The sequence below is a fragment of the Carex rostrata genome, chromosome 3, assembly GCF_964058835.1.
Source record: "Carex rostrata chromosome 3, lpCarRost1.2, whole genome shotgun sequence".
NCBI classification, from domain to species: domain Eukaryota; kingdom Viridiplantae; phylum Streptophyta; class Magnoliopsida; order Poales; family Cyperaceae; genus Carex; species Carex rostrata.
In genome coordinates, this window is record NC_135920.1 from 6,880,600 (window position 1) to 6,942,472 (window position 61,873).

Sequence of the window (61,873 nt, forward strand, 5' to 3'; positions counted from 1 at the left end):
ATGCATATAGCCATAATTACTAATTTAATATATTTATAGTGTCATGACCTAATTAAATTTAAATCCTTTCAAATGGAGGGTCTTAGAACACAATTAAATAAAGCTAGGGTTTGAATTTTGGTTCTCTACAGACTTAGCACTCGGCAGCTACTGCCCAGTGCGGTAATTTGAAGTGACTTGAGTGGCTTGAACGAAGCAGAGGGTGATACGTAACAGTGACCGCGTGGGGCCTGGGCTCCATTCACGTCATCTCAAAATCTGTTTCAAAACTGCAGAATAGGTTTGATGGACTTCACAAAGTACCAACTCAGATATTAATAACAAACTACATGAACTATTAACCGTTAACTAATCTATCTCACAAGTTAGACTTATCAGAAAAACAACATAAAAAAATAAGGGAAAATTTATAGTGTACCCATCTAAACTTTTGAAATAGCCAATACCCCCATCAAATTATCATAATATTCAATATCCCCATAAAAAATTAAGTTTCTTTTTTCTATCCCTTTTTAATAATTTAATCTTCTATTTAATTATTTAAAAAATCTAAATGACCTATATGCCCATTATTATTAAACGGAGATATCCAGTACTTTTATTTTTCTTCAAAAATCCTTCTTCACACGCTAGAGAGAAATCTCTTCCTAAATCACCAGAAGTGGTCTCTGTGCGGCCATGCCGGCCCCCTCATCTCGCGCACCGAAACCATCTCACTCCCTGATGCTGCTATATCCTCCCGTGCTCACACTATTGATCTTCCGACCAGTGACGTAGCTAGGATTTTCATTAGGGGTAGGCAAAATAAATTATTATTATATTAATAATAATTATTATTTTATTTAAATAATTTTCATTGAAAGCGGAATCGGTAATTAACCATGAATTAAAATCGAGAAAATTGGTAGAAATCTACTGAATTAGATCGAAAACTCGATTTTTTTGAAAGTTTACTTTGAAGCATAGTTCACAAGACTCTTTTATTAAAATTCAGCTCATTTTAAATAGTTAAACATAATAAAAATATTTTAATGCATTACATTAAATTTCAGTATATTACTTTATAAAACATTTTAGTCCATTCCTTTCACAAAAAATAACAAATTTATTGTGATACCACGATCATACCATTCTTATTAACATTCTTCTTGTCGGAATATTTCAAAATAGATTGATGAAAGACTATCAAAATTGTAATGACTCGGCCAATTTCACTAATCGAGAGTTTTGACTCAGTCAGGAGTAGACAAAACTCAAATCTAGAGGTAGACAAAACCTAAATCCAAACCAACTATATACGAATTTGGTACCGTATTTCAAAATCCAGGGGTAGGCGGTTGCCTACCCCTGGATACAAGTGGCTCCGCCACTGCTTCCGACACAGTGCCACCTTGCCAGTGAACCTCTAGCACTCGGACCACCTCACACTCACTTGGGCTCGAATTAATTTATTTAATACGCTACATCAGGCCACAACGACACTGTTAGGCACATAGGTACACTGATTGGCATATGGAAATCCGATTGTTCAACATTTTTCATGACAAAGGTATAATTGTTCAATTTTCTCAATCTCTTAATCTATGTTCAATTTTCATGATTTATTGAATCATGTCTTGAGTTATGTTACATGTGTACCTATGTATCTGTGTGCATGATTGGCATATATGTACTGATTTGCATATGTGCATGATTTTGGTATGATTGACATATAATTTGCACTAAAATTTCCTCCATTAACTGTTATTATAGATATTCAAAAGAGTGGTTCTGTAAATTTCAAAGGGGTTTCGTACTTATTTTATCAGATTTCAGTTATATCCTAATTTGTTTTTTTTTTCTAATTGATGCATCTAAAAAAGTTGGAGTAGAGCTATGTGGTATAAGATACTAATTTTTTTTAGTTATTTCAATTGAAGATCATAATCTTTCTTTCATGATATCATTAAAAGAAATGAGCATATTTTTTGTTGTAATTAACACATTAAGATGTTTTCTACCCTACTAAATAGCACTTATTCCCTTGTGCCTATCTAGAAGTTTACCTCCATATGAGAAGGCACAACTCCCGACATTGTGAATATATAGGTCGTTTCTCATCTTCCAACGTACTAGTTGAGGCATGTTGTAGTAACATTAGTTTGTCTTGTAAGATGGATCTTTAGCTTAAACATTTGGATAGAGTTCCTGAATCTTCAGGGGGTGATGGTTCGAATCCATCAAGATCCCCAATAACCCGTAATGTTTTTGTAACCAGTACTTGGTGCCTGTAGAAAAAACTTGTAATTTGAAGTTTGTTGGAAAAGATCCTTTGTTGTTAGTTCTGAAAGCATAGAAAGATTTAAAATCTTCGAAACTAACAAAGCAATGGGTCTATTCTAAAGAATAATTTTATTACATGTTCTGGTAACCAGTACCGATACCAGCTTGTGAATTGGATTGGTAATTGGTACCAGAACCTAATACATAAGTTTAAAAATTGATACAGGTATTTGGAGATAAGTAAGACTAGGCAGTATGAAATCCGTGACCTGTGTTGTTGTGTAGCAGTATAGGTGTGAAACCTCATTACATCATGTTTCTTTCATCTGATACTTGGCTGAAAAGGAATGTTTGCCAATTGTGTCAACATATAAAAAAAAACATGTGGTGAATTTCAACCACATCTGTAACAGTTCAACTAGGACCTTCAACATAACCAATTGTGTGAACATAAAAAAAAAAAGAAAAAGCAATTGCTTAATAAAAACTAATTTATTCAATGTTTCAAACCTGCATGCATAGATAAACTTTTTTATTTTTTTTTATCATATAGATTTCTTCGTGAATTAACTAACATATCTTAATTTATGTTCAGCCGTTGTCTTCTTTTTTGGTGGATCTGATTTGAATTTGCTTGTTTTATTTTGTGTTCTTTCGTGACATAGTTAAATTAATAAAATGTATTCTGCTCCTCTACTATATATATATGAGCAAAATGATTTTCCACAATCTTGACAGTACTGTACTAAACTGCAAAATCCAAATAATAATTGTCAAATGTCAGTTGACAAGAAAGAAACGAGAAAGAACAGTATTTTATAAAATTTCCCCCTCCATCCCGGCACAATGTGCAACGAGCCTATGTCTCAGTTGCAGAATCAATCGAACTCAAGCGAAAAGAACACCCGAGGCCCCACTGTCAGCCTTTGTCTTTTGATTTAAATCCCTGACCGTTTCGCTTGACCGGCCGACCCAGAACTTCCTCTTCTCCAGCTGAGCTTTCGTCTCCAATGGTCATCCCCAAATCCGTTATTTCTCGTCGTACAATGCCCCTCCAAACACACAACATTTGACGCAAGCGCGATATATTTTGTAACTTTCACCGACGTTGTCCTCCTTAATGTCACACTTCTAGTCGGCGTGCCACAATTACACTAATTAGAGTCTACTCTAAAATACTCTAACCCTCGCCCCAGTTGTTGTGTAAGTTAGATTATTTCGATTTAATAAAAGTTTCCGATTCAGTCAGTCTAACTGAATCGATTTGTCAGATCTTAATCATTTACTTTCATTTAAATTAATATACTTTTAATCTAAATTAACTTATAGTTTTTTTAATAATTTAATTTGAAGATATATTGCTTGTAAAATTTCTAATGTCGAAACATTCGCAAAATAATTATTCGTGAGTTACGGTGTTTTTAAATGTGTTCCAATTTAATTTATGAATCCTAATTACTTATCTATTTGACTATTTTAAATTGCTATCAATACTTAAATTGATCGAACGCGGATTCGAAATTTAATTTATTATTAAAAATTTCTAAAGCTACTATTTTAATAAAATATATAAGTTGTATAATATTTACTAAACTAATATTTGGTTTAATATAATTTAGCTACGTAATTTGTTTATAAAAGTTTAGAAACGAAATCTTTAACTATTTTACGTGGTTTCTAATTACTTAATGCTAAGTCGCTCAATTCATTATTTTATTACTAATCTAATTTACCGTTTATTCGTCGTTTCGAATCTAAGTCCAAAATAAATATTTTTCGTTTAAGTATCGAAAAATGTTTAGAACAATTTAAATTTAAAAACTTGTTACAAAACTGTTATTATTTTATTTAATGGGTTGGGTGTTTTTATTTAATTTTTACGATTCATTAATATATTCGGCCAGAAAAATTATAATTGATCTAAATAAATTTGTATAAGTTGCATACAAGTATTGTATAAATAATCGTGTGTATTTATATGTTATATGACTTCAAAAATATATTTGAAAACCGTAATGCACAATTATTGATTTGTATGCTAAGTGAAATCATATGGTTATATTACGTTAATAATGCTATAGTTATGAGTTGTATGTACATAAATTAATTTTGATTAATTAAAGGTTGATGGATGTGTATTATTCCAGTTGCAGTATCACCCGTAATTAAATGAGATTTCTTCATTCCTTTTTTATCTAATTTAAAGAAGGTGGTTAGATAATAATTAATAGTACATCATATGCTTAATTTCATATGAATTGTTTACAAGTACATTAGTTGCAATCTATATACATTTTTATTTGTCATTTATATCCTATTAATTTTAGATGTAACTAATATGTTAACTATATCATATAATAAGTATTATCTTATTAACAATTACACCTTTGTTTTTTTTTCTTACTTATTTCGGCCAAAGCCTAAACACACATTTTAATTAACTAAACTAAATTATTTAGTCTAATACATCTCAATTAGTTTGCCCCAATCAATTTAATTTCAAATTCTTATTTGTTTCGGCACAAATCAGATAACAATCCCATTTTCTTTTCTTTTATTATTTCTTTCGTCTATTTCAAGCCACCCCTTTTTAGATATGAGAAACCAATAACAAGCAAAATATACGAAGCAATTCAGAATCAAGTCGAAAAGGGTCGATGCCCTCGTGCCATCACAAGGCAACATAGAATTTAAGAGGAAAAACGAAAGGGAATTCTTTTATTACCCGAATGCGCTCAAAGCCGTAGAAAGTCGATCGGTACCAAGGCACTTCCTCCACCTTACTTCTCGACCGTCTGCTGCCTTTTCCAACCTCTCTTGTTTAATCGGTCTCGAGTCGAAAAAGGCTCAACTTCGGTCTTGGCATGGGACAGTCGGTATCGAGGTTGTGACGCTCGTGACTTCGCATCCGCACTTCTTCTTACTCCCGAGCACCATCAATCCAAGAAGCACACCGCCTCTTAACCAAAAACACCAACAATACCTTAACGGGTTTGAAATTGAAAGAAATTCAGACCCAATAAGGAGAGTGACAGAGATAGGTAAAAAGAGAGAGGGGGCGGGGCTGTTGTGGGGGTTTCACGGACACAGGGAGAGAGGAGAGAAAAAGGGGCGGGGTTTGTTGAGGCAACAAAAGAAGGGAGAGGGGCGGGGCGGAGCCCCTGGCTTGCGTGAGGGGGGGGAGAGGAGAGGAGGGGGGGTCTGATAGCGTTTCGGGTCGAGAGCGTATCCTCTGCGGAGGTTTTACCTGCGGTGCTGTGCGGTGGTTTTGATCTGGTCCGTTCATTTCGGATCGGTCGGACCAGATCAGATCTTGTTCGAATTTTAAAAAAACTCAAAATTTGGTGAACCCTTAATCCATCCCGTCCGATCCGAAACGAACGGACCAGATCAAAACCACCGCAGAGGATAGCGTTTCGGGTCTGTTGGCGTAAGAAGAAAGCAGGAGGGGGGAGGGTTTTATTAAAGGGCTGCTTTGAGATCCGCGCTGAATTAAATCCAAGGGTTCAACAATTTCTGAAATTCAAATATAGTCTCAATTAATTGATCTATGGTCCGTTTCTTTTATAAATTCGAGTCGAAGTTTTGTAAAATTTTGTACTAACATTTCGAACGTTTATATTTCAATTTAGGATTCAAATAATTCGTTCTCAATTTATATAATTCTATATATATTCGATTAAATCTCTAAAATTCCTGAATTAACGAGTTTTATAAATTCTATAATTTATTCTTACGAAAAAGAAATTTCGTATAATTATACTCTTATTTAAAATTCAATTATTTATTTATTTATTTATTTATTCAAACGAATATAATTAAATCAATTTCTTCTTTTCTAAAAATTCAAAGGAATTTGTAACGGATTTTCTAAGTTACTAATTTATCGAATAGTTATAATTTTATTCATAGTGCTACATTTTATTTTATTTTTAAATCTCTAAATTTTAATATACATAATTTCATAACTCAAATTTATATTTCGAAATTTTTAGTTTCGTTTTAATCAATCAGATAAAATATGAACCATCGTTAATTTAATAAAAAAAATTTATTTAAGCGAAATGATCAATTTAACAATTTAATCATGTTTTAAAATTTCGAAATATAACAATTAATGCAACTCAAAGTGAATTTAGATCCAATAATGTACTTGATCTTGGAGATTATAATCCGGACCGTTTATTTTAACCTGACACAAATCACAAAAGATGCTACATGCTGTGCATATGAAGGCAGGCTCGGAAAAAAAATCATTCAGCCGGGAAATCACTGTCTTACAAGCATGAAGCATATCACTTGGGGGCGCCTGAATGCCTGATCGATTTAGATTCGCAAGTTCATATACCTACGGGCTACGGCTAAATATTTTGAGATTGAATTAATTGGTAACTTGTTTTTTTTTTTTTAAAAAACCTTAGCATCGGCTGTCAAGTATATGAATTAGTAACTTGTTACATACATTTTATCACATTTCAGAAAACTAATTTTTCCATATGGGCTTTTGAACAACAACAAAAAAACTTATTTTGAAATTTATTCGCAAGATCATTCATTTTGTTTCTCATTTATTAGTATTTATTTTAAGAAAATTAGTATTAGATTTTATTTTACAAAATTTATGTTCTTAGTTTATTTTTCATAAATCCAGCATCATAATTTATTTTTGCAAGGTTAAGTTTATGGCTTTACCATCTCTATATGATCTATGACAGTGAACATTTGGCAATTTAAGGACTCATCGGTCATTTTGATTATTAACACTGATCTTATTATTAGAGATTTTCTTAGATGCCATTAATTAAGATGCTAAATAATAATTTTGCCTACAGATATATTTCGGTATAACACTTCACCTTTATTAGACTATATGATATAAATGGAAGCTGTTGGGGGTAGCAAAACAATCAGTTTTGAAAACTATTTCAAGTTTAGGCAAAAAATAATTTAATTTTGAATAGTTTTCAAGACCTTATCAATAATATTTTATATTTTTAATTAAACCCATAAATATATAAAAATGTATGAATTTCTATAGCAATGAAGATTTCTTCAACTTTAATTTAGCTTAATCTTTTAGAGCATTGATTTCTTAGCAAGGATTAAAATCACCTTTTTTTTGTTCAAAAATCTTAACTACAGTTAAAATCTTAAATCTTAAGGTGTCTCTACCTCTGGATTAATTCCCCTTAGTTTCTATCTATGAACTTCTTAACATGGATTAAAATTTAATCCTACTTTTATTGTCCAATGGCTAAGATGCTCCAATTTTTATCCATTTTTTTTTTCTTTCAGTGATTTAGAAACTTTTTGACAGAAAATGAGAAACTAATATGATTAGTTAACTTTGACATTATATGATAGACAACGTTTCTTTTTTCTTCTTCTTTTTGTGCTTTTAGCTGCACTGTTTATGTTTGCAACTATACATCCACTTAGTCACTGCTTGGGGCGAATTATTTCAGAAAATGAAAGAATTCCTAAAAACGAATATTGTTTCGAGTTAGGAGTCAGCGAGAGAAATACTGTCATAAAAGAGAGAACTGTTCTGATTAAATCCACCATTCTGACAGTATATGAAATTTTAACATGATAATAGCACAATTCTGTTTTCTACTAACCACTTGGTTGTTTTAATTGTACAAAACTTTGCCTTGCTTTTCCTGCTACTTTTCAATCAGATCGTAGAATCTGTTTTTTCAGTTCGAATTGTCTGTTCTTCAACAAGCATTTCAGATCGATTTGTTGTCATTGAAAGTTCACTCCTAAATGATGCCAACGAGTCGACCTGAAACATTCCTTTTAGATCCAACATTTAAACCGCAAAAACAAGATCCTATGATCTGATTCAATGATATCAGCTATAGTCTATAGACTATAGACACTTATAACACCTTTGTTGTGGTATTCAGAATAGTTACTCTATACAAAGTTTGCATTTAGGTTATGCCTTTTCTTTTAAGTAAATTCCTTGAGCAATTATCTTTGAATCATAATAAACTATATTGTTTCGATTTAACGTTTCCATGGTACAAGTACTAAAACTCAGAAAGGACACATCACACAATGAAAGCTGAGACACAAGGAATAAATCACATTATTCTAGTTATTTAATTTACAGGTAGCATTTTATCCTTCTAACATCCCAGCCACCTTAATTATTGTGCCATGAATAATTAAAATAAATTCAATACTTATCCTTCTTTGACATTTGTGCAATAAAAATGAAACAAAATAAGAACATTACTCTGCCTAAAGTTTCATAATAAATAAAAGCTGAAGAAGTTCAATTTAAAAATCAAGCTCATCAAATGGTTATGGAGCAATATCTGAGAAGACCTGGAGCCTTCTCTTACAAGAGGTAGCATAAAGAACCTCTGTAAAATAAGCATCTTGCTCCTCTGTCGGCGGCCATATAAATTTAGAGGTTGGGGAAACGTGGCATTGCGTCATGCCTTGTGCAAGCTGTTCCACCTGTAATAATATCATAAGTGGGCAAGTTAAAATTCCAATTCCTATTACCTTCGGCTTGTTTGGTTTGGCACTGGGACAACTCTCTATATCATAAGCGGGCAAGTTAAAATTATGATTCATAGTAAGTTAACATATATTACGGAAAAAATAATATAAATATTACACATTAGCTTGAAAGTCTAATAATGGTTGGTAATTTTGTGTAACTATTATTCTTATTTCTGAATTCTAACCTTCCATCTATATAGGAAACTAAACTATACACAAGATAGTACATTCACATTGACTATTCCATACAAATTTCATTAAGTTGTATTCATTTGGTTGGAGAGGAATTTAGATTACAGTCATTTAGCAGAGAAACTAAAAGAGGCATAATTACCGAGAGTGAGGCAACATCTCTCCCATGCAATTTATCCTCCTTGTTCCCAACTTCCACAGGAGAGTTTACTCTGACAGGGGGGCCCTCCACGATCCTCCTTTCGTCTTCTTCAACTAGGTCCTCATGTTTTTCAGTCTTGATTAGGCATGCCCCAGACAGCTCTTCTGTCCCATGCCCAAACTGAAATTAGAATGCAGAACCATCTTGAGAAAGAGCGGAGCAATACATATAAGCTTTATGCAATTCATTATGGATACTGGATATCTTGCACGCCTATTCTTATTTCTAAAAATGATTTTCTTTTTCTAATACAACATTCTATCTAATACTATAATTTTGTGGAAATATTAGATCTTTTTGGTAATTATAATAAGCTAGGATGTAATTTAGTTATTACCTTCGGTTGTACTAAAAGGCTTGATCGGTTGGGTACTGGGACAATTCTCCATACCATAAGTGGGCAAGTTAAATTTACGATTCATAAGTTACATATATTCTGGAAGAAAAAAAATATTACCCATTTATCTTTAAGTCTAATAATGGTTGGTAATTTTGCATATCTATTATTCTTATTTCTAACTTTCCATCTTCATAAGAAACTAAATTTTACACACAAGATAGTATGGTCGCTATGGCTATTCCATACAAAACTTCTGAAGTTATTTTTAATTAGTTAGAGGGGAATTAAGATCACATGCAATCATTTAGCAGATAAACTAAAAGATGAATAATTACCGAAAGTGAGGCTACGTCCATCTCGTGCAGTTTATCCCCCTTGTGCTCGATTTCCACAGGAGAGTTTACTCTGACAATGGGCTCATCCACCATAGTCCTTTCATCTTCTTCAACCAGGTCATCAGGTGGTTTCTCATTTGATTCTGTGGAGGAACAAGAGGAGGAGGAGCGTGTGAAGTAGTGGTGCCTTGGATCAGCTTCAAAGTAGATTGAGTCACGTGGTGTGGATCCAGCCAGGCCAGGCCAATAGTTTGATGCTACAAATTGTTCATGAGCACTTGGAGGATAGAAGGGGTATCCACTAAAGTAGGACAATGGTGGATTATACGGGGCAATGACAGGTGGATGGAAGGAGATGGGTGGATGATCGACAGTACGCCCCATTGTCCAATTGTTTTGTTCAACCGGGTCAGATTCTGGGCCAAGACTATAGCTTGGGGAGACCATGTATCCATGAGCAACCTGATGAGGATTCAAGGGGCATCCACAAAAGATGGATGCTGGTGGATTATATGGGGTGATGATCGGTGCATGATGGATGGTATTGATCGGAGGAGCACCGGAGGAGATCAGTATGTTGTTGGCCATGGCACAAGGCGGAGTATGAAAGATGATCTGTGGATTGTTCAAACCATTGATCGGTGGTGGGTGCATCGGATTATTAATTGGTAATGAAGGGGTAGCCATAGTTGGTTCGTCGATGGTGACCAGTGATGGAGGATTATTGGCGATGAAGTCTTCTTCGACAAACAATGGGCCAAAGGCCTCCGGGATAATCATTTCTTGAAACTTCTAGCAAGAAAAGAACATTTCAATATTGATCATTCAATCTCTAGAGGTAAAAACTAATAGAAAAAACAAGTCCTTAGTTGTATTTATAGAGGCGAGAGATGATTTTGAATCCTTGCGTTAGGTATTCAGATTCTTGGGATTATTCTTTGTGTGCTGAAATTGGAGTTCGGCCAATTTTAGAGGGAAGAGGTCCATGTAACTAACAAATTTAAAATGCCAATTCTAGTTGGTACAAATTGAATATATCCCTCCAAAATAGTAATTACCGCCACGAGTCTTAGAGTGGTGGGTCCGGTGCTAAACTAACCGTGTCACATGCTCTCCAGTTAATGTATATGGTTGAAGGTTGAGATTTGAGAAATTGTTGGGTATCCAGTTCTTGCAATGGAGAGGAACAATAGAAGTAAATATTGTTAATTTGTTATGATCGGACAACTATTTTTTTTAGAAAGAAAATTATTTTGAGATATTACTAAGCGTTAAAACTAGAGTCCAAATTCCAAATAAAACAAGCACACTAATATGGGATTTCTATTTTAGATCGTTTTTAATTTTATCATTCACCGGTTGGAGGAAAATTTTAGGTCAAGAATTGTACTTGTTTAGCTAGGTTAATTTGTACCGAGGTTTTTCTGGTTCATATTGGATGCTATTGAAAAAAAAATTATGAAAAAATAAGAAAAGGCTGCAGATATAATTTGGAACAAATATTTTATTGGTTTTCAATCTTATTTCAATTTTCTAATCTTTTAAATAATTTGAAAATAAAATAAAAAATCGATTAAAAATAGCGTTAAAAGATAGTTAAAAATAGAAAAAATATATAATATATTTACTGGTGCTATTTCATAATTCTTTAAATTTGTTGTATGTTCCTAAGCATTTTTATTTTTTATTGTTGAGTTATCACCAACAAAATATAACATTTTCAGTTTTTACTGAAATCAGCATGTTTTGACAGCACTCCATTGCAGCACAATGCCTTGTTATTTCATTTCATTTGAGTGATACTGTTCAAACACCATCACATTTATATATAGCTTTGTTTACAGTGCAAAAATGCAAATTTCCATAATCAACATTAATTAAAATCCTATTTTCCAATTTAAATGTGGTCAAGTTTATTCAAATGTGCGATATGAAACTAGGAAGAAATTAGTAACTCAAAAAATTAATAACTTGTTACGTACGTACACTATCACATTTTAGCAAACTAATTTTGAAACTTATTAGCAAGACCGTTCTTTTACTTCTCATTTACTTGGGTTAATTTTAAGAATATTAATATTAGATTTAATTTTACAAAATGTTGCTATTTTTAGTTTAGTTTTCATAAATCCAGCGTCATATAATCTATAGTCGTGGGTCATTTTCATTATTAACACTTATCTTATTATAAGAGATTTTTCTTTGATGTCATTAAGATTCTAAATAAGGATTGCCTACAAATATTTTTATGTATTATGTATAAGAGTTCTTCTTTATTAGACTGTGATATAAATGGAAGCTGTTGAGTAGCAAAAATCAGTGTTTCTGAAAAGTGCGAGCTCTTTTCTTGATTGGATCTCTACCTTTCTTTTACCACTGTATCAATTAAGTACCACTTGGCAGTTGTAGAGTAAAATTAGATTGTTTGTAAGCTCATTATGCTTTTGAAACTTATCAAATTGATTTCTAATGACCAATTTGTAAGCGCTCATCATGCTTTCAAAACTTATCAAATTAATTTCTAATAACAAATTAAGTCATTAAAATCAATCTACTTTATGAGTCATATATTTATATATAAAATTAATAAGTTAATTTTAATGTATTTATTTTCATCTTTTTTTTACCGCTTGACTTTATACTAAATCTATTTGAAAACTTCTAAATTTACATGTAAATTTATTACTCGTGTAATAGATCACATCAACAGTTTAAATTTATCATTTAAAGTTAATTCAATATATTTTTTAGTTGAGCTCACCAAACTCTTTGCGAGCTTAAGAACACCATAATTCTACTATTCCCCCTCACACATGCATTTATGAGCAAAGCTAGCATGTATTGTGCTCACCAAGAGGGTTTGGTAAGCAAACTCTAAAAATCTATCAGATTGGTTTAAATAATGAATTCAAACCAATGAAATCAATCTACTTCATAAGTGATGCTTGTACATGTAAAATTTTAAAATTTTAAAATCTATTTAGTAGAAAGTCAAGTGTTAAAAAAATAAAAATAAATAAATACATAAAAAAACTTATAAAGAAGTTCATGTTTTTTCATTACTTGACATTGTACTAATTGATTTGAAACTTTTAAAATTTTCTATGTGTATGCATAACTCATAAAATAGATTGATTTCAACGATTCAAATTTTTCATTTAAAATAAATCTGATAAATTTTTAAAATTATGTTCATCAAACCGACTTAATGAACTAGATTTGCCCTGCATTTGTACTTTCCTTCATTTTACCCATGTACTAAACTACTAATTAGTACCAGTTGGGGCTGTGCAAAATTGCTCGAACTCGCAACTCGCTCGTTAATGGCTCACTTTAACTCGCTCATTTACAACTCGAGTTGGCTGACTCGTTTAGTAAATGAGCTGAGCCCAACACACTCATTTATAACTCAACTTATGTACTAAGTTGTATGGAAAATTGTAGGATTCTAAGTTGTTGTTTGCTTTGAGTTGATCTATTATCTCTGTGTTAGATTGTTTGTATTTAAATAAACTATTACTAGGCCATTTCAATTGTTTTTTACAGCCCTAGTACCAGTTATACACGTATGTTTTTGTTCTTTTGGCGCTGGTACCAAGAATTCAGATCCAGTACAATACCACACGGAGTATAATGACATCTGAGACGAACTATTAAACCGAACAAATAGAACTGTTTGGTCCAAACTAATTCAGTTCGGTTCAAAACCGAATAAACCATACCCAATAAACACCCCTAGACCTTCCTACATTCTAAATAGTTATTAACGTGACTACGGGATTCCTGTACCGGCAGGTACCTTTGCATTTTCCCTTTACTTGTACTTGTATAATGAGCTTGCAGGGGATGGTCCGTAAGATCGAGAAGTTACGAGGCCTGTTTTGTAATACTGTGCCGTGACCATTTGTCAGAGATACTAAATTGTAAAATACTGCGGTTTTGCTGCCTATTTTACTTTCAATACATTCAATACAAAATAAAATTTATAATATACAACAAATATATATCGAAGCCGTCCTAGCTCAGTGGTAGAGCGCGTGGCTTTTAACCACGTGGTCGTGGGTTCGATCCCCACGGACGGCGACATTATATTTTTTTTTCCTCATCCGTTTGATCTAAGTTATGATTTTTCTGTGTTGTTCTTCTGCTTTTGTGGTACATTTTAAATTTTGGGAAAAATTCATATATTCCACTCAAAAATATAAAATTATGTATTTCCTTCTTTAAATTTTATAATTAAATATATACAGTCTTAAATTTTAATAATTTACATATTTATCTAATTAATTAAAAATTGAGATTAATTATATTTAAATTTATAAAAAAAATATACAATTAAGCACCTATCTCTTCCCCACCTCATGCGTATCAATTTAATTACAAGTGATTCTGACCTGATTCCTTCCTTCCCGACCACGACCAGCCGAACAATTGTCATGGACAATATAGTTGGAGACTGAAGAATGCATTGAGTCACTTGTCGGCAACCGGTGATCGCTGGAGCTATCAGAGCATGACTGAGTTCAACAGTTTTGGGGAAAAAAAATCAAACCTGATAAACTTTTCCAGTGAAATTGATAATATTTTCAACTGGATTCTATCAACTGAGGTTTAAGTCATCAGGTTGGGTGCAGTTCTTGACCAATACTGATCCTTCTCTTTTTGGTGATTCTCAATTAATTGGAAGAATTCATTCATACCTGAAGTTTGATCGACCAAGGATGAAGTTCATAGGACATACGTTGAGCTTGGAACCGGTTGATTAGATCATTGAGTTGCAAAGGATTAGTCTCCTTTCTTTACTCGTACATAAAAAGAACAGAAAAACAATTCATTTTTGGATTGTTTTTTTTTAATTTTGTTTAATGTTTGATTTATAAGATGTTTTCTTTTTCCAAATGGTTTATAAGATTCAAGTGTTCTAAAGCATAGAGAAATGTTATATACTGATATCATCAAGTGTATAAAATTTTATGTTGAAATTTTAAAGTAAAACTAGGGTGTTCTTAAGCTTACCACAGTGTTTGGTGAGCTTAACTCCAAAATATATTATATCGGTTTCAAACCACAAATCCTAGTCATTGAAATCCATCTACTTCACAAGTGATGAATTTAAATGCAAAAATTTTAAGTTTTTAAATTATTTTAGTATAAAGTCAAGCGGCCAAAATTAGAAGGTTTATAAATTAATTTTAGTGCATTCATTGTTTGAATATTTTTTGACCACTTGACTTTATACAAAATTAATTCAAAATTATAAAAATTTTACATGTAAATTCATCACTCATGAAGTAAATTGGTTTGAACGGTTTGAATTTATTGTTTAAAGCCAATCTAATAGGTTTTGGAGCCGACATTTTTATTTTTACCCCATTAAAAAATTATTTTAATAATAATAACCAAAGTTTAGCAAAAGTTTTAAAAATACCCCACCCGTGGAAATTTTCCACGGGCTGGAATTGAAATTCCCATTTTTTTTTTTATATAAAACATATTTTTTTTTTGTATTGAAATATTAGAAATGTTGGATATATTTCTTTGAAAATAGATGGAATACAATATAATTTGATTTATTAGAAAAACTGTAACAAATAACCCGATCAATATTTTTCAGGTCGGATTTTTCGCGGCCGTAAGAAAAATTAATATATTTCTGTATGTGTTATTGGAAAAAAATAAAAATGCTTAGATTCTGAGTTATTAATCCCGGTTCAAAAGTCACTTCTATGTAATCTAGAAAATATTGTGATCCTTTTAGGACATTTAATTTATGGAAAATTATATCTATTTTTGAAAAAAAAATAAAAACTTTAAGTTATTTAATAATTATTATTCAAAAAGAATTTTCAAAATAGATACAACTTTAATAGATCACAATATTTTCTAGATTACATAGAAGTGACTTTTGAACCGGGATCAATAACTCAGAATCTAAGCATTTTTATTTTTTTCCAATAACACATACAGAAATATATTAATTTTTCTTACAGCCGTGAAAAATCTGACCTGAAAAATATTGATCCGGGTTATTTGTTATAGTCTTTCTAATAAATCAAATTATATTGTATTTCATCTATTTTCAAAGAAATATATCCAACATTTCTAATATTTCAATACAAAAAAAAATTTCTGTTTAATAAAATAAAAAAAATGGGAATTTCAATTCCAGCCCGTGGAAATTTTCCACGGGTGGGGTATTTTTAAAACTTTTGCTAAACTTTGGTTATTATTATTAAAATAATTTTTTAATGGGGTAAAAATAAAAATGTCGGGTTTTGGAGTTAAGCTCATCAAACACCTTGGTGAACTTAAGAACACCCTAGTTTTACTCGAAATTGTATGTTGAAATTTTATATGATTTAATATTAGAAATTTGATGCACGAGGAAGAGGAAGGGATAGATACTTAATTATATTTTAAATAAGATTAAATACAATTAATCTTAGTTTTTTAATTAATTGGATAATTATGTGAGTTATTAACATTTAGAATGGTAAATATGTAATTATAGAATTTAGAAGGAGAAATATGTAATTTTATAGTTTTTGAGTGATATATATAAAATTCCCCTTTAAATTTTCATACGAGAACTTACAAAACAATTCATAATAATATATGGAAATAAAATTATTATGGAAAACGTATGCCTGAGTGAAATTATTCATACGAAAATTATGGTTTTTGGAAATATTATAAGAAATTCTACAAAAAAATCGTATGGAGAATAAAGCAAGTCAATGATGTTTGACAATTATTAATTATCTCTTAAATGACTCTCATCTCAAATGACGAGAACTAGGGTGTTTTTAAGTTCATTAAGTTTCTTTGTAAATTCAACTCTAAAATTTATCATATTAATTTTAAATGACTAAATAGAACCGTTGAAATCCAGTTTACTTTACGAGTGATGCGTCTACATACAAAAAAATTAAACTTTCAAATTAATTTTGTATAGAATTAAGTGGTCAAAAAAATATTCAAGAAATAAATGTATTAAAATTAATTTATAAACATTTTAATTTTGACCGCTTGACTTTATACTAAATTAATTCGAAAGTTTAAAATTTTTGCATGTAGACACATCACTTGCAAGGTAAACAGATTTCAACGGTTCAGATTTATCATTTAAAATCAATCCGATAAATTTTAGAATTGAGTTCACAGGAAGACAAGATAAATTTAGGAACACCCTTCTACTCCTCAAATGACATCATAAAGAAAATTTATTGAGTGGATGTTTGATAATTCTCTCTCAAATGGCATTATATAGATAACTTATTGAGTAGATGTTTGATTATTCTCTCAAATGACGTCATAAAGACAATTTATTGAGTGGCGCTTAGAGCATCACCAATCCAGCAATTGAAATTAATTGCTAAATTAGCAATTATGAAAATTTTAAAAATTAAGCAATCCACTCTTACATTGGTGCAATCAACCAAACATTTGACCAATAAGAATTAAACATTTGGCCAACTCATCTTTAGAAAATAATTTCTTATTAAACAATTCTTTCCAACAATTGCTAAATAAGCAATAGCCATACAACCCAGCAATTACAAAAATAATTGACACATCAGCATAAGCAATCACTGTTGGAGATGCTCTTACAACATATTTTTCGTTGCATTGAAACTCTCATGTATGAGAATAAACTTGAAACACATCGACTAAATGTGCGACAATGCATGTAAACTTTACAAACATATCGTGCTTGTGTTAAATACTCTTGTGTTTGGAGAGGTATTATGTTAGCAAAGAGTGCTCGATGAAATACGTCGATATTAGTAGAGCGCAAGCGGATCCCATGACCTCTAACAAAATGTGTGTAGATGTGTTAGTTGGTGTCTTGTTTGAAAACAGGCTAGTTTGTGTCATGTTTAACAATGAATATTTTTTGTTGGTGATAAATCCATGATGAAAATTGAAAATTCTTTGGAACACGTACAGCTTGGAAGATTTATAAAATAGTTGTAAATATATTTTATACTTTTTCCTATTCTTATCTATCTTTTCCTGTTCTTTTACCTTTACCGAATGTTTGATTTATTTATTTTTATCAAATTATTTCAAAAAAATTGCTTAAAAATATTAGAAAATTGCAATAAAATTAGAAAAATATTGAAAATAAGTCGTAAATAATTTTTGCAACCTTTTTCTTATATTTTTTTTAACAGCATTTAATTTTCTTCTATAGAAATGTAGGCACAATAATAGTTTTTTCGAGTTACCTAGCTGATGGACTACCGCGTTAAAATCTTTCTTAAGAACGAAATGTGTTCTTCTTTTCAATTTCAACTCCGCTCAGAAATTAAAATGGAAATAAATAAATGTCGCCGTCCGTGGGGATCGAACCCACGACCACGTGGTTAAAAGCCACGCGCTCTACCACTGAGCTAGGACGGCTTCGATATATATTTGTCATATATGTTTTTCCTAATTAACAACTAAATTGACACCACAAACAATGATTACTTGAACCGTATATTTTTTTATATTAAATTTACCATCCTGTGGAGAAAAAAAAAATGTGCAAAAAGCCAAATAGATCATAATTCAAAAAATTAATTTTAATTTTAACTCTAAATTTAATCCAAATTACAAATTAAACATCTAAAGGGAGGCAAAAAAAATTTCGGAGGGGGGGAGACAAAGTCAATCGGAATGTCCTGATCTCCATTAAAATTCAAAATCCAGTGGAGGCAGCTCCCCCCCGGGTTCCGCCTCAGCAACCAAACATGACTATTATTTATATCTTGTTTGATATTGATAATGTAAGTTCTAGCTCGAATTAATCTGCTTAGTAAGTTAAGATGTTGGAAAATAAACATTTGTCTACAATAGTGGGTCCTATAGACATAGTATGTGTGGAGTAATTTAATTTGTTTGAAGATGTGGTTTAATTTATTTAGTTGTTAATCTATCTTACTACTCATATTTTAATCCCTGTTTGACAGGTTAAGTGCTGCGTGACATGTCAGTTGGCATGACATTATTCGATCGAATATGATATATCACACTAACTGATTCATGTGACTAATTTTTTCAACATTATTTATTTATTTTAATTTATTTTGTAATGACTTTTTATTCTTTAATATTTTTTAAATTGTTTCTATGAACAACATAAAATCTAAAGAAAAAAAAATAAGACGTAACTATACTTAGACGTAATTATTTGTGTAACGTCGTACCTGTCTTTTTGTTTTATTAATCTGTCACATGAAAAGAAAAAAAATATTCACATCACATATGCAACACAGAGAATTTCAACAATCGAACCTCACAGTATAAGTATCCACAGTTTTATGTTGAATCAGTGTTATAAACGATATGCGTTCGTCAGACATCAAGTAATTAATTAAAAATAATAAATAATAATCAGTTATAATTAAAAATAAATAAATAATCAATCAATTATCAATTAATTAAAAAAAGTGCGTAACAATTCGATCACCTGTTGGTAACCGGCTTATCAATCGACTTTAACGGACGTTTTTTTACAGAACTGTGTTGAACACAGTTAGAACTTGCACAGACTTAGTTGGCGAAGAATCGCCAAGTGTCAACCAGGTCAGAGGCTGTCCCAATTTTGAATCCGGATTCCCTGCCTCTATGACGGGTACAGACAAGCCACACACCATGATGTCGCCGCTATTCAACTTTTTTAACCGAAAACTAACTGAAAACGACATTATAACCCACTGTCAGTTATTCGCTACATACTTTCCATGCGTACAAGCAACAGAAATAAAATCTATCAACATTAAAAGCGCAAACTTCTCCTCCAACTCCTCTCGCTTACGAAAAGCGCCGGTTGGCCTTCACACCTCTCGCCACTCGCCACTCGGTAACCAATCCAATCCCTCTCTTCATTTCATCTCTCTCTCCTCACCTCAACTCGTGCATCGCGCCATCAATTACTGCTGCTTTTCATTTCTTTTTGGTATTAACTTTGTCATTTAATATTTAATAATAAAAACTGCTGTTATATGGAATTATGGATAGCATGTGTAACCTCGCATGAGCTCCCACGCGCCAGTAGTAGCCCCTTGATTTGCTCTCGCCGCACACAAGAGCCACCCTTGGCATGATACTTGTCAAAATCTCCTCTGGGGGTTAACTAATTTTAGAAGTAAAGTAGCAGAGAGGCCATGCATGCATGCAGTTAAGCGCTAATCCTAATTAATCCAAAATGCACTTAACAGTGAATGAATATCAAATCAAGCAGTGGCGATTAACCGCAGTTCACTGGTTTATTCTACGTGTCTTTCTCCATTGAACCTTCTTTCCACGTACCCAGGCTGGATTAACACGTGTCAATTGCATCGTCTCTCATGCTGCCATTATCCTATTGGCTGACTCTTTCTATAAATGCTCCCCACCAATACCCCTCCGCCCCTTCTTTCCTTCAGCACTCTCTCGCCAGGAACACAGAGAGAGAGAGAGGAGAGAGGCGCCATGTCCCAACTAAGAGGGCAATTTATGGTGAAATCTATGGAGGAAAACAACAAAATTAAGGAGATCATGGCGAGGTACAGGCCCATTGCACCTATGCCGGCTATGCCGCCGGCTCCAATCCTCGACGACCCGCCTATAAAGTCATGCAGCAGTTCTACTCCACTGTATCTCCAATCCCGTCCATGTCGGGTCCGTAAGCGTGGTCGCCCCAGTCTGGCCTCGTTCCAGGTGGGAAAGAGACCCAAACCCTTAATTTGTCCTTTGAATTCTGTAGATTCCGTTGCAACGACTATCAGAGTAAACTCTTTTGTTCCTTATACAACTCAGGTGCCGGTTCCCATCCATGGTTTTCCCTCAGTACCAGTCTCTAGTGCTAAAATTCCAACCAAATCAAACAAAACGTCAAAAGACCCACTGACACTATCTCTAGTCTCGTGTTCTGGGTCAGCTTCTATTAATGCAACCGAAATTAAGAGGGATATTCCTGTGGAGAAGGACCTCCTCAAGAAATTAAGGGAGCCCAAAGATAATAATGCGCCGCAGCTTATCAAGCCAAAAGTACTAGTGCCTCAACCCGTCAGACCCGTAGGATCAAGCATCTTTGTAGGCTGCATTGACCCAATTGTAAGCTCCATGATATCAGGCCCCATCAGCAAGACCCCAGGAGAAGTCGAGCAAGACATGGAGGCGGAAACCCTCCCAACAGTTATCTCAGACTCTCAGAACAAGGTTCGCCTAACCAACTCTGCATATAAAGCATTGGTTGGCCAACCCGAGTGCCTCTGGCTTGAGACTCTGGTTAAGAACCCTTGCAAGAGGATTAATGGAGGAGTGAAGCTTGTGGTACCGAGCTCGATGATGCTCACGAAAGCTACTGGTTTTACATGCAGGGTAAAGATTGAGTGGGCTCTCGACGGCATAAGGAATTATGTCTGCTCACCATGTGATGTCAGAAGGCTTCATTGTGACGAGAGAGATTATCTCTTTATATGGAAGTTTCGTACCAGTGAGGGTTTTGTTAGCCCTTGCAAAGCATGGATCAAGGATGGTGCTATTTGGTAAATGGTAAAGCTGCTGCTCGCTGTTCTTTTTTGTAAGCTGTACATGTTTTATGAAGCAGCTGCTAATCTATATATAGATGTAAAACTAGTTTAAGTTCTACTTTGTAACAAGGGCTTTAATTTGGTGTGTAATGGAATGTAATCAAACTATAGTTTTAACTCGATAGCTACTTACTATTACTATTATATATTACTATGTATGGATGTACATATCTAATGACTGTCTACATGAAAAACTTGAGCAGAGTGCTCATGAAGTCCATATACAACCAGATAACAATCTGTGGTTGAAACTTTAAACATGCAGTTCGCATGCTTCAACATATTCTAGTCAGAGAATTGCATTTTGCACCCAAATTTTTGTGCACCCAAATGCACCTACCGTTAGATGCAATCTATATATTAAAATGTGTTTGGAAACCAAATTTTACATTTTTTGAAATTTTTTTTTACTATTTATTAAGTCACTTTGAAAATCACTGATCCAATGGTCCAAAAAAATGCAAAATCAGCGATTTTCAAAGTGGCTTAATAAATAGTAAAAAAATTTCAAAAAATATAAAATTTGGTCTCCAAGCACATCTTAATATATAGATCGCATCTAACGGTTCGGATTGACTATTCGGACTTTGAAAAAAGAAAAAAAGATTTGAAAAATAGAGTGCATTTGGATGCACAAAAAATTGGGTGCATTTGAACCCTCCTCTTTAACAATTAACACCATTCCATGTTTGAGGCAGCCAGGCTTTATTCTGAACTAACTGAACAGTACTATTCAAAATAATTTTACATCATTAATGACAGAAACATAGTTGTGAAAATACAAAACATGCATATAAGATTATAAGATTCTTCCATTGTACTTTATTACAAATTAGGTCCCTCACGCACGCACAGAGCATCCTATCTCATCATGAAAAAACAAAAGGAAAAAAAAAAAAAAAACAAACAAGAAATGAACAGATCCTTATGTGATCAGGTAAAGTCTATGATCTGATTTAATGCTCATGCTTTAGCATTTGGAGTTGCCTTAATTTTTGCAGCTTCTGGAGTCTTAGTTTTCGGGGTTTCTGCAGTCTTCGGAGATTCTCCTGCCTTTGGGGGCCCCTTCCACTTGAAATTATCAGCATAAGATTTGGGCTACAATAAAATTTAATTTCAATTAACGGAGTAAGATAATAGGCTAGTATAATGATATGGACGAACAACACATACTTAACCCTTCTGTTTGAACCTAAGCAGCACTCATGCAAGTTGAAAGCAAAGCTTCATACCAATGTTCACTCTATAGACTTACAAAGAAGTAACACAATTTAATCTCTTATAATTGACTTCAGCCTATGAAAATTTGAAAAGTCATAACTATGCTTAAAATACCAGAACCTCAATTTCATATCAGTCATAACAAAATTGGATTTGTACATTCCATTTCTCTATACTTACCAGACATCTACTTACCAGTGCCAATTGAAAACTAAGACATCACGAGGTACAAATACAAGCAGAGAGAAAAGGAAACATTTAAAAGAAAACAGGCGCTAATTGACTATAGGTCCTTAGTAGAGATATTTGGAAGGAAATGAGAATATTGCCTCAGCAGTTTTGAGCAGATAGGTTGGTGACTTGTAGTACTCCAAGAGTATTGCATGAAGCCAGTACCAGAGGTTCATCCCCTCTTTCTCTAAGCACATACAGACAAAATAAGGATAAGATAGTATATTGGCATTTCTTTTATGTAGTGGCTCTGACTTCCGATAACAGTTCATGGTTCTGTAGAGATATTTTTCTTTTTGGGCTTGGTCTGAGTAGTGAATTTAGGTCAATAACCAAATCATGAAAGGGAGAACTGAAATTCCAGGGGAGAAGGAATGACAAATTAAGGAGACCAACATACACACTGAGATATGTGCTGGGAAGAAAAAAAAATTGACTCTGCTTAATGCAAAATACTACTTCGCCCATGTCTAATACAAAAGACGCAAATGGATATAATCAAACCACTCCGGTACAACATATAACAAAATTAAGTTATTGGACAACTTCGAAGTAAAATTTAATTAGAAAGTTTTGTAACATATGCCAACTTATCAGTTGTGACATTACCACAGCCACAAGTTCCCATAAAAACACCCTAGATTAACAATTTTAGCAGGTCAAGAACAATCCACAGAATTCATTCTGGCCTCAGAAACAATGCTTAATTGGTAATATCATGCGAAGTAGAAAACATAATATAAATTACGACTTCTATTGAATTAACATGCAAACCGCAATTATAAATAAAGACCTGAGCAAGCTGAAATTGAAAACTAGAAAACCCTCTTAAGGAAAGAGGTACAAACCTTCAGAAGAGGAGTATGGTGTTTTCGTACCTGCATAAAATGAAGTCAGATTACATCAGATACACGTCTTCTCCCGTGATTACAAAAATAAATTCATTAATTTTCACATAAATTGCTCAAACCCAATATGCATTAAAGGAAATTCTAGTAATGTCAAATGCTTTCACCCAAGTTACAAAAGTCATACCACATATTGCCAGCCATGTTTCTCTGCAAAAGCCTTAGCAGCTTCTGCACTTTGAAAACACAGCGCAGCGTCTCCCACATTTGCATATGGGTCGCCAGTGGAGGTCCATCCCATTAATGGATTCTCCCACCTGTTAAAAGTATGATAATTAAAATTCTTTTGAGTACTTATCATGTGTCCATTTGGATAGATGCAAAAGAGATTAATAGGATTAGAAACTTGGACAACTGCTTCGGAAAATTTACATCTATTTTCAGTGGGTGTCATTTACTTTATCAATACAAAAAAAGAGATACACAAGGTTTTATATACAGCCAACTGGCAGAGTTACATGTCATTGACGATCTATCTCAACAAAAACTCTCATGTAACATAACCAGCAAATATTCCTCAATGTAAATCTAAATTGCTGGCGATATGTCAAAGACAATTTTCAAGTGCTTTAAAGTACTTTTAGAGCGTCTGAAGATGCTCTTTTGTTCAATATTGCCTAACTTGCAGCTGAGGTTGTTGAAAGCAGTATAAAGCCTATTTAAATTTCACCAAGTGAAATGCTAAGTATCTAGTCAATTGCACAAGGAAAGCATACTTGACAAAAGTACAGTCAAATTAGAAAACTACACAATACTAATCAAAGAATGTTCATACTTTTGAGTTGACAAAAAGTTGATCTTCCATTTGCCGACTTTCCCAGAACCTTGCTGAGTCGCAGTCCTGGCAGGTGAATAGATCATGACCTAATCCACGGCAACATAGTAATTTTATATAGTGGAATCAAACCATCATGCAGCCTCTAAGAAGCTAACTAAGAATTATAAGGTTCAATCAACTAATTATATCCTCAATGATAATAGGGTTAACCGTTAACAACTACATCAGATTTTATCTCCGAGTAAAAAGAAATTGAGACCTAAAACGACTAATACGAATAAATCTTGAGTTAAACATTAACAAATATAATGTAAATGAAGCAAATTTAAAAGAAAGGCGAGTACTTTTCGCGTAAGATGCTCCTTAGGTATTCCAGAGACGATCCCCACCTCCCCGGGCTTGATCTCGACGAGAGCTTCGGAGGAGAGCGATCTGACTTGCGCGAAGAGAGCACGACCGAAGGGTAGTACTCGCCGTTGAAGAGATGCCGCCATTTTCGCCCAAGTGATGACGCACTGGGGTTTCGCAAAGAGGAGAGAAATTGAACGAAGAAAGGAGAGAAGGCAACATAAAGCGGGTTTGGATTCTCACCATGTCGGGTAAAGAATTTAACAGAGTAGTTTTGACTTTATGCAGTGCATGGACTATAGATAATCAAAACAGCGCTGCATATAGTTCGTGCACTGTATGAAGCAAAAAATGCTCTGTTAAAATCTTACTCATCGATGTCCAAGTATATCTGAAACGGCCCAAGATTTAAAACAGTTTGGGTTCGTATGAATAGGTGTTATTTGGGCCGGGCCGATTACATTTATTTTGGGTCAGTCGCACTGGCCGTATGAAATTACAAAGAAATTGCAGAAGATACGGGCTCGCATTTATCTTTCGGCTTGGGAGGTAACTCGATTCAATCTCAAGTTCTCAACAGCCAGTCTGCTCCGCAACCCGGCTTAACTGTTAGACACCCGCTCACGCCATAGTGGATTAGTGCGTTCTCTCTCTCTCGATCTCTCGACCTCTCTCGATCAAGTCGGACCCGCCTTTGTGAAAATAGGTATGATCTCTTTAGTTTGCTTAATACTTGTCTATTCGTATTCATTAGGAACAGCAAGTCTATTTTAATTGATTTTTTGTTTGCTTGTATTCCCTCAATTAATTTGGAGCTATGAAGCTCAAGTTGCATTAGTTGGGGGAAGAGGGTATCGGGCGAAATTTTGTACGAATAGGGAACCAGGGGAAATATTACAGAAGATAATGAATTATGAAATCTAGTGTGTTAGGATCGTTTAGTGTGTGATTTTCGTAACTGTTTAATTACGCTCTTCAACCGATTAATCAGCTAGGCTCCAGTTGTGAGGAATGTTCTTAGACAAATTGCGTATCATTCTGCCATTTGGATTCTTGATCTCTAAGTTACAGCAAACATATCTCTGGTATAATAATCTTTTGTTCCATAGTGTACACTAAAAAAAAAAAAAATCTTAAAAGGGAAGAATTATCTTTTTTTTTTCTTTGCCTTCAATTTCTCTCTTTCTTACTGATATTTTGCATCATATAAATTTTTTTTATCTGTTCTACTGCAGTGGTTGGATTTTGTACATGATAGTTTGATCTTTTCATTTGCAGGGATGGAAGAGAGAGGAAAAAATGTGGATGTCGAAGCATTGAATCTTCGTGTTGAGCAACTTCAGCGTGGTAATTCATCCTCTACTATTTCTTCTTTCCCTGCTCTCTTTCTCCCCCCCCCCCAATTTTACTCTACCTGCTCTAATTTTCATTTCCACATGAAGAGCGTGACGAGCTAAAGAAAGATATAGAGCAACTATGTATGCAACAGGCAGGGCCAGGCTATCTCTCAATGGCAGCACAGATGCAGTCCCAAAGGTGTTGCTTTTCTCTAGTTTCTCATTCTTTTAAATTTTAATTCGGTTAAACTTGCAAATTAGATTTCTTGATAAAATAAAATAAAAAAACTCATTTAGCAATTGGGATTTTGCTAGTTACACCAGCATTTACATAACCTGCAAGTCATAAATTTGCAAGTTTCCCAATTAAAGAATTCTGTTTCTTTTATGGTTAGGCATACTGCTGGTAGCACCCAGCCATTAGGATAAAGGTTCGGTCAAGCAATATTAGCCCAGACTTTATATGAATTCGAACCATAGCATCTTACTCTCCGTTATATGAGTTTCAACCTGGGTCTGAAGCTGAAAAGAGAGGAAGAATCCATAAGCAGCTATGGACAAAATTGTCAATATCTAGCCGATTCTCGTCCCGTCATTATAATAACTGGAACTTTGTTTCCAAGATCTCGAACAATATGAGTGTTCGATGCAGATTATATTACATGAGTGAGGCTATGGAAATATGCATATTACAGATCGACCCGTAATATGCATCCATATCTTTATTTTCAAAGTTTAAATAGTCGATCCAAACAGCTAAACATGATTTTCATATGAAATGTACTTGCAAATCAAATTTTACATTTTTTACAATTTTTTTAGATAGGTAGAAAATCACTGTTTTTGGATGGTCCAGAATTTTCAAATCAAGTGGTTTTCTACCTATCTAAAAAAACAGAAAAAGAATCTAAAAAATGTAAAATTTGGTTTGCAAGTATATTTTAATACAAAGAGAATGTCGAATGGTTCAGATCGACTATTTAGACTTTAAAAAAAAAGATATGAGTCCAGCGTGGGCCATTCTGTAATATGCATATTACCATAGCCTCACTCATATTACATTTTGGATCCTATTTTCCAAATACTGTAAATATTTGCAGTCAGATTAAAGTTTTGTAAATATTCAGGACAGCTAATCTAGAGCAAGATATTGAAACTCTTCAGAAAAGACTAGCTAGTTGCTTAAGGGAAAAGCATAATCTTCAAGAGGAGCTTGCTGAGGCCTATCGGATTAAAGTTAGTCTCTAATCTCTTATGTTTATTTATACTTTATGCTCTTTTTGTACCATTGAGGACCTTCATTACTAGTACAGTCTATTACCAGTATTGAAATGTTTGTGACTTTGAAGTGAGTGAGTGTGTGTGTGTGTGTGTAGATAGAATTTTGTTAATGTCAAATTTACTTTTTAATGTTCAAATGTTAGATCCAAGCATTTCAATGGGTTAATTTCTCATGTACCCTTCAAAAGTTGTTGAATTTCTTATTTACCCCTCTACTCTTAGTTATATCTCACATATCCCTCAACTCTTATTTTTCTTTTCTATTTACCCTTTGAATTAATAACACACAATTAAATACTATCTAATTTATTTATTTATTTCTCATTATTACCCTTATTCTTTCTCTTTGATTTAAATTTTGCAAAGGGCACCATTGTTGTACATCCTCGTGACTCTTCATTTCATCTAAAATTTCACTATTTAGTTTTTGACACTAAGATATGTTCGTAAGGGTTTTGACATTGAGATTTGAGTGCACGGAGAGATATTTTGGTGCTTAATCATTAATTCATTTATGTTCATTATAAAGCGGCGGTGGAGCTGGAATCATACAACAGATGCAGCCAATGGTTCAATTTGAATTCCCTTGTTTTTCTTAAAATAAAAAAAAACCTTGTTGAAATATACCACAGCACTGCATTCACCCCGCCATTGTTTGGATGGTTCCAGTTTGTTTTTTACTTTTTTTTTTGCGTGATTATGAATGCAGTGCTGTGGTATATTTCAACAAGGTTTTTTTTTTGAAGAAAAACAAGGGAATTCAAATTGAACCATTGGCTGCATCTGCTGCATGATTCTAGCTCCACCACTGCTTTATAATGAACATAAATGAATTAATGATTAAGCACCAAAATATCTCTCCGTGCACTCAAATCTTAGTGTCAAAAACCCTTACGAACATATCTCAGTGTCAAAAACTCAATAGTGTAATTTTAGATTAAATGAAGAGTCATGAGGATGCACAATAATGGTGCCCTTTGCAAAATTTAAATCAAAGAGAAAGAATAAGGATATAATGGGAAATAAATAAATTAGATAGTATTTAATTGTGGGCTATTAATTCAAAGGGTAAATAGAAAAATAAGAGTTGAGGGATATGTGAGATATAACTAAGAGTAGAGGGGTAAATAAGAAATTCAACAACTCTTGAAGGGTACATAAGAAATTAACCCTAAAATCTACATATCAAAATCGTGCTGTATACCAAATTTTACAATGCATAGGATTTTTTTTTTACTATTTTTTCAGATTTTTGTTAGATGACCCTAAAATAATAGAAAGTTGCCAATATTTGCATACCAAATATGGTCATCTTTCAAAAATTCAGAAAAAATAATAAAAAAACCTAAATACAGTAAAATTTTACCCAGTAGCTTAGTGGCCGATATGGTAACGTTAGTACATTGGAACAACTATATATATATATATATATTTGTTACTTAAGTTTACTGGTGCATTTGGTCCTGTGCTTTATTTTTTCCAGAGCCAGCTTGCGGAACTGCATAATGCTGAACTGTTGAAGGTATCATACCTCCCTTATAACTAGCAAAACTTGTACTTCTGCTCAAGGCGAGGCAATTTTTTTCTTTGCAAATGAACGAAACCCACATTTCAATTTTATGGATTTTTATATTTGCACTGTTTTATGCAGACAAGTAAATTCCTTTTTATCTGTAAAATTAGTTTTGTTTTATTGGACAAATATGTTCTCCATACTTAAGCCTTACACCATTATGTCTTTCACTTTTTTCCCAATTTATAAGAATTTTCGGTTAAGTGTTTTACCAAAACAAGACAAAGGAGAGAAAATTGTCAGACATCATTTTTGTTGGCCCAAATACGAGGTTTGAATGTGCTAAACATAAGTTGTTAGTGTTGAGGGGCACAGTTGTCACAAAGGGTTGTTCTTTAAAATTTATCTTGGTAGTTGTGTGTGCTTTTATTTTTAATCTTACAAATTAAGAATGTTATCACAAACATTGAACTATTGAACTTTTCTTTGGCAAAAGTCTTTGAATTATATTTCTGTTCTACTGTTAAGTACAGAATAAAGAAGCAGAGAAACAAGTAAAGTTTTTCCAAAGCTGCGTTGCTGCGGCATTCACCGAAAGAGATCAAGCTTTAATGGAGGTCATATGGTTTCCTTTATATTTGAACTGAATAGTCCATAGGTTCATTATATCCTATTTGCAAGGAACTCTTTTGTAATTCTCCTTTCCTTCTTTCTTCTAACAGTGTGAAAAGGTGAAGGAAAGAGAGGAACCTTTATCTAAGAAATTGGCTGAGCTCGAGGAAAGGTATCTTCTATCGAACATTGTGTTCCCTCTAAGTAAGGATTTACATAGTAAAATACCACATTGGGACACCATGTTGGTCAGGTCTTTTACTGGTACTGATTTGTCACAGCATAGCCCATTTTGTTTCCTTATTGTTAAATTGCATAAAGGGATGAGACGTGATGTTGTTTAGTTTACTCTTAAATATCATTAGGCTTTGTTGAGGCCTAATTGAGTCGGCGCATAATTTCTCAAATGTGAAAACCGGATACCTTTCTGAGCAGGCTATTTAACTTACAGAATAGGAGAACTTCAATCTTCATGTTTACATGAAAAGAGATCTAAGGAAAAATTGGAGGCCGAATTGAAGGATCTGAAAAACCAAATCGAGCCTTTTGAAAAAGTATGTAAATTTGAACTTTGTTTCCTTGAAAAGTTTAATTATGATATTTTACCGAATTATTCTCTTTTAGGTTGTAGTAAAATTTTATGGAATACGCGAGAGAGATATGGTTTCATCTTCAGATACTACAACAGAAGAGAAATGCCAATGCCTTCTTCATGATTCTCCTGATAATTGGATATATAGTGAAGATGGCGAGACCTCAACAATGAAGTACATTGTAAACTTTATAGAAACCTTTCTCTATCATATTTTATTGCTTGTTCATCATTACTCATTTATATTTATTTTTATAGGCTATATGTGTCTTGATTACTTTGTGTTTAAATTTACCATTTAGGCATCTTTAGAAGATGAGAAAGATGCTCTTAAAAGTTCAATTGATAAGCTCCAAAACAACCTTCGAATGGTAAATGTACTTGAAAGAAGAAAGAAATGGAGTTGAAAATTGGTATTGGTTAATTAATATGCTTCTTTTTTTGTTTATAGGGACTTGAGATTGAACATCATTTAAGGAGAAATGTACGGTCTTTAGAGAAGAAACAAGTAAGATCTTTCATCCTATAATCTGCTTTTTATTGTTTGGTCTGAAACTTAGGTACTTCCATTTCTGGGTGCAGAAGTTATATGACAACCTGGTTAGCGACAAACTAAAATCACTGCAGGAGTTTTGCAATCATGTGAGACTTGAAATTTCAAGAAAATTGGAAGAAGAAGGATCTCATATAAAGGTCAACATTAGTAAAATTCTGGAGTTGTTAAGCCAGATTAAAATTGAGCCACAATGCAATGCCAAAATTTCGTCAGAAGAACCGCAAGAAGATAATAATGATCGCATGGAATACAAAGATGTGCATGTTAGTGCAGATGTTATGAATGTTATAGCTCAGGTATAAAGTAGTGAAATGAACTTAGTCAATGCTTTTATTTTATTTTTTTATATGATGTTTGTGATGATTTTCTCTTGGCAGAGTTCTAACCTTCCCACAAACATCTCTAGTGAGAATACTGATATGTCAAACGCATTTGCTCAAGCTTTACAAGAGAAGGTGCAAATGATAGATGATCTTTGTTTTTTTCTTATATTTAATACTTAATTGAATATGATCGTACTAATTAAAAGATTAATTTTGTACAACATACAGGTTGCCACACTGTTACTACTATCTCAGCAAGAAGAGAGGCATTTACATGAGCGAAATATGAATGAAGCTCTATTAAAGAAAGTCGAGGAACTCCAAAAGAACTTATCCCAGGTGATTTATTTGCTGTTTTGTTTTCAGAAATAGTCGAATCATTTTCTTGTTCCTTGAAACCAAAATCTCTTGTGATCATTCATCACTTCCCTTGTACAGGTGACCAACGAAAAGGTGAAAGCACTCATGGAATTGGCCATGTTGAAGCAAGATATTCAGCTTTTACAACAGTACGGATCGCTTAATTCAACTCTATTATTGGTTGTTTTGTGAAGGTTTTAATATGGAGCCCACCTATTGTAGGGGTAGTGGAAGTAATCCTAGACATGCCAGTGTAGCAAGTACTGATCTTGCCATTGTGAAAAGAAATAAAACTCAAGAAGAAGGGAGGTTGAAGAACATTTTTAAAAGAACCTACTTCACACGGTGGATTAGTAATGTGCAAGAGGAAGCTAACACTGATACAAAGGAGTATTCGGTCAATCTTGCAAGGTATCCACTTTCTGTTACTTCAATTGTCCAAAATTTCAAATGCTTTTTAGCCTTTATTATCTTTTTGGAATGGGTACAGGCTAAAAATCGAAAATGCAACTTTTCAAGAAAGCATAGCTAACATGGAACGGCTCACATCTTCAATTCACAGGCTTCATGTCTTACTTATGAAGGTTTTCCGGAACTATTTCATTCTTTTGCAAAAAGAAACTTATGTTTTACCAATGTTTATAATTTTCTGACATCATTATATTGTTATATTTTAAAAGTGTGTTTTGTAAGTTCAACTTCATAGATGGAAAATGTATTTCCTTCATAGATACAGCAATTGTCCCTAAATGTAGTTAGCTGCTCTTTGCGAACTCCATATTAAACCAAAATCATCTTGCTGTGATTGTCTATTCTGAGAATTATATATAATTAAAAGGTTTGGGGTTCATATATTTGGCACTCCCATCTTAGCCATCCTTTTCTATTGATAATTTAAAATCCAGGTTCCAATGAAAAATGTAAACTGTTGAAGTTAATACATCTCAAAAATAATGATTCGGCATTAAAAATATAATTGTAGTTTGTTTTGTACATGATCAAAAGGTATTATAATCAACAAATGCAGCCCAATTAACCACAATGCAGCTGATATTTTGGTTTCTTGATCTTGTATAATATAAGAAATCAGAGATTTTTATGTGAATGTACTATCCTTGAGATGGAACATGACCAAACAGTTCACACTTCCATTTGGAATTTGAACTTTTAATTTCTTGAAAAAAAAAAAGCAGTCGTGATGGTCACAGAAAAAATGAGCATTGTATCCTTTTTGGAGTTGTGAGTTGTTGCAGAATGAAAAGTAGAACCTTTGTTTCAGGTTGAAGAAGATTTGAAGTCAGAAGCAGGACCTTCAGAAAATACATATGAAGCACTTAGCAGTGTAATAACCGAATCAAACCTAATGAAGACAGCTTTAGGCAGTGTTCTTCCTATTAGCTGGTCCGGTGATTCAACAGATAATGCAATAACCTATGAGAGCCTATATGAATCGTTAGATCCGCCAGAGGCATCTAGGTCTTCTGAGAAAGCCGATCCTCTCTCCTCCGCTAGCTTGGAGATGGTAGAGCTTCTCATACTGGCTGCTGAAACCCTAACAGAGAGGCTGGTTGAGAGAAATGCCAGCATATAAGTGGGAGTTGATTGTATATGCATTGTTCAGTAGCAGAATTGATTTTTTTTTTTTAGTTAATCATTTAGCAGCTATTGTTTCAGTGAAGTTTTGTGTGCTAGTCAGAAGGTATATTTGTAAATAGAGTTAAAAGTGAACAGACCTCTCATGTAAATGTTGTCTAATTCATGAAACATTATCTTGAGAAATTTATAGATGTGCCCATCGTAACTTTGTAATTTAGATATTTCCCCATCCAAACTTAAAAATTGGTTATATACCCATCCAAACTCACTTATTTTATCAATATCCCCATTTCTTAATTTAATTAATGATAGATGCAGTTTAATATTAGTAAAAAATAAAATGACCATTCTACCCTTAAGAATTGAGCAGCCCCCAACTACTCTAACCATAGATCATTGTGAAAGAAAAATTGTTCATGGTTATCTTGTCTGCTCAATTCTTGTATCCTCGCTCGTTACTCCCTTAAAAAAAAATTACACAGAAGGTAACAATTGAGGGTACAAGACAGACCATTTCAGAAAGCTGTCAAAAAAAATTATTTTGGTTTTAGTTCATAATGTTTTTTTTTTTTTCACTTTTCTTGAATCAATGAGAGATGAATAACAATGAAATTATCAGTCCTTAAACCCTTTTGATTCTAATAAAATGCAACTGATAAGAGGCTTATTGATTCTTTTTGTCCGTCAGGTTTCTGTAGATCGCTTTGACAAATATTGTGATCTTACTTTAACCTGTTCCAAGTAGTTTGAACCCAGTTTATATAGTTTAATTTAATTCAACCAAATCGACAGCTAAAAATTAGACTAGAGTCCGCTGCCTCTATTTGATAAGGATGCACAGGGGGGCCACTTTTCCAATATTTTTTCATATTTTTGCACATTGTGACAACAAACTTGAACTATATAGTAGAAGTTTTGGAATTGGGGGACGGTCTGACGGGCATAGGTCCAAATTCAGTCCGATGTCGGTCGGTGCCGTCCAATCTACATCAACATTTGCGATCATAACTTAAAAATTCGTTCGGATCATTTATGCACGAAACTTGATGCTGATCAGACGATTATGACCAAGCATCGAACTGCCCCAACTAAGGAAGTTTCTGGGTGTTTCTTTGGAAAGAAATCCCATACTTGCAAGCTGCATTTTTTCACTGGGTTTTGGCAATAAATGAAGACTTTGTCTGATCAGAGCTGCCAATTAGATAAGATTTAATTTGGTTTGGCTTGGCTTGGTGACCAATCCTGAGAGAAGGCTCTTATTGACCGCAACTAAAAAAAACAAATACAGGGGATAAGAGTGAATGAGTTGCGTCAAGCTGAAAAAAAAACGCAAGTAATATTCTAATTTTTTTTTTTCAGAAAAGAAAAGGTGCACTCTCAAAAGATGTAAATGTTATAAAAACTCAAAACTAATAAATTATATACTGAAATATTTCCCACCCCCATCTAGAAATCGAATTTAAAATAAAACGATAAGCATCCAAGGCCTTACAAGACACGCCAGATATAATTACAGAAGCTTCCTTGAATTGGTATCTCCACTCTTCACATGACTAAGGACTTTCGAGCACTCTGATCAAAGTCGTCTCCTGGACTACTGTTGAAAAGTCAATCGGTGTATAATTAAATCTAATTAAATCTATGGACCTTTTCTTCAAAAAAAAAATCTATGGACCCAACACACTCACACGTACAATATGACATCATCGATCTCAATTGATGTAGATTTAGTGTTGTAAAAAACGGTCTCAACCGCCGTTTAATCGTTAACGGTGGTCAAACCGTTACGAATACACTTAACGGATGTCTATTTGCGGATGAAAACGATTAATCGGCCGTTTTTTCGATTAATCAGTCATTTTACCATTTATCGTCAGTTTATTCCCGTTTAATTTCATTTATTTCCGTTTATTCTAATTTATTTCAATTTATTTCAGTGAATATTTATTTTTCACATTCACTTTTTTTTTTTGTGATAATGTTTGATAATAAGTTTTATAAATCATCTATTGTAGTTTTATTTGTGCTTGGATATACATTTAATATTTTTTATATATGTTTTTCTTTTTACTTAGTTTAAAATTAATTAATTCTTCTATTATTTATATATTATGTATTTTTCTTACTAATTACTGACGTAATTTTTTTCAATTAGTACGACATATTCATTTATGAAACTAAATTATTATCATAAACTAAATTTAGTAATTTTATGTTGGAATGTTTCATTTCTTTCAAATAATATGTTATTAGTATCAGAAAAAGTATAATTTTGAATTTATTTTTTCATTAAATAAATGTGTTACTTACACATGTAAAGTGCTTATGTGTTAAGAAAAAGTAAACCTAGTGTCATGTTAAATGGTAGAACAATCTGAACCGTTCATCTTGTTCTCCATATTGAAATGTGCTTGGAGACCAAATTTTATATTTTTTGGAATTTTTTTACTATTTATTAAGCAATTTTGAAAGTTGCTGATCTGATGGTTCAGAAAATTTTACTGTTTTTACTGTTCACAGCAAAACAGCAATTTTACAAAATTCTTAATAAATAGTAAAAAAATTCCAAAAAATCTAAAATTTTGTCACCAAGCATATTTCAATATGGATTAAACATCTAACGGTTCGGATCGGTCGTTTGGACTTTCAAAAATAAATTACGGCATGAAGTAGAAACGCGTTTTACTTTGCAACTCACCGTAGCTCATCTCATATATATATATATATATATATATATATATATATATATATATAAATTTAGTAAAAAAAACGTTAAGTTGTCCACATAATTTTAATTAATAGACCACATAGTGTTATTTACAACACTTCTACAGTTTTTGATAACCCATTAAATTTCATATACAATAGAATAAAAGTACCAATATTTTCTTTTTGAGAAAGTAAAAAGAAAAAGAACAATCAAATTTTCATGAATGAAAGGGATTGATTTTTTTTTCTACGAAAAATAGATCGAACTCACTAGAACCGCACTATTAATATGTTTCAAAAAACTTGCACCTGATAAAACCTCATCATTATTTATGCGATTTTATCTATTTTTCGAAGAAAAAAATAATCATGCTCTTTCCCAAAAAATAAACCCAATACCATATTTGACAGTCTATAGAGCTAAGCACACACTTGAATTAATAATCACGCAAATTTCGCTTTTAAATTTTTTTATTAGTGAAGTTCTTATTGTATCGGAGCAAATTTGTTCAGCAAGAAACGGTCTAAAATTATCTTTAGACCCGGTCCCCTAAAGTGTCCTCATAATTCTCCAAGTACACAGAGAATTCATTATCTTACAAACCTACAAGTCAAAGAGATATTCAAAGAGATACGCCTCTCCTTATAAACCTATGCCTCAAACACACATATGTTTTTTCTCACATGAAATCGCATCCCCTTTCTTTCCACCTCAATCTCTCTCTCAAGCATGTTTTGCGGCACAGGAAGTTTCAAGAGTCTAGACGACGATACATTCAGCGCACCAGGGACGCCGACACATAAGAGCCGAAAGTCAACAAGCAAAAACAACCCATATTCATCTCGGGGCCTCGACAAGTTCTCCACCATTTTGACGGAGCTTGAATCAAGGAAGGAGAAGATCATCGCCCGTACCGGGACAGACGACCATGTCCTGGTGCGGTTCAAGCACACCGAGAGCAACGATTGGGTACCGATCGTTGTTCGTCTTCCTGAATCAAAAGAGAACCCGGCAAACATAAAGGGATCTGATAAACATTACCATAGAAACACGGTGTCGACGCCCACATCGCCACGGCCACTACCGGTTCAAGCGAAGGATGAGGTGAGGGTCAAGGTTGTCAAAGACGGCGACAAAAAGGAGAAAACTAAGACTGGATTTTTCTCGTGGATTTCTTTCAATAGAATGAATCCCTGTTCTTACTGGCCATGGGCTTTTGTGATTGTCTTGGTAGGTCTGGTATTTTTCGGTCGGGTTTTCGCTGTATGTTGCACCTCGATATGGTGGTACTTGGTGCCGACATTGAACGGTGAAGATTTAGACATGTTGCGAATCCGGCCAAATAAAAAGAGAATTGTTAGGAGAAGAGCTCTGAGTGATGAAAGGGTGGCAGAGAAGGTAACATCCACATCACCACCTAGAGTGCTTCCTTCTAATAAGAAAGAGAAACCTCAGAGACTGTGTTCTTTTTAGTTATCTTTTTTCTCCCTTTGCTGGTTCTTTGAGAGATGATGTAAATAAATTATGGAGATCCTTCTCTGAGCACTTTGTTGGGTACATGAGGGAAAAGTTTCCAGCCCATCAGAAACGGAGTATTGTAGTTTCCTTGATCTCTCTGTGTTTTTTTTTTCCCCTCGTGAGTTTTATGATTTGAGGATTCATGTAAATGTTCATTAGTAAGATATTTATGTAATATTAATTCCAGGGTTAAATTATGTCCAAAAGGGAGTTCCCTTTAATTTGTTCATTAGTAGGATATTTTTGTTAAATTTTGTCATGTCTGTTGTTTGATTAATTAGCCTTGTTTGAAATTTCTATTGGCAAAGAAATATTGCACCCAATAAACACTTTCTTCTTCTCTGACGATATTTGCTTTCTTTCTCCGGTAACACACCTGTTTCCAGCAAATGCCAAATAGTTTTATAATCATTAATTCTCTTGATTAATTATGATTATTTTCCTTTATTAGTTCCAACGGCTATAAGCCTAAATGTGTGTAAATAGCTTAAATTTGTACATTGTAATTTATAAAAAAATAATCAATAAAATCAGAGAAAATCCTTTTATCAAAGTTTTTCAACTTCCTTGTGGTTATCTGTAAATGCAAGAGCCATCCAGTCCATGGAGGAATGGAGAAGATTAAATCTAGGGTTTTCAAAGATTGGATCCAATTGATTTCAGCAGCGTACTTTGTCCATCTAGAAAGTCAATTTAATTAAATAAATACAGCAACGACATTGTCGTGCCTTGAAAATGTTCGTCGAATGATGGTGATTTTTGCTAACTTACACACAATTTGAAAATGCTTTTTATTCTATACCGGTATGAATTGTCAACACCGATCGCTTGCATAGTTGCATCTCTCCTGTTCTTTTCTTATACTGTAAAATTTTGTTAGCAGCCCATTTTTTACGGGGGTGATTTTTGGAACGGTTGTAGTAATAAAAGTTAATGAGGTCCTTAAATGTGACATATTTGTTATGTAGTTTAAAATTACATTCTTTAGCATCGTTTTTTTTTCATAAAAATAGAAAGAAAAAAAAATCATCGTTTTTTTATAACGAATTCATAATTGTTCTTACAAAAGGCGGTACCAAACCTCTGGTATCTCTAAGCAAAAGAAATCAAAATATAAAACTACCTTAATACTTCAGTTCAGTTAAAGCTAATATTGTTCAGATAATTCAACAAACAGTCAGAAAATTTAACTACTGAATTTTGAGAGGGTTCAAATGCCTTTATTTTTTGTGCCTCCACCGTACCTCTATTTTTTTTAAACTTTACTAACTCAAAATTTAAAATTTAAAACTTAAAAATTGAAATAAAACAGTTAGATGTGATCTATGTTATTTTCTTTATGTGCTCATAAAAAAATATCACATTTCAATTTTATTTAAATGTGAATAAATACGTTGAAAAATTAATGTTTAGAAATTATTCATATTAGTATGTTTTTACAAGATCTTGATAACAATTAAAACAAAATGTAAATATTATAATTTTTTACATGTGCATAGATAAAATGATATAGATCATATCCAACAATTTTATTTTGACTTTTAAGTTTTAAATTTTGAGTTATCAATGTTTTTAAAAATGGAAGCATAGTGGAGGGATAGAAAATAGAGACATTTGAACCCTCCTCATTTTATATACATTATTAGAAATTTAATTGTATCATAAAAAAATTGTTCCTAACTCATCAGATCTATTTTATATATTTCAGCCAGATAATTTTGAAAATCAGCCAAATTCTTAGAGTCTAGCTCCTGCAAAAATCTTTAGCATCATATTAACTATAATGAGACACTGAACTTGGTACAAGTCTTGTTCACATTTCATCAAGAGAACAAGAACAAGGTGTAAGCTTTTTCCTTTTTTTCTTCCTTGTCAAGATAATGCTCAGCTGACTTTTTGAGACCAAATTTGATCTACTACCATTCCAATTTTCTAGATCAAATTATGTTAGTGGCATTAGCAACCTATCCCATCTATGAATGATTGAGCAATTGGCCTAACACATGTTGGCTTCTTTGGAAAAATTGAACGACAGGTAAGTTTAAATACAAAGAAAAAAATAAACGGGTTTTTTATTTGGGCATTATTGAGTAAAAAAAATGTATTTAATAGATAATTAGTGTTTTTACTCGAGCTATAAGGCGGGTGTGTCTAAAAAATCTTTTCCTATGGGAGAAATATTAGTAAAGCCTGTAAAATCTGCAGTAACTTTCTAGTTTCAGCACTGTAAAATCAGGAGCGGATCGAAGAGTTCAAGGGGAGAGGCACCAGCCTTTTCCTGACCCAAAAATACAATCCAGAATATATACTTCTTTAATCATATTTTTTCCGAAAAATTTACAAAACTAAGCTTATGTTTAAAATGAGAATCCACTAGTGACAAAGAGTGTTGGTCTCAAAGACACTTAGAGAGAAGTGAATAGTTTTTTTTTTTTTTAATTTTAAACTAAGTTATAAATTTCGAGTGTGTCTTAAAGTTATTATTGACGAAAACTTAGAATAACTTTGTTCTAAATTAAAAAAAAATGTAAAATAAATAAGGTAAATAGTAGAGTTTAGAGACATTTGACATGAGAGTTGTTTACGGAGTTCGGCACTAACGCCTACGTCTCCGAGGCCTGCGACCTTCGAGATGACGCGCATTTCTTTATCCAATGAGAAATGATTACAAGGTGAAACCGGTGAGCCCTTACAATAATCTTTTGGGAAGTCACACGGCCCGAACACGAGCACTAAAAGCTCAAAGGAAGACAATATGATCCGTGAGGACTCAAGGATTGCTAGGTGAGCATAAGGCTCGAAGTAGTAATTGATTTGGTCACACATAATCACTCTAGAAGTTGTTGAATTGATTGAATAAACTTGAGATTGATTGTGAGTATTGAAGTTTAAGCGCACAAGCAACAATGGTTTTCTCTAGATCTGAAAATATGAAATATTGAAGTTGAGGGCGGCTAGAGTGTCAATCCAAACCTTGGTATAGCTTCTATTTATAGAGAGCTGATAAAAAGGAAGTATCTGGTGCTGATCGTTGCAACGGTACAGGGACCGTTACAATGGTAGGCTAATTTGAACTAGTTTGGATTGCAATGGTAGAGGACCGTTATAACAGTCTCCATAACAAAAGTCTCTGTCTTGTCTACCGTTCTGTGCCAGTTATTATCGATTTATTCCGGCGCAACAATTCTACGAATTTATTTATTCTGTTGCAAAAGTTACTTATTCTATTGTAACGATTCCTAGACCGTTGCAACGGTAGGCCTCACTTAGGTCAGTCTCAAGTTTATTTTATCAATTTTACAGATTAATTGTCCTTAATCTTGAGTTAATGTTTTTGCTATCCAATATCTTATGCTTCATGACTGCATCCTCAATGTTATATTGCAGTTCATTAATTCATCATTGATGTGTATTTATTAAATCTTCAATTGTCATGAACCTGCACAATGTCTCAAGAAGGAAAACTGTAAAATGCAATTATGTATGTTTTGCAAATCTAGTCAAATGGACAAGTTGAGGACTCCAAAAGCCAACAAAGAGGGGCGGAGGTAGGAATTCATAGATTGGAGGTAAAAAAAATAATAATAAGAATGGTCAGTGAGAGAGAACATAAAATAAGAAGTGTCACATATGAGGTTTTTATTTTTTTTATTAAAAAAAGTTCTAAAATACTAGAAATCTCTCAAATTATACACAAATTATTTTTCTTTTAAAGAATGGGGATCAATAGTATAAAATTTCACAAAAAAATATGGGGGTCAATTTCTTGTACCCCTAGCATTTTTACTATAATTTATACATATTTTTAGTACTAGTTTTTTGAAAAATAAATAAAAAAATAGGAGTCAATTGACCCCATTCTTGTATAGTAGGTCCGCCCCTGATGGCAAAGATAATGTCTTCCATGTGGGATGTCGCAAGTTTAAAACCCAGATGAAAAAAATCTCTTGTGGATATTAAATAGTTGACGGCTTTACTTCCAAGCAAAAAGAACTTGTATATAAATTAATTACACAATTATACTCTACCTCAGAAATTTTGCTCCAACCTATATTATTTTTTGAGAAATAAATATGTTGTTATTCCAATGGAATAACATGTACCTGTTATTTCGATTCTAACTGTTTAAATTTCTTCATGTGTGAGTTTTAATGAATAATTTTTTTTTCAACGAAGATCGAGATCGGAATAACAGGTTCCCGTTATTCCATTGGAATAATAGCAAATTTATTTCCTATTTTTTGGCTTCTCCCCTGCATAAAATGAGTTGTAAGTATACTTCAAAAATTGTTTGCTTGCTAATTTAGAATATCTAGGCAAAAAAAAAGGGTATCAGTAAAAGAAGCATAAGAAACATGCACAACAAGCAACTCATTTTTTTTTTTAATTATAAGTGACCAAAAGCATAAGAAACATCAAGAGTAGATATATCTTCATTTTTGTTTTAACAATTAGCAGTACTAAACTAGTAATATTTCTTTATCATTTCTCATTCCACACAGAGAATGAGAGAAATAAAAAAAGTAATCAAATTCTTTTGGGTGTACAATCCAATTGTCCTCCAAATTCAAACAATACATATTATTCATTGAAGAAATGCTTAAACAAAACCTTAATATAATAATTCTTTGAGATTCTTGTCGGATTAAAAACGACTTTAATTTAATAATTCTAACCTCGAATAATCCTAAAGTGCGGATTCATGAGATATATCTGCAACGCTTCGCTATGCAACAAAGATTTTGCAGATTTATCTTTTCGTTGTATATAATTATAACACTACTAAAGATATCTAACGGCCGTAACTACATGGTAAAAAAAGAGAGTTAAGTTTCCCTATCCTTTGAAAATTTTATATTTTTTATCTTTGAATATTAAATTTTACAAAAAATATTACTATTAGCCTTGTTCATAAAATAAAATTACATGACGCTTATTCATACCGCCCCTTTTATTTCAATTTCCTAATTCCGCCCCTGCGAGCAAGTCAATTAGAATATTAAAAATTGGCAAGAGACTAAGAGAGACAGGACCCGTAGTGTAGCGAGCTTGTAATATATTTATAATTATAAAAAGATATATAAATAATTAGAATGTGCTTTGTAAATAACTCTTTTATCAATCAAAATGTCAGCTTTGCTGACCTTAAAAAAACACTACCAAAGATTGTTTCACGGAACGCTACAGATTTTTTCACTGCTCAAACTTCTAAGAGAAAACTAAAACATTGAGCCACTGGATAAAAAAGGATTCCGGATCATGCGGTCAGACAAATTAGGCAAACTTGCCAACGCAAGCACCGGCGCTGAGCAGCTTTATCGAATATTCAGGATTTATAATTTAGACAAATCAGTACCAACAATTCGGATCAACTTTTAGTTTAATAACTAAGATAGTATTTTTCATATGAAAGATTATGTTTTAAATTCATATTAATATTTTTTATAAATATTTAAGATTGAAAAACTAATATCCAATTTAATATCAGAAAAATAAATTTTGAAGACAAAGACACATTAGAAAATGTAACTATCTCCAGTCTTCACAACCAAAGTATTTAATGAGTAGGTCTCCACTCTCCATCGCCTGAACGCCAGTCAAACTCGGGTTATAGAAATGCAATTGGTTTTGACCCAAAGGATTTGAATAAATCTGATCCAAAGGACTTTGGACAAATCTAATCTAAAGCCGGACTTAGACCATCTAATCTGTGTTAAGATTCGTGCGAATATATTTAGAACAGTCTGGATCTAAACTTAATATTAAATTTTGACACTGATTTTGGATAATACTTTGTGCATAGCCCTTTCAAGAAAAGAAAAACCTCATATACAATACGAGACAATGAGATGTCCTCTATGGAATTCTAGATCTTTATCAGGCAACTATGTACGTTAAAGAGGTAATCAAATAACCAATCAATCTACTAATGTTCTCAGCTTTTAATGAACCGGTATTAATGCACAAACGTAAGATATCGACGGAGAATTTTTTTAGAATTTTTTTTCTATAGACAATAATAAAAAATAAGAGATAAATAGAAAGAGAACTTGTGATTTTTCATTGATAGAAAGATCAGTACTAATTTTACTGAACTTAACTCTGTTGTTATTTTTTTCATATGAAATATAAAAAGTTCTTAAATAAATAGATAGTTCTTCTAATATATCTAAATTTTAAGATACCTCATCTATTTTTTCTAAATAAATTTTATATTTTAACAGAGAAAAAATAATAATGAGTTAGAATCGGATTAGTAACGATCTTAACTTTTAGATCGGTAAAATTCCTACCGATTTTTCTATTCAGAAAATTTATTGATACTTTTTATGTTTTTCTTTTTTCTTTTTAATATTTTCTGTAGACAAAAAATTCTCGATATTGACGCTCCGGTTCACCAATCGTGGATTGTGTTTATCTTGTTTTGTTGGCAATTCCCTCTCAATTCGTCAGGAAAAGATGGATGTATCATGTCTTATTCATCTGATAACGATTTTAACTGCCCTTCACATTTGTCTAAGCTTCTAGACGGATGAATTCGACACGACGCAATGATTATAATTAAAAGGATATCTATAACCCCTTGTACAAGTCTTTCTAGATAATCAGCATTTCTGATTGCATGTGCAGTAGTTGAGTATAAGAGTAAACAATCCGCGCTAGTGTCAGCATTCAAATTATTTCTCGAGTTACAACATAAAACTAATAACACCTCTATTTGTCTGAGGACATCTGGAAGCTCTCTCGTGCATTATTTTTTAGGGTAATTATAATATCCCCCACCTATCTATCCCTCATTTCATCCCCCAACTAACTTTTTATTTTAACTATAACTATAACTACTATTTCTAACAATCTTTATTTCTTTCATCTTTCTCCCTTTCTCTTCCACCTCTATTTTCCTCTTTCACATCCATCTTCTTCTCCCACCTCCGCCTCCGCCTCCGCCTTCCACCTCCCTCTCTCACCTTCACCTCACCTCACCTCCGCCTCTACCTCCCTCTCCCACCTCCGCATCCCACCTCCTCCTCCACCTCCGTTTTTCCATTGATAAGCTTCCCTCCCTCTCCCACCTCGAAATGATAAATACAATAAGCTCCCTCCCTCTTACACTTTCGTCTCGGTTTTTTCCCTCTATGCCTGCTGCTCCTGCTCTAGCGAACGTTCTGCCGGAGATCATCCATCACTCCATCCCAATCAAGCACGCCTCTGCCAGGAATGAATACTTCAACGTGTATGAATGAATACTTCAATGTGTTTATATGAATACTAGAGCACGTCTCTACCGGGTCAGATCCGTCACTGTCGATCGTATCAAAATAATTTTGTATATGTATATGCAATTAATCTTTTTCATGTTTATGTTCTCCTTCCTCATGAAGTAGTGAGTTTTGCAAAGAACAAAGCTTTATTAATGGTGAATTAGGCCACTGCGTATTAAATAAATGACATAAAAACAAATTTTGAAAAAAAAAAATAGAGATATATGAATGAATACTTCAATGTGTATAAATGAATACTTAATATCTTATGTATGAATACTTGCGTGACAAGATATTAATACTTGTGCAACAGACAACTCGAAAGTATGTCATCATGGATCTCATTTGAAAGATAAAATTGTGTAGAAAACGTTCGTGGTTTTAGATTTGCAAAATTCTTCTCAGATCGTCAGAAATATTGGTTAGATTGAACGGAGAAAAAAAAAACTCACCTCTAAAAACATGTAAAAAATGGATGAGTGATGTATCCAGTTTTTATATTTACACTTACACGATGAGGATTAATACTTTCTCGATAAGAGATGAATACTTGTGCAACAGACAACTCGAAAGTATGTCATCATGGATCTCATTTGAAAGATAAAATTGTGTAGAAAATGTTCGTGGTTTTAGATTTGCAAAATTCCTCATTGATCGTCAGAAATATTGGTTATATTGAACGGAGAAAAAAAAAACCACATCTAAAAACGTGTAAAAGATGGATGAGTGATGTGTCCAGTTTCTATATTTGCACTTGCACGACGAGGATGAATACTTTCTCGATAATGATGAATACTTGTACAACGGACAACTCGAAAGTATATCATCATGGATCTCATTTTAAAGATAAAATTATGTCAAAAACATTTATGGTTTTAGATTTACAAAATTCCTCACCGATCGTCAGAAATATTGATTAGATTGAACGAAGAAAAAAAATCCCACCTCTAAAAACGTGTCCAGTTTTTTTTTAAAAATACTTGTTATATTAGTTATGAATACTTGATGTGTTATAGATGAATACTTGATGCATTATAGATGAATACTTGCGCGCGCCAGTTGTAAAATATTTCAAATATTATGTGGTCCCCAAATAGTAAGTGGTCCCCCTAGGTAGTTAGTAGTTATTGAAGTAGTTAATGACTGGGGGATGGAATGGGGGATTGTTAAGGGGGGATAGCTAGATGCTCCCTATTTTTTATTTTTTTTATTGTGGATAAACAAATACTATAACAAATTATATAACATCATTCCTCCAAATGAATAAATAACATTATCCCTCAAAAGAAAAACGAAAACGAAAACGAAAGATAAATAACACAGCCTACAGCCTTAAATTTGATCAATCTGACAGGTATAAACAATACAAATACTAGAAAAAAATAATGTTATTGTACATGAAATTACTTGACAAAGATTATTATTTATTAGTCTGTTGCTATCATGTAACAGCATTCTACAGTTGCATTGAAAAATATCATGAAATCTGCCAAATTTTTCCTCAATCATAATCGTACTATGCTATCTTAAAATGTCAGCAGTAAAGAGAAATGAAAAATGATAGCTGCATTAGATGAGTGCGAGATGGAAACAAAGTACTTGTACCATCTTATCGATCAGCTTATACTCCAGAGTAGACACACGCAAGTTGTTGACTCGCTCTTTCTTAATCCTGTTCATATTACCACATAAATATAGACAGATGTTTCAATTAGAAATCGAGTTTAAAAATAATCCCCATTGCACTCCATGTACAATGGAGGAAAACAACTTAGGTGGGTTTTTGGTCAAGGCCAAAGTTGGAAAAGTTGGTTATTCCAACTTAGGGCCCGTTCGGCAGCCCAGTAGCGAATAGGAATGGGCATGGGTTTTGAAAATTTTGAACTGGATTTTACTGTTCACCGTGGGAATAAAAACTTCACTCTGAGCAAAAATTTTTTTCCCACGGTGAATAGTAATCTGCCGAACGGGCCCTTAAGCTATTCATGTTTGGCTGAGGTCTAAAATTATGTCATGACCTAGCTATCTTTAGGAAATAGTATTGACTAAAGAAAAGAGGGGACAAAAAATTGGGTAGTCATTTACAGGGGGGACAAAAAATAGTATTAACTCTTAAACCACCTAGAGAGATGGTTTAAATTTAGAGGCATAATTTTAGAGTTATGCCTATTTAGGCCCGGCCTAATTAATCCGCATTTTGTGGAATAATCAAGGTTCTAAATAGCAATTATTGTGTCATCGCTTTTAAGGTCCGAAAAAGCTATAGCACAGCTATTACACAGCGATAGCTAACTATTTAGAACCCTGATAAAAGGAAAGCGGCAGATAGTGTCATAAGCCATTGAGCTATTTAGAACCTAGGGAATAATTGAGTCCTAAACCCCTTATTCCATGGTTTAGGCCTCAACCAAAATAGTCTGGTACATAAAGCTCCCAGAACTTTTTGTTCAGGTATTTCCTAATTGAGCTATCATATACTAGTCAGTCATAATTCGAATAATCATGTCATATACCTTGAATCTTTTTCGCTGTGCATTGTCGAAGTCGGCATGCACCCAGTGTGACTTTCTACTGTGCTCCATTCGTACAGGTGAATAACCCCTCTGTCTATCTCTTTGTCTTTCTCTCTGTCTTTCTCTTTCTCTGAACTGAGGCTGAGATGGTTTCTGCTGAGGGCTTCTGAAGAAATTATCCTTGTCCCAAGTTACCTCATAGTCTACTTTTAATCGAGACCCTTCCTGTAAAGAATACCCAAGGTTTCTTTAAAATCAAACCCTGTAACTTTTACAATTCTGTGGCACCCAACATTTGTGGTACTATCTGCAAATGATGCCCACATATTAAAACTATTACAATCACAGTTAAACTAGCCATAAATAACAAAAATGCACTCAATTTTTTCAATGTAAAATCAACCAAATATCACAATAGTTGTTGAATTTTCTTTGCTTAATTTAAATTTAATTTGGGTTTGCATTAGAGGTGGGGACAAAATAGTCAAACTTCAACCAAACACGTCTCATTAAGAGAAAAAATATGATACATTTACTCCATCATCCTCACCCTCCAAGTACCAACCACCACCACCCCCCCCCCCCCCCCCCCCCCCCCCAATGGGCTCTTGGCCCAACTCTTTAAACATAAATAGTAGACAATTGTTCATTTCGGTTCAAAGGAGATTCCACCATAAATGACTATCCATTCCGGCTCAAAAAGGTCCGCACTCTTGAGCGATTCCAGTAATGAGTTTAAAGTTTGAGGGTCAAAACTTGTGCAACAGCTGCCTAACATAATTAGGCTAATGTTCATTTCGTTTCAAATGAGTGCACATTCTACAGAGTTCAGCATTCATTCTAGTAAAATGAATGCGAATTTGGGGACGGACAAGAAACCTAAACCCTAAAAAGGAGGAATAGCTGTCAGAAAACTGTGTAGAAACAAATCTGAAATGGCATTGGATGTGCTCCAAATAGAATCAGAAAAACACACCTTTTCCATGGAGCGACCGCAGAGTACCTTCATGGCACCATAGAAGTCCTCATAGGTTTCAAATCTCACCCAAACCTTGCAATTTAGGTCAGAAACAAGCTCTCCTTTTGTGTCATCAGCTTCATTGCTTCGATTATCATCAGGAGAAACATTAATATTCCTATGTATAAAACCAGCATAAATCCCATCAATACCAATTATTTGATAATACTACTATTAACATAACATAATACCTTATAAACGACTAGCACAATTACCAGCTATTTTTCAATAAGAGAAAAAAATAGAATGTGAATTTGAATAAATCTCGTCAAATAACCAATTAAATAGACAAGGGATAGGGGTTAACAAACTTATTTGTCAACAATGAAAACTGACACAATAGTTATTAATTTTAATTAATTTAAATTGCAGATATGTCCCAACAATATACACCGTGTACCAAATTTGGTGCAATTTGAAAAGGTGAAAACCAACAAGTCATCCACCGAACGATTTGAAAAATTAACAGGTTAGTGTTATCAAAATTTGCTCGTGGAGAATCTAATCAAGCAAATGATTCTTAAATTGCATCAAATTTGATACAAGGTCTATCTAAATGATAAAGAACACATTTATAACAATATTATTTTTCAACAAATTTCAACATCTGTTGTCATGGTTGTCATTAAATTCCTTCCCATTACAAAAAAAGTAACACCTTAAAGAACTACATGTACCCAGGGGCGGAGTTACTTGAGAGGAATGGGGGTCAATCAGTGTTTTAATAATCGGTTCTTATTTGGTATTCAGAAAGCCACCGCATACCGCATATACAATATGTGGCCGCATATTCGGATTTTTATTCGGATTTATATATTTGGATTTTCAAATGAAAAATCATAGGCATTAACTCTAATAAACATAGATAAACATTACAAATAAACATAAATAAAACATAACATAAGTTAGAACAAGTTAACAACCCACATTACAAATTACAAAACTACAAATAAGCATAAATAAAACATAAGTTCAAACTAAAATAAATTAAATTATAACTTATTCGGTTCTTATTCGGTTTTTATTCGGATTCTTATTCTCTATTCGGAAAAATTCGGCCGAATAGATAATATGTGGCTGAATATGCGGCCGAATATTCGAAACCGAATATTGGACCGAATACTCATTTTCTATTAGGATTCCAACCGAATACGAATATTCGGCCGACTAAACCAACTTTTAAAACACGGGGGTCAATTGAGCCCATTTATTTTCAAAAATTTTGTATTTTTACACAATTTTCTATATAGTTTACAGTAAAATGTTATGGATATATATTCCAGCAACCATAAAAACATAGTAATTGAAATAAATTCCACCTGCACAGTCCAAATATTTGTTATCATTTATATTATACTGAAATGAAAAACGTACTCATCTTTTTTATAGCCAAGACCCAAGAACACCTAAGAATGAACCAATGTATCAAATGGTACACCCATACAAGTACAATGGACTCATCGGAAGGAATTAAAGTGTTGAATGTACCTTATTTTCCCGAAAACAGAAAAAATTGTATGTGTAACCATCTGTGAGGCCTTGGAAGAAACAAGCGGCTCAGCAAACCACCTGGAAGGAACTCCTCTGACTATAATTGTGTCAGGTTTTGGATCTGAATTTCGCATAAACCTACCTATTTTAGAAAGAATCATAAACCTAGCTGTCAACAAATTTTGTGAGTCAAATGAAAAGAAGAACTAAGATTCCATGTTTCAAACCAAAGCAAATAACTCTTACTGCTGTCATTAGACTTGAATGCATAAAATTCCTCCCATGATATTTTCATCTTCTCAAAATCGTCACTCACAGGAATGTCCAATGTCATCTTGAACTTAACCCCTTCTATATTTAGCTCAATCCCGCTTAATCTCTCAACTACAGATTCCCTCCAGTCCCGAAACCTCTTCCTAAGTATCTCCTCCTCTACATTGTCTCGATCTGCGCTCACTCTGTCCACTCTGTCCGAGGGTTGGAGAAAAGATAGATCGCGTATGTACAGTGTACCAGTGGCGACGGCCTCATCGCGCTTGCGCTTGTGTTGGTCGGGGAGGCGGTGGAGAAGGAGGTCTTCGTCGGGGACTTTGTTAAGGGAGAGAGGCGGAGAGCGAAGGAAAGAGAGGAGCGCGTTCTTGAGCTTCCACTCATCAAGGGGGCGCACAGTGGGATCAGCACGGAAGAAGGTGAGGAGAAATTTCACACGAGGGGAGAGAGAGAGAGCGTAACCAATTTCTAAGGTTTCGGTCGGAGGAAGAGAGCTCAGTGGCCGCCGGAGGTTTTTGCTAGTCGTTGTGGTGGCGCTCATTGGAGCAGAGGAGAGGAGTCGGGTTGAACTGGGAGGTACGTTGGGCTTGGTTCGACGAGGCTCGACCTGGCACCTACATGGCCTCGGGCCCTCGGCCCAGGGCATATGGATTCATATCACCTAAGTAACTCAAATTTTAAGTTCAGATCTAGACCGTTCGATCTATTTAGTATTTTAACACGAATATTAAAGGGGCCCGTGCCTTCCACATCGGACCGGATTGGCTCGGATCCTACTTAGACGGTCTGGATCTAAACTCAAAATTTGAGTTACTTCAGAGGATCTTGACTCGGGGCATATGGCCAGTCTGCTGTTATTTCACTGAATTGTAGAAGTATGCAATCTTTGTTATATAATAAGAGGAGGGTTCAAATGCCACCATGTTTTTGTGCCTCCATCATGCCTCCATCTCTCTCCATCATTTTTAAAGTTCAAACAGTCGATCCGAACCGCTCAACCTAACCTCCATACTAAAATATGTTTGGAGACCAAATTTTATATTTTTAGGAATTTTTTTACTATTTTTTTAGATAGGTAAAAAAATACTGTTTTTAGATGGTTCAGATTAACTGATTTTGTATCTATCTAAGAAAATAGTAAAAAAATTCCTAAAAATATAAAATTTGGTCTCCAAACATATTTTAGTATGGAGGTTAGGTTGAGCGGTTCGGATCGACTGTTTGAACTTTGAAAATAATGGAGAGAGATAGAGGCATGATGGAGGAACAAAAACATGGAGGCATTTGAACCCTCCTCATATAATAATAATGTCGTATTGTGGCACACTGCCAAGTATTGTTAAACAACTACTAGTTATGCAACTAATTAAATAAAATTTACCAACAACTATTTTAATCCGTTAAGTTGATATATGAAATTATAAATGTAAATAGTTAGTTAAATTATAGATATTTACATGATCTTGTAAGCTATACCTTTTATTGGGTAGGCAATAGAATCCTATATAATAGTAGAGGAGTGTTCTAATACCTCATGCTTTTCATACCTTATGATACTTCATATTTTATATCTTCATTTTCAAAGCCTGAATTGTCGATCTGAGTCGTTCAACATGATATCCATACTAAAATATAGTTGGGGATGAAATTTTATAATTTTTGGAATTTTTTTTACTAATTTTTAGGATAGGTGGAAAATCACTTTTTTTAACAGTCCAAAAACAGTGATTTTGTACCTATCTTAAAAAATAGTAAAAAAATTTCAAACTTATAAAATTCCATCTACATGCATATTTTAGTATAAATATCATGTGGAACGGTTCGGATCGACAATTTAGATTTTAAAAATAAATATATAAAATATGAGGTATTGGAATCCTCCTAGTAATAGTATAAGTAATTTGATTTTATCGAAGTATAACTCAACTGAACGTTGTTGTATATATGTGCAAATTCAACATGTGAAATCGTTAAACAATGGAGCACAAGAGTCATTCGATAAATAAATAAAAATGAAATGACTTCTCTTCCCAAATTTTAATTTGTCAAATAAGTATCTCATCATGAAACTCAGTTAGGACATCATTTTTCGACTAATCTACCAACAACTTTCACATCACCCCGTTATTTGGGCCTTTTAGCAGCTTGTGTTGCACATAAAAAAAGGCAAACATAAAAAAGAAAAAAGAAAAGGGAAAGGAAATAGGAGCTAGTAGTGTTTTGGGCCTTTTAGCAGCTTGTGTTGCACATAAAAAAAGGCAAACATAAATAATGAACAAGCAAATATCAATCAAAGTAAAAATTGACAAGGTACATTTGTTAATCATACAAACTGCATCTATTTTTTTTCCCTTAGCATATTAAAGACAGATTAATCTTTGTCACACTTGAAAATTAAAACAAAATGAGTCATACCAGGCCATATTACAGTGAGCTCAATCACACCAATTCAACTCAATAAAAAATTTGGGCAACTTTTATCATGCATTTAATTATTCCCTAACTAAATACAATCTATGAAATAATAAAGAGAACAGCATTTTGAATCATTAGAAAAAAAAAAAAAAGTAAACAGAAAATTTTAAACTAGTAACATAAAGGGACAAATAGTATAAACAATACTAAATAACCAAAATCTAGCAAATCTACTCGCATTTACAGACAAATCCTCAATGCAATACATCCATGATCCATCACCCCATTTGCCACTGCATCCACAATTCAAAATCCTCATTAGATAACAAAAGACAAGCAGCCTATAAAAATGCTTCTACCATATGAACCACTATGCTAGCTAGTAATAACTTCTTGATCCTTGAAGCCTTTTTTTTCAATAAATATAGAATTAAATAGAATACAATATCTTATTGGTCGCGAATCATGAATATGTACAAGATATGGTAATGAGCTACAAAAGCTGTCAGAGTGAAACTTTGAAAGAGACATTTTTGTGTCATTTGTTCTGGGTTAACTCTATTTATCAAAGAACATATATTGCACTTACCTTCAGAACTGGCTCTCCTGAGCTCTGAAATTGTGGTTTCTTTGCCGCTTCCATTTGAGCTCGAGCAGCTCTTCCAGCAGCTGACTTCTCAAATTGCTCTTGCCTGAACATAAACCTCTTCATTTTTTAGCAAAACCTAGTAATTTTTTTAGGAAAGAAAATTCTAGCAATATGTTTGACTTTATTATATTATAATTTACAAGGCTTAAAGAAAAAATTGCAAATTTTTTAATTACCTGAGGGCTTGCATGAATGGGTATGAGATGTGTAAGATAGACAAGAAAGGAATAGGATTTGGTACTAACAAATCCTCAAAGGTCAAAACTCAAATTTTGATCCTTTGGTCCAAGTTGGTAATCCTTTAATACTTCAGTAAGATTCCTATGATATCCAATCCTTTGAATCCTGAATTTCTCATGTCACATCCAAATTTACTTTTATAACCATGACCATTTCCCATCCTTCATATCTTTTCCTTTGAATGCCTACCAACATTCAGACCAAGATCGGGCGTTCCTAATAGATATATCAATTCAACAGTACCCGTACTATGTATTGTTGATTATGTTTTATGTATGCAACGAGTTGCAGCACACGCAGATATGATAACTATTCGTCCCCAGAAAATCAGTGGTCTTGCATGCCCATTGTCACACCAGGGACCATTGCCATACAAGCCTTTGTTTTTTTCTTACATTTGGGAAAAGATTTAAAAACACATGCTTTCACACAGCTCTAGCTCAAAATTATTGAATTTACTCTCTTATTTTTCATGAATCTACATTGAGATTTCCAATTCATAGGATTTTGGAACAACACATAGCTCAGATCTTTGAAGATTATAAATACACAGAAGACATAAACATCACTGAATTGAAACTAAAAAATCAATCTGACATTTCGTTTTCCTCGTCTACAAGCAAAGGTCAACTCAAGAGAGTACAAGTAGAGAAAATTTGCAATAATTCTGCAACGATAACCGGCTAATGAAGGGTGATTCAACTAATTTGAAATCAACCACAGCTTTCCAATGCAACTTTTCTAAAAGTAAGAAAAGAAAAGGCTACAATTGGAAAAAAGAAGGGATTTAACCAATTATAAGAAGGGCGTCACCTGCTTTGAGCAGCTGCGGCGGCTTTTTCGCGCGCATCCTTAGATTCGACCCGATCGGCTTCGGTTCGCTCCGCCTTAGAGGGGCCAAAGCACGAGCAATTCCCCATTAATTTGTTTTAATGGCTTGATGGCGTCTCTCTCGTCTTTTCCTCTTTTGACTTCTCTTCCGGTTTCTTCAGAGTTCAGACACGGTATGGTTCTGCTACTGCAGATTTTGCGTGCGCTCACCTCACTTTACTCTCCAGAACCAATGATAAAAAGTTACTGCCAAGCGGGTCCACTTGAAGCTTCTACCAACGTTGCAAGACCTGGAACAAATGAGTCATTTTAGGGTGCTGATTTTACCGATTTTTTTATTTATATCCAAAAAAAATATATAAATTTAAAAAACTAACCAAATCACTTGTTTATTTCGAAAACTACTCAAACCTGAAAAAAAATTTCCAATTTCAATACCAATTTCTGGAAAAAAAAATTTCCGGAAATTGAATCCTAAATCCGGAATAATTTTTTCCGGATTTAGGATTTCTTTTTTTTTTTCCTAAATCCGGAATAATTTTTTCCGGATTTAGGATTTTTTTTTTTTTTAGGAAATTTTTTTTTCCAAATTTTTTTTTTCGGATTCTTTTTTTTTCATTTTTCGGTTTTTATTTGTAATTTATTTATTTTTTGTATTGAAGTATTACAAATATTTAATATATTTTTTTAAAAATAGATGGAATACTATATAATTTGATTTATTCGAAAGACTGCTAAAAATAATCCGGATCAATATTTTTCATGCCGGATTTTTTATGACAGTAAGAAAAAATAATATAATCTCCATTCTTATATTATGCACGTAGTTGTCCTGATCTGTCAACGGCTGAGATTGGAAGATGAATTTTTGAATTGAATATCAGCTCTTCGATTACATAATTTGTCTTATTTTGATCAAATACATCTATTCTATGTGTAGAAGTCTAAATTTAGTTATAAACATACTCGCCACACAGACTATTACATAGTTTGTCACAATTAAAATTGAATGAATATCTAGCGATCTGTTTCTTTATTTCTTTTTAAAACTATCTCTGATTCCTGCAATTAAATTATTTCCTTATTTCTCTGTTTTCTTTGTTTCATTCTTCTCTTCATTTATAGTTTCGACAATAAAAATAGAAACAATTATATATTTCCGATTTAGGGTATCTTTGTGAAGGATGCTGATATTGACACTAAAATAATTGTTATCAGCACAGCACAATTCAAAGAATCTAATTAATAGACAACTTGATCCTCATCAATTTTCCTTATTTCAATTTATTCTACTTCTTTAATTAGAAAATTTTTCATAATCTTTTAAAAAAAGAAAAAAGAAACAACTCAATGTATGTATAGTAAGAAAATTTAAACTTTGTCCGCATTTATTTTTAGCATATAAGAGAAAAATTCATATTTATTTGTATTTCGTTTTAGAATATTCTCTCATAAATTTAGTAATTATAAACTCAAAGTATCAGCTATAATAGAAATTAAAGATTACTTTTGTTTTTTTCTTTAATTTTCTTGAAATTAAATGAAAAGAAATTATAAACAAAATATTTTGTTATTTGATTAAGAAAAATTTCTATTTTTCCGGATGGCTTAATTTGTTTCTTTTATCTAAGTCAATTGTCCTGTTGTTGATTTTTTTTTTTAAAATATGCTTAATGCATTATTTTGATGTTTGTAATGGCCATATATAATGAACTTGTAAATAAAAAAATATGTTTGTCATGATATATATATATATATATATATAGGAATATGCTAGCATGCTATGCATAGCATAGAGGGCCTCCATGCAACGGCTCAATATTTTATTTTTCAAAATCCTAACAGTCGATCCAAACCATTAATCTTGTTCTCCATATTAATATGTGTTTGGAAACCAAATTTTACATTTTTTGGAATTTTTTTACTATTTTTTTAGATTTATTGAAAATCACTGTTTTCAGCAAATCTGGACCATAACAAAAACAACGATTTTCAATAAATCTAAAAAAATTGGAAAAAAATTCCAAAAAATATAAAATTTGGTCTCCAAACACATATTAATATGGAGAACAAGATGAACAGTTCGGATCGACCATTAGGATTTTGAAAAATTAAATATTGAGCCGTTGCATGGAGGCCCTCTATGTTATGCATAGCATGCTAACATATTCCTCTATGTTATCCAAGGGTTCAAATGCACCCAAATTTTTGTACACCCAAATGCACCCTATATTTCAAATCGTTTTTCTCCATTTTCAAAGTCCGAATAGTCAATCTGAACCGTTAGATGCGATCTATATATTAAGATGTGCTTGGAGACCAAATTTTACATTTTTTGAAATTTTTTTACTATTTATTAAGCCACATTGAAAATAGCTGATTTTACATTTTCTGGACCATTGGATCAGCGGATTTTCAAAGTGGCTTAATAAATAGTAAAAAAAATTCACAAAATGTAAAATTTGGTCTCCAAGCACATCTTAATATATAGATCACATCTAACGGTTCGGATTGACTATTCGGACTTTGAAAATAGAGATAAAAGGTAGGGTGCATTTGGATGCACGCAAATTTGGGTGCATTTGAACCCTCCTCTCTCTCTCTATATATATAGAGAGAGAGAGAGAAAGAGAGGCTATCATGCTTTGGAAAGTAAAGATGATGTTTTACTTTCCGTTCATATCTTCATATTTAAAGTTCAAACAGTCGATTCAAATTTCTCAGCATGATTTTCATATTGTGCTTGAAGACCAAATTCTATATTTTTTTGGAAATATTTTATTATTTTTAATTTTTTTTTAAATCATAGCTTTTCATTAAATAAAAAATAAAAATAAAAATAAAAGCACTAATGGCTAATTACTTTAAATATTTCATTTATAATATTTCATTAATATAGATATAAAGCTTGATAACTTCAAATTTCCATTAAAATATCGAAAAAGGAAAAAAAATTACTATTGCTTCTCCTTTGAACTTAGATAGATACTATCATACTAGAATATATATTGATGTCCTCTTTATAAAGAATTAACTGATCTACTAGGGATACTAATTGTACAAAATATTTGTTTCCTGCATGGGATTACCTATTAAGGAAATTAATATTGCAAAATCATTAAGGACAGATGATCAAATGTTGAGGAGGCGGCAACTGAAGGGTAAATTTGTCTATCAAATTAAAAATTTAAATAATATTGTGTCATTAACAATTTATGTTGTGTTGATGTCATTACCCCTTTGCGAATAGATGAATAGTAGATCTTGTGCTGATAAAAAATAATAATATATTTTTAATCTGGAGAGAAAATGAAAAATATTTAGAACTTTTTTGTAGAGAAATTTTCATCAATAATATATTTATAGAGAAAATCCTGATTTGAATTATTTCATCATATCTTTCCGAATTTTATTTCTTTACAGATCATTTCTCCTCTAAATCGTTTAATGACATGTCTTGCTTGTTGAGAAAATTAGATATTAAATCGCAATGATAATACAAGAATTTGTTTCATGTTATATTTGATCAAAAAAATTTCCATTTGTTATTTTTTCTTTTATTGTTATTTATTATTTGAATTTCTCTTTTTTTATTTGTGTTTTTTATATTCCTTTAAATACAGTTTTTCATAATTTTGTGTAAATGTCAAACAAAAAAGTATTTTCATATTCAATTTAATTTTATAATACGTCTCTGTTGCAACGCACGGGCACAATACTAGTATAATATATGTATATGTATATGTATATATAATATAATATATGGAGTGTGGCTAATTTGATACCGGAAGCACTTCGACCGAGGTGCTTCCGGGGCTATATTAGCATATGTGATGTTCAAACAACAAATCCAAACCGTTAGATGTTTAATCTATATTAAAATCTACTTAGAGACCAAATTTTACATTTTTTGGAATTTTTTTACTATTTATTAAGATGGTTTGAAAGTTGTTGTTTTTATTAAAATTCTGCACCATAAAAAAACAGCAACTTTCAAACCATCTTAATAAATAGTAAAAAACTTCCAAAAAATATAAAATTTGGTCTCCAAGTAGATTTTAATATAGATTAAATATCTAACGGTTTGGATTTGTTGTTTGAACATCAAATATGCTAATATAGCCCCGGAAGCACCTCGGTCGAAGTGCTTCTGGTAGCAAATTATCCACACTCATAATATATGTATATGTATATATAATATAATGTATGTATATATAATATAATATATATGTTAAAAATTTTATACTAAAATTTTTATTCGACCCGAACCGTTCAACAAAAATTTTTATTCGATCCGAACCGTTCAAAAAACAGTGATTTTCTACCCATCTTAAAAAATAGTAAAAAAATTTCAAAATTTATAAAATTTCATCCCCAACCATATTTTAATATGGATATCATGTTGAACGGTTCGGATCGACAATTTAGACTTTGAATATGAAGAAAATGAAGATATAAAATATGAGGTATGATGAGGTATAAAAAAAATGAGGCATTGGAACCCTCGTTTAGTGCCTCAAAAATTCAGTTTAAGTTTTCGTTCAACGGTAGGCATTCAACGATCGGTATTTCAAAGTTTTCAAAGTCCAAACAGTCGATCCAAACCGTTCAACATGATGGATATTTTAAAATGTGCTTGCAAATCAAATTTTACATTTTTCTAAATTTTTTTACTATTTATTAAGATGAGTACAAAAATTCAATTGTCTGAATATAGCGATTTTGTTAAATACTTAATAAATAGTAAAAAAATTCAAAAAAATATAAAATTTGATATGCAAGCACATTTTTGTTAGTTAGTAATAATCTAGAAGTCAATAATGCGATAAATTATCATATAAAGCTTTGTTCATGAATTGGATGTTTAATTATATATCATTTTGTTGCCTTGAGTATTATTGTATTATGGATCATTTCGAGTTCATGACTGGAATTGTGAAACTCCATAATTAAGATGATGTATACTCTTAAAAAGTCACTGACCAAGGTAATCAGTAGGAACACTAATTAACCGTTACTAGGTTAGTATGTGGATTAAAAGATGGTTAAGTTTTACAAACCATTGACACGAGATGTCATTTTAATCACATAGATACATGTTCTAGGAACATGATATTTGACAGACCCCAAATGAAACATTGAATAGAATTGTGTTCGTGTCATTAATGTTTTCATTCAGTGTAAAGTTCTACAGTATGAGGTATTCATCGTTCTAGCTAAGAGATGTGTATGTGTGAGTGTTATCTAACGCTGTCCGTAAAAAGCAGTCATAACAGTAGCACTTCCATATGTATAGCTTAGCTAAGGAAGTGATGGTTTACCAAAAGTACTATTGTCTCTCGTATTTTTGTACGAGCTATAGCATCACTGGGCCCCTTGGTAGAGTTAGATTATCTGCATGCGGTATAATTATAAGAGTAATTATATTTGATAATCTGCTCAAGATCAAGAAAATATTCAGTTAGCAAGGATGACACACATCTACCTTGAAACTGATCTGATAGCTATGAGACAGAAAAACTGACACAAGTAAATTGTTTATTAGATCGTGATACATTATTATAGAAGTTAAAACAGTTTTAATTCTATTTACCAACATAACACAGATCCTATTGGGTCACACCATATAGGAGTTAATCGGAGAATCTTATTGTGATTGATTATAAATTGGTTATGATCAATAGTAAGATGGTTATAATTAATTATACGTGATATAATTAAATTATAAATGTCATATAAAAATGACAAGCAAAAACAACGGTTAATTTATAAACGTACACGTTACGTTGTATAAAAGTTACCGAAACAACAACCGCAAGAAATATAATTGTTCAGAATAATTATACGAATATTATTTGTATTCGGGCCGAGGGCATTCGGGTCTTTTCAGATTTGTCCTTATCCGCATGACACGTCATCGATCCTATCCACATGACACCTCACCCACTAGGTGGCATGCCTTGTCATAGGGGTATTTTGGTCTTTTCACACCATTTTAGAGGCTATAAATAGAGGGGTGCATGTAGAGAGAAAAACCACTAATTCACTCGTATCGTTTCGTGTCGAAACGAATCAGTATTCTCTCTTTCTCGGTTTCTCTCCCAAATAGTGTTTCGGTTGAGAAAAGAAAGTTATACGTAGTTGACGTATAATCTTGCGGGTTGTTGTGAAGTATATTTACGGGATCGATGAATAGTGTTTTCTCGAATTTCGCGGTATGTCAGTTTTGCTTATTTGTGAAACTAAGTAACCAAAAATTCGTATTTACGGGTTTTCGTCTTTTTCTCTGTGAATAGTGTTTTTGCAGAATTCCGCGGTTTATAGTATTTCTGGCAAAAGAAATAAACCGCTCTCCGGTTAGTCCTGGTGGATAACCGATAGAGGCATTAGACGTCTGATGCTCCGAGACGAGTCATTCCCGATGTAGCTCTTCTCGCTCGGTCTGCATTCCAACTGTGATTTGGAAATAAGGTATAAATTGTTATATTAATCTATTTAATTGGTAAATAGATTAAAGCTTTAGAAAATCAATTATGGAGTTGATCTGTAAATAGGATTAAACGGATCTTCTTGATTCATTTAATCCGTAGCTTAAGTTAGATGTAAAAATTTTGGTTTTACTATTTCCGCAGCTTAAGCAAATAAATGGGTTTGAACCGTCAAAACCCAACAAACTTAATCAATGGATTTGAACCGTCAAAACCCAACAATTTTAACATATATATTATATTATATATACATATACATATATTATATTATATATACATATACATATATTATATTATATATACCTATACATATACATATACATATATTATATTATATTAACTTTTCTTACAGCCATAAAAATCCGGCATGAAAAATGTTGATCCGGATTATTTGTAGCAGTCTTTCGAATAAATCAAATTATATAGTATTCCATCTATTTTTTTTTAAAATATATTAAATATTTGTGATACTTCAATACAAAAAATAAATAAATTATAAATAAAAACTGAAAAATGAAAAAAAAAATCCGAAAAAAAAATTTCCTAAAAAAAAAACAAAATCCTAAATCCGGAAAAAATTATTCCGGATTTAGGATCCAATTTCCGGAAATTGGTATTGAAACTGAAAAAAAAAATTCCGGTTTGGGTAGTTTTCAAAATAAACAAGAGGTTTGGTTAGTTTTTTTAATTTATATATTTTTTTGGATAAAAATAAAAAAATCGGCTGACTTTAACACAACTATTTTTTTTATTAACACAACAATTTCAAATTTTTTATTTGTATAAATAAGTTTGTCCCTCTTTTATTATTGCTATAGCTTGCCTTATTTGATTGTGCAATCAATACTTTCTTTATTTTGATGATTATGATTCATTTTATTTCCAAAATTTAAATATTTCTCTCTAGATGCATTTCTTTCCTAAAGAACGAAAGACAATAATTAAAATTTAAAACTCATAATTAACGAGCTGAAAATTCAATTTGCCAATCAACAAAAAGAAAACTTATACTTAAATTAACAGATAATAAATTGTAGATTTTATTAATTGAAATGATCAGATTTAAACATAAAATTATCTAAGATTTAATTAAATTATACAATTTACAATTAACAAAAAATATTGTCAACATGATTTTCAATCAATTGAGTAACATAATTAAAAGTATGAAGCAATTACATCTATAGAAAAAGGAAAAAAAAAAAAAAACTAAGTGGTAATTGAGGCATGTTATTTTCTTCTTTTCATCGTATAGTATACAATTAGAAGATAACATGAATGAAGGATAACAAATTTAGAAGTTCATATTTAAAAAACTTGTTAATTAAAAGAAGAAATAAATGACTTATTGATTGAGAAACAAATTTAAGGGTAAAGGTGTCTATTTATTAAACT

At 32.7% G+C, this 61,873-nt stretch overlaps 6 protein-coding genes and 2 non-coding genes across 16 annotated transcripts; 4 read left to right on the top strand and 4 right to left on the bottom strand.

Annotated features, from left to right (window-relative positions):
• Positions 1 to 13,864: 13,864 nt before the first annotated feature.
• Positions 13,865 to 13,936, top strand: TRNAK-UUU (transfer RNA lysine (anticodon UUU)). Its single transcript has one exon. It is a non-coding gene; the product is annotated as a tRNA-Lys (tRNA).
• A 4,251-nt stretch (positions 13,937 to 18,187) lies between these two features.
• Positions 18,188 to 18,259, bottom strand: TRNAK-UUU (transfer RNA lysine (anticodon UUU)). Its single transcript has one exon. It is a non-coding gene; the product is annotated as a tRNA-Lys (tRNA).
• Positions 18,260 to 19,864: 1,605 nt separating this feature from the next.
• Positions 19,865 to 21,525, top strand: LOC144552058 (uncharacterized). Its single transcript, XM_078300151.1, has one exon. The coding sequence runs from the start codon at positions 20,228 to 20,230 to the stop codon at positions 21,374 to 21,376; it is 1,149 nt and encodes a 382-aa protein (XP_078156277.1). The 5' UTR covers positions 19,865 to 20,227; the 3' UTR covers positions 21,377 to 21,525.
• Positions 21,526 to 22,144: 619 nt separating this feature from the next.
• Positions 22,145 to 25,144, bottom strand: FRO1 (NADH-ubiquinone oxidoreductase-like protein). The gene is made up of 5 exons (XM_078299062.1): positions 24,900 to 25,144; positions 24,553 to 24,641; positions 23,905 to 24,034; positions 23,718 to 23,747; positions 22,145 to 22,515 (listed from the first exon to the last, which is right to left on the bottom strand). Exons 1-5 carry the CDS (start codon positions 25,047 to 25,049, stop codon positions 22,381 to 22,383), a joined length of 534 nt encoding a protein of 177 aa, XP_078155188.1. The 5' UTR covers positions 25,050 to 25,144; the 3' UTR covers positions 22,145 to 22,380.
• A 287-nt stretch (positions 25,145 to 25,431) lies between these two features.
• Positions 25,432 to 33,256, top strand: MEE13 (myosin heavy chain-like protein). Of its 9 annotated transcripts, none has more exons than XM_078299063.1 (18): positions 25,432 to 25,609; positions 26,182 to 26,250; positions 26,346 to 26,439; positions 27,368 to 27,476; positions 29,005 to 29,043; positions 29,568 to 29,651; positions 29,757 to 29,818; positions 30,098 to 30,200; positions 30,271 to 30,420; positions 30,541 to 30,609; positions 30,690 to 30,746; positions 30,821 to 31,090; positions 31,172 to 31,249; positions 31,346 to 31,456; positions 31,556 to 31,626; positions 31,700 to 31,888; positions 31,968 to 32,061; positions 32,757 to 33,256. In XM_078299063.1, exons 2-18 carry the CDS (start codon positions 26,184 to 26,186, stop codon positions 33,066 to 33,068), a joined length of 1,959 nt encoding a protein of 652 aa, XP_078155189.1. In that variant the 5' UTR covers positions 25,432 to 25,609; positions 26,182 to 26,183; the 3' UTR covers positions 33,069 to 33,256. The 9 variants fall into 9 exon arrangements, with proteins under 9 accessions (XP_078155189.1, XP_078155192.1, XP_078155195.1 ...); XM_078299071.1 differs by having other exon boundaries at positions 25,545 to 25,609; positions 27,373 to 27,476; XM_078299065.1 differs by lacking the exon at positions 25,432 to 25,609 and adding an exon at positions 25,646 to 25,988.
• Positions 33,257 to 36,408: 3,152 nt separating this feature from the next.
• LOC144551197 (uncharacterized) lies at positions 36,409 to 37,507 on the top strand. Its single transcript, XM_078299073.1, has one exon. It carries the CDS (start codon positions 36,513 to 36,515, stop codon positions 37,254 to 37,256), a length of 744 nt encoding a protein of 247 aa, XP_078155199.1. The 5' UTR covers positions 36,409 to 36,512; the 3' UTR covers positions 37,257 to 37,507.
• Positions 37,508 to 45,995: 8,488 nt separating this feature from the next.
• ZCW7 lies at positions 45,996 to 50,497 on the bottom strand. Its single transcript, XM_078299074.1, has 5 exons — positions 49,832 to 50,497; positions 49,583 to 49,727; positions 48,053 to 48,212; positions 47,077 to 47,301; positions 45,996 to 46,235 (listed from the first exon to the last, which is right to left on the bottom strand). Exons 1-5 carry the CDS (start codon positions 50,394 to 50,396, stop codon positions 46,230 to 46,232), a joined length of 1,101 nt encoding a protein of 366 aa, XP_078155200.1. The 5' UTR covers positions 50,397 to 50,497; the 3' UTR covers positions 45,996 to 46,229.
• Positions 50,498 to 52,309: 1,812 nt separating this feature from the next.
• On the bottom strand, positions 52,310 to 54,183 carry LOC144551199 (uncharacterized). Its single transcript, XM_078299075.1, has 3 exons — positions 53,973 to 54,183; positions 52,860 to 52,962; positions 52,310 to 52,563 (listed from the first exon to the last, which is right to left on the bottom strand). The coding sequence occupies exons 1-3, from the start codon at positions 54,077 to 54,079 to the stop codon at positions 52,549 to 52,551; spliced, it is 225 nt and encodes a 74-aa protein (XP_078155201.1). The 5' UTR covers positions 54,080 to 54,183; the 3' UTR covers positions 52,310 to 52,548.
• Positions 54,184 to 61,873: the final 7,690 nt, after the last annotated feature.

Excerpts from the sequence above, each read along its gene's own strand:
- MEE13 (XM_078299063.1), top strand. The coding sequence starts at position 26,184 with ATGGAAGAGAGAGGAAAAAATGTGGATGTCGAAGCATTGAATCTTCGT. Across the intron at positions 31,250-31,345 it reads CTCAAGCTTTACAAGAGAAG|GTTGCCACACTGTTACTACT; the intron begins GTGCAAATGATA and ends TACAACATACAG. Across the intron at positions 31,627-31,699 it reads GATATTCAGCTTTTACAACA|GGGTAGTGGAAGTAATCCTA; the intron begins GTACGGATCGCT and ends CACCTATTGTAG.
- ZCW7 (XM_078299074.1), bottom strand. The coding sequence starts at position 50,396 with ATGAGCGCCACCACAACGACTAGCAAAAACCTCCGGCGGCCACTGAGC. Across the intron at positions 49,728-49,831 it reads ATTCAAGTCTAATGACAGCA|GTAGGTTTATGCGAAATTCA; the intron begins GTAAGAGTTATT and ends TTTCTAAAATAG. Across the intron at positions 47,302-48,052 it reads GCGGTCGCTCCATGGAAAAG|GAAGGGTCTCGATTAAAAGT; the intron begins GTGTGTTTTTCT and ends TATTCTTTACAG.
- LOC144552058 (XM_078300151.1), top strand. The coding sequence starts at position 20,228 with ATGCTCCCCACCAATACCCCTCCGCCCCTTCTTTCCTTCAGCACTCTC.
- LOC144551199 (XM_078299075.1), bottom strand. The coding sequence starts at position 54,079 with ATGGGGAATTGCTCGTGCTTTGGCCCCTCTAAGGCGGAGCGAACCGAA. Across the intron at positions 52,963-53,972 it reads GCCGCAGCTGCTCAAAGCAG|GCAAGAGCAATTTGAGAAGT; the intron begins GTGACGCCCTTC and ends GTTTATGTTCAG.
- LOC144551197 (XM_078299073.1), top strand. The coding sequence starts at position 36,513 with ATGTTTTGCGGCACAGGAAGTTTCAAGAGTCTAGACGACGATACATTC.
- FRO1 (XM_078299062.1), bottom strand. The coding sequence starts at position 25,049 with ATGGCGGCATCTCTTCAACGGCGAGTACTACCCTTCGGTCGTGCTCTC. Across the intron at positions 24,035-24,552 it reads AACTTTTTGTCAACTCAAAA|GTGGGAGAATCCATTAATGG; the intron begins GTATGAACATTC and ends TACTTTTAACAG. Across the intron at positions 22,516-23,717 it reads ACCATACTCCTCTTCTGAAG|CCCAAATCTTATGCTGATAA; the intron begins GTTTGTACCTCT and ends ATTTTATTGTAG.